The 72,089-nt window shown below is 36.5% G+C and overlaps 2 protein-coding genes and 1 pseudogene across 2 annotated transcripts in view; 1 reads left to right on the forward strand and 2 right to left on the reverse strand.

Annotated features, from left to right (window-relative positions):
* Positions 1–6,330, reverse strand: part of LOC137934915 (actin-related protein 5) — a 15,642-nt gene extending 9,312 nt beyond the window's left edge. Inside the window, exons 1-10 of the mRNA XM_068779507.1 lie at positions 6,110–6,330; positions 5,947–6,017; positions 4,447–4,571; positions 4,172–4,216; positions 3,089–3,191; positions 2,815–2,924; positions 2,583–2,692; positions 2,389–2,479; positions 1,761–2,195; positions 1,543–1,670 (exon numbers count right to left, since the gene is read on the reverse strand). Of these exons, the coding sequence (XP_068635608.1) occupies positions 1,543–1,670; positions 1,761–2,195; positions 2,389–2,479; positions 2,583–2,692; positions 2,815–2,924; positions 3,089–3,191; positions 4,172–4,216; positions 4,447–4,571; positions 5,947–6,017; positions 6,110–6,210 (1,319 nt within the window). The 5' untranslated portion in view covers positions 6,211–6,330. The remainder of the gene's footprint in view (positions 1–1,542; positions 1,671–1,760; positions 2,196–2,388; positions 2,480–2,582; positions 2,693–2,814; positions 2,925–3,088; positions 3,192–4,171; positions 4,217–4,446; positions 4,572–5,946; positions 6,018–6,109) is intronic.
* A 6,351-nt stretch (positions 6,331–12,681) lies between these two features.
* LOC137941677 (laccase-17-like) lies at positions 12,682–15,430 on the forward strand (annotated as a pseudogene).
* A 3,419-nt stretch (positions 15,431–18,849) lies between these two features.
* On the reverse strand, positions 18,850–39,644 carry LOC137941684 (NADPH:adrenodoxin oxidoreductase, mitochondrial). Its single transcript, XM_068787200.1, has 13 exons — positions 39,479–39,644; positions 38,463–38,567; positions 37,598–37,711; positions 37,399–37,452; positions 36,523–36,639; positions 36,241–36,350; positions 36,081–36,154; positions 22,142–22,203; positions 21,855–22,050; positions 21,253–21,316; positions 21,112–21,179; positions 20,150–20,292; positions 18,850–19,454 (listed from the first exon to the last, which is right to left on the reverse strand). Exons 1-13 carry the CDS (start codon positions 39,593–39,595, stop codon positions 19,224–19,226), a joined length of 1,455 nt encoding a protein of 484 aa, XP_068643301.1. The 5' UTR covers positions 39,596–39,644; the 3' UTR covers positions 18,850–19,223.
* Positions 39,645–72,089: the final 32,445 nt, after the last annotated feature.

Raw genomic sequence — 72,089 nt, forward strand, 5'->3', positions numbered from 1 at the left:
TCTCCTGTCTTATTACTTAAAAAGAGGTTTCCTCTAGTCATCGAAATATAGATTGGACCCAAGTGACCCAATTTAATAGCCCTCCAAAAGTAACCCATTTTCTTTGGTGTGCAACAAGAGGAAAGATATCAACTGATGATCAACTTAGAAAGAGTGTACATGATTGAAGACCAGCATAGCAAAATGTGTTGTGAAGTAATAGAAAAAAATGATCACTTTTTTTGAGAAAGAGAAAATATGGATCACTTACTGCTTCAATTTGATATTTATTTACATTTTATGTCATCCTTTTTATCCCTAATTGAGCAAACATCTATAGTGCCTCGGGGAATAACTGGGAAAAAAATCTGAAAATTATCTTTTGTTTCAATTACATGGAATTTAGAGGGGTGTGATAAACAAACTTTTGAGAACAAGCAAAAATCAATTGGTACAATCATTGAAGCTATCATGCATTGCATCCTCTTTTGGGTCAATAAGTTTCTTGAAACTTCTCATTTGCCAAGATCACTCATTCTAAATCTTTGGAGGAGAGTAATCTCCCATTCCTTTCAGCCATTACCCACATCCATCTCATTGGAACCCCCTCCTTAGGGATCCCTTAAACTAAAACTTTGATGGTAGTTCTTGTGGAAACCCTAGGTTAGCTAGTGGAGGTGGAGCTATTTGGGAATCTACAATTAATATCCTCCTATTTTTTTCTCCTCCTTTCGTTTATGTGATTCTACACTGGCAGAATTAAGAGCCCTCTTCAAGGTTTGAGACTTTATTCAACTCATTTTTCTTTTCCTTAAATAGTGGAAGGAGACTCTTTGCTGGTGATTAGTTGGGTCTAGGGAAAGAATAATCTTTTGGGAACATGTCTTTTCTATTTTGGTGAAATTGTTGACACTTCATGTAAGCCGCACCCTCAGAGCTGCTAATGGATTGGTTGATTCTCTAGCCAAGGAATGTGCCTCTAGGCAACATCTTGATGTGGCCACCTCTCTTCTTATTTGATTTTTCTTTCTACTTTTTATATTTTCGCCCTCTCACGAGGATGAAATCCTTTTCTCGTTTTTTAATTTTAAAAAAAATAAAACTTTAATAGCCCTATTGACCTTCATTTAATAAATGAAGTCTTTAGGCAACGATCCAACAACAGGATCCAAGATACCAAATATATGTGGTAACATTGATTTCCTAATGGGTTGTTCCTTCCAACTTTTTAAAGGACTCTCCATCCCATTTTCAAGGTTCAGTTTTTGCATGATAGTCGATGCTTTTTTTGTATTCTTCTTTCCCACTACAAAGTCCTGCAATTTTTCCTTCTTTTACTGAAATCTCATTTCTCAATGTTTCCAAAAGACAAGTGGAGAAATTTTTTATTTTTTTTTTTGTTCGGATCATTGAAGATGAAGCCACAGGTGAACTAATTCTCGATATAGTAATGACTAAGTATATGATTAAACTCAAGGAAAACTACAAAAAAACTCCTTTTTTTTTTTTAGCTAGCTCAATACAGACCAGAAGAAATGTTGGTACAAGTACAAAGACACTTACAAACGCTTTTCCTCATCTTGTTGGTTTTGCTTCTCCCGCTGTAATTCTTCCTCAAACCGTTTTAGTTTCGCCCGCTGCCTTCCTTCAGATGTGGTCTTGAGAAATTGCTGTTTTCGTTTTTCCTTCAACTGTACCAACAAAACTCCAAAATGAATTAAACACAAGTACACCATAAATAGGCAGTAAGTGCTATTTTGAGTAAAGTGAAGGAATCCCACCTGCTCTGGGGTCAGCAAGTTGTCAGGAACATTGAGAAGAGGGTACTTTTCAGCTGATGAAGGCTCCATTTTCTCATCAACTTCAACAAGCTCACCCTTAGCTTTTCGTAATGATTGTGACACTCTCAAAATAGCAGACTCAATTTCCTGCTTTGAAATATACCCAGTTTCAGATAGAAAAGACGCAATCTCATCTTCTGGCACTTTCAACAACTGCTGCAGAAGAAATTCCAGACCCTGGAGTTCAGTCTCCAGTTCTGTGATTCTTGAGGACCTCTTCGCTGCAGCCATTTCTCGCAGCCTCTGGCCTTGTTTCTCTTTCAGAGCTACCCTTCGAGCAATCTCTTCTTCTGATGGAGACTCTTCTTGTGGAGGACGAATCCAAGGGAGTTGCCAGCACCTCATTTTCTGCTCAGCTTCTTCCTTTGTCCCTTTCTACCAGTATAAGAAAAATGCATCTTTCTAAAAATTAGCATAAAAAACATGCCCTAAGCATATTATACTTTTTCTTTTTACTTTGCATTCAAAGAAAATAAAAAAGAGAGAAAAGATGTCTTAAATGAGGGAGAAAAGGGAGAAAAATAGCACAATGCAAGAGTGAGAAGTAGGTTATGAAAAAGATACTTACTTGAAACAGTCGCACTTCTGAAGCATAATCTTGAGCTACATAGCAGTGCTCTACTTTCAAGTCTTCAACCTTCTCCCATGTAAGGCTGGGTCTGTTAATGTAAAAAATTGCACGACTTAAAAAACACCACAAAAAACAAAGTCCACAGAACTATTTCCTTTGGTTGTTTGAAGATGATCATGATCAACACATACAAGTGCATTGGGTATTTCAGAGAGAGAAGCTGCTTCAGGTAGTCAGTAATGTGAAATCCACCAACATTGGTTCTGCAGCATGCCTCAATAACAGGCTCTCCATTTACAAACTAGCATAGAAAAAATTATTTTCCTCTAATTAATTAATCAAGAAGAAGATAGAATTGCAAAACATTTTAGCATTTCCTCCATTATGTCCAAATACAAGATGAGAAGGAACTCTATAACTCACTGGAATGACATGGCTAGTGTTGAATCCAGAGTTAACAACAAGACCATCTTTGTCACATACTCCTAGCTGCTGATTATGCTTGTAACTAAATGCAGCATCAACACCAAAAGCTGTGATGGTTCACAGACAAACAGTCACAGTGATATTAATCGCTACAGCAGGTAAAAATAAAATAAAAAAGAAATTGTTCACAATCCAGGAAAAAAATATGATGCCCCACTGGCAATGATTCATTAGAGATAACTAAAAATATAAAATATTGTACATGACATACCTACTGAAGGTACTCCATAAGTCTCAAAAAGAAGTTCGGCCATTTTACTACGAGATTGAACTGGATTACAAGCACATTCTGTTATTAAGATGGGATGATCCACCTGTTCCGCCCTCAAGTTAAAATTAAATATGAAGTTATCAGCATTATTAAAGGATGGGAATTAACTGTCCCAAAGTTGATAATGTTAAGAGGACTAGTCAAATGCAATTCATAGAAGTGTTTCGCTATATCTACAAAATGACTATCTCACTTGATATGTCCCTCCTAACATGAATAAGTCCAGAAACTAAAATCTGTTATATTAAACCCTTTACAAGCATGTTATATTTGATCAGAAAGTCAAGAACATGTATAAAAATTTGTGAAAGCATTCTGTGAAAATTTGTGAAAGTATTATATCAGATCCATAGAGAACTCTATGCTGGTCTTTTTTTTATTTTTAGACATAATACTATGAACATTTTTTAGACATAATACTATTAACATTACATGAATGAGGTTTCAAAAATTAAGATAAGCTACATATAAAGACAGACTGGATCTTCATGACTCTTTGTCAGTAAGAACTCTCTTCAAGCTTAAAGTTAAGTTAAAATGAACTTTTAAAGCACACAAAGAATCTACTTAACCATACTTCTGAAGATTTAATTTAGGGAAAATATTGTCATTTCTTTTAAATGCTTCCCCATTGAAAGTAATCCATGAGTAAAGATATATAAAAATAAAAGTTCTATCTTTTATTTTCAAAGTTACATATTAAAGTTTATGATTCTGTAACTAGTTTTGACCGATATTAGTATCAGATTCAGTCACAATTTGCATTTACTTTTTCTGGAAATAGCCAAATTTATATCCCTTTAGAAAATTTTGGGGATTTTTTTTCCTGAATGGCATAATGTTGGGGGACATGGAGTCCTCTTTCTCAAAAAAGGAAAAGAACAAAAACAACCAAAAGAGAAAAAAATCCTACTACTAGTAACATTATTTCCAGTGATATGAGGCAAATAACACGAATAATAAAAAGTTATACTATTCTGCCTGTGAAACATTGCAGAAAGAGAGAATTATCATAGTTTTTACCTGTGAACCATCTGCACCAAGGCGCTCAAATCCATAGTCAAGTATCTATAGAGCCATGAACATTGTGAGGCTACATAAAAACTAGATCAAGTTTATAAGACTGAAATGCACTTATCATAGTTGTAACTAAGTTCTTTAATCATCTACATAAGTAACCAAATTGATTCAAGCAGCAACATGGACTGCAAATATAGATGCCAATTTGTTCCATTAACAAATAGAGATATGGGAAAAGCTCCCTCTGATGGATGATAATAGCAGAGAGAGGTACTTACATATTCCATTATTTCAAATTGATAAACAACATTGTTGTCAAATGGTGATCTATAAGACGAGCGCGTGCAATCAAAATATTTCATTAATGAGGGATCATGATCACCAACTATAGTGACTGTTTCACCTGCATTATACACAGACCTGAAGCACATGAAACTCCACCAACATTGCAAATTTGATAGATCAAAACAAGAAGAATCAGAAAGAAAGTACAGAAAAATAAGATAAAGTCATCAGATGCAGCTTACATATCCACCGCAGACAAAAATGACTACAATTGTCCCAAAAGAGTATTTCACTGCGACTGATTCATGAACATGTTTTTTTTTCCTTTTTCTGAAAACTTTGGATGAAATTTGGTGGGTGAGAACTAGGGGTTTAGGGTTGATAAACAGATATCTTCTGGCAAAATGTGGCTGAGAATCACACATGATCAAAGTGCAGTATGGAAGTGTCAGAGCTAGGTGGTTCCGGTCCACCTGGGTTAGGTTCCGTCCGCCCCTGGTCCGCATGGTTAGGTACTTGGCTTTCCGCACTTAACAGACCGGTCTCATGAGTTGTATTGGCTAGGTGTTTGACATGGTATCAGAGTTGGGCACCACGTTCCGCATTCAAATCCCGGCGGAAGCGGTAGGGAACGGGAACGGTGGGTGTCAGAGCTAAGTGGTTCCGGTCCACCTGGGTTAGGTTCCGTCCGCCCCTGGTCCACCTGGGTTAGGTACTTGGCTTTCCGCATTTAACAGACCGGTCTCTTGGGTTGTATTGGCTAGGCGTTTGCTAGGAAGGAGTTGGTGGCTGCTATTTATGGCAGACTTGACAAATGGCATATTAGGCAACCTCATTCTGCCCACAAATATAGAATGCACAGATATTTGGGAGGCTAATAATTTAATCAGGGATTCTGCTAGACTTAGAATTGGATATGGTAACAAAATGCACTTTTGTTGGATAAATAATGTGAGATCACAATATTATCAAACCACCCACTCTAATGATTAGCCTTTCCAATCATAATAAGTTATCGAACAGAAGTCCTAACCAGTTTAAGGACTCTGGTAAGACTACCATTTTACTTTAGACCATTTACTAAATGGAATGGATGAGGGTAAAGTGCATGTCATACCCAAGTATAACATTTAGCTGCTAATTGAGAGGGTAATGAAAGCAAATTTGTTCCCATATTCGATGGTTTAATTATGTCCTTGTTGCTTGAATGTAGTGTTTAACTTGACTTTTTAAGATGTTAAAAAATGATTGAGTTACATGTTCAGCTAACATAAATTGCTTTTCACAAATAAGAAATTAATTGTAGGTTTCCGTCCATTTAATCAAGGATATCGTAATTCGAAAGAATTGAAATGACCGTTACACACGGAAATCCTTCAATCGGGTTCATCCACAAGCACGAGGAGAGTTCATGCAAACAGAGAGTGGACAAGGGATTTCACACATTGTCATTCTGCTGGGCTAATACAAACGAAAGAAGGGCAGAACAGTACCAGTGGCTTTGTGGCGGGGCCTCTGAACGACGTTGCGGAACGTGAGACGAGGATCAGACTCGCCAGCCCATCTGAAAATTCACGGAAAACTTGCAAGTAAGAAGACCTGGAAGAAAGGGAAAAAACTGATGCGAGGAGTCCATGGGTTTTACTGGAAGGTTACCCTATTCGGAAGTTGGAGCCGCCATTATCGATGACGATGGGTTTGTCCTTAGGAAAGAGATTGTAGTCCGACTGCCGTAGCGGCCGCGATATGGGAGGCATTTTCTGCCTTAGCAGCGGGGAGGAGAGATTTCTGGCGGCTACCGAGCCTACTTCCTCTTCAGTACAGTGAAGCGGTGGCTATGCACCTCTTCTGCATTTCCAGACCGCAGCGCTTTCCGATGTGTCGACCCACGCTCAAAGTTGCCCCAAAAACATGACGTGTCCAGTAGTCTGTAGACAATAAGGCTAACTGGGTCCTGCAGAAACACGAAGACGGCAAATCACGGGCTGAAATCTGCTGAAACGGTAAGAGTGCGTAATTGCCGTAATAATTTTTGTAAGTAATTATCATACAAGAAAAACTAAGCCAGTAGATCAAATAATTATCAGGTATATTAATACAGAAAAAAATTAGCTTAACTGAAAATGAAGCTAGAAAAGAATTCACAGTTTTAAAATTTTATGTACAGACATCTAGGGGTGGCATCGAGCCAAGCCGAACCCGAACCTGTTTATGTTCAAGCCGAGCTTGATTTAAATATTTCGAACTCGAGCCAAGCTTAGGCTTGAACCTAAAATTGTTATCGAGCTCGAGCCTAATGAGCCTAATAATTTTAATCGAGTTTGAGCCGAGCTTGAACTAAGCTTCAATATTCATTTAAAACTTTTCAAAAAATACAAATCTCGAGTTAGTGCTCCAACATACATTTAAAATTTTTCAAAAAATACATATAAAATAAATTGTATATAAAATTATGCATACATTTTACACAAATTTGGGAATGACCTTTGCTTAAAAATTGGGCATAAGGGTGGCATCGAATCCAGCTGAGTCCAAACCTTATTCAAGCCAAGTTTGATTTAAATATTTTGAACTCGAGCTCGACCGACCCTAGCCTCGAACCTAAAATTGTAATTGAACTAGAGCCTAATAATTTTAACCGAGTTTGAGTTCGAGCTCTAACTGAGTTCGAGCTTAACCTACATTTAATACTCTGTATAAAATATATGTCAAATAAATTATATATAAAATTATGCATACATTTTAAAAAAATAAATTAGGGGAGGTTTAGGATTGAATTTCAATAATGAATTAGAACGCATCAATATTAATCTTTTTTACTCCAAATGTTGTCTAACTTATTTTTTAATTTTTTAATTTGGCCATAAATTTACTATGGCCTCCTTAGTGCCCCTAGTTGGAAATTTATATTCTAGGAAAAACTAGAAATATTTTCCTTATGATACATATTTCCAAAAAAATCTTTAAATAAAATCCTATTACTATTAATGACTTATTAGAAAATTACAAGAAATATTTTAAAATTTTCTTAGGAAAGTTAAATGGACCTCTTATTGCCTCTTTTAGGGAAATAAATAAAAATTAATAATCAATCTAATATATTACTATACTTATCGATAAATTTTTAATCAAATAAAATGTCAAACACAAAATTGCTATGAAAATTGTCTCATGCTAAAAGTATTACAACATCAACTGTCAAATACTTATTCAAAAACTTTCTATACGGTTTTCTAGCCCATCTTGGCAGGAAAATCTTACTTAGAAAATTATATGATTTTTTTAATAAGAATTTTCAATTAGAAAAATGTTTACAAAAAATTTGAGACACTAATAGTCCCTAGAAACTTATTTCTACTAAAAGGTATTTTCAATTTTTTCAAGAGCCATGAGGAAGGAGAGTTTAAGAAAAAATTTTTATTGTTTCCCCCTGCTTGTTCTGGTTTTTCCGCCGAGACGAGGAATGACGTCGAGGGAAAAACTTCCAACGGCGCCAGCAATCATTGGGGATTATGGCTGCGACGGAGGCGACAGTGACAGAAACAAAGGCGAAGGCGGATGAGGGGGAAGAAATCAAGTGGCGGCCACAGAATCGACGGCAACGGAAAGGCAGAAGGCGGCCGGCGAGGTAGTTGTTGACGGCAACAGAGAGATCTTGAACTCGGCTCGAGATTCGGGTATACCGAATCGAGCCGCTCTCGAGCTGGTTCAGTTCGAAGCCATCCCTAGTGACATCTACATCAAAATTAAGTATATTTTAAATTTCCAGTAACGCTGAATTCAATCTTAACGCCAAATTCATTTTCAATTATGTGCATTCCTGTAATGCCCAATTCAGCGGCCATGTTTTTATATCCAACAACCCGATAGAGATAAAGATAAAAATAATGATAAAGATAAAGATAAGGTGATTAAAAAATTAGAGTTGTAATCAATTACTATTTTGTTTTAATTCTATAAATAGTGTACACTTTATTAATGATAATCACGACAATATTATTTTACATTCTTATATTTTACATAGTATTAGAGTTCCTGATTGATCAGAACCAGTTTGTACCTAAATCCCCCCCATGCATCTTCTGCTCTGTCGTCATAGAGATAACATTCATGTAATTAGGTTAAAATTCCAGGGGTATTATTATAATATTTTCAGATCATTAATGAGCTTTAGGGGGAGGGTTAGGACAACAAGTCCATAACCTTTTTTTCCTCGTGTTTTGTCTCAATGGGTGTCTCTCTCTTTTTCTCAGTAAGTTAAATCCATGGAGTCTTGAAAATCTACATGGCATTAGAGCATTGATTTTCAGGACTCGTAGTTATGGTTCCAAATTTTTAGTTTGTCTCCTGTCTTTTGGTTTACTTGTTCTCTACCCTTGTTAAACCCTGTTTTCTGTACAATAGTTGATTTTTGTCCGATGGCAGACAAATGGCATCTCCAGTAAAACAACCCAACATCATTAAAACCAAGATTGTTGTTGCTTCAAGACAGCTATAAGTGTCCAGTCGATCCAAAAAGAGGAAGCAGGTGTAAAAGAGCTTTGCTCAGTGGAGAAGGATGGAACAGTGCTGCTCTCGTGTCTCTGGCGTTTATATGGCGGATGAGCACCGCCGAAAATTACAGACTTTGGTCGCCGGAGATCTCAGGGCAGCAACATGTTTTTATTTCACGCTTTTGTATCTTGGCATGCTAACTCACATCCATCTTCTTAAGTGGCTTACGCAAACTGGCACCATATCCGCTACCATATTTGCCAACAATTCCAGCCTTCTTTGAGCGCTTCGACAATACTGTTGAAGAATCGTCGCACTAAACGCAGGCAACAACAGGTATTGCAGGATCTTAATTATTTCTTGCTCGGAAGATGCCAACCCGATCTTAATTATTTCTTGATCAAATAATCAAGCTGCGTATTTCTTCGCTTCTATACGGTGGCCGATGGAGATCGTTGGCACTCTGGTTTTCTTGCATTTTATCTCTCTGTTTCTCTGCCCTCATCTCCATTGCCGTGAATATCTGTTGTTACTTTACTTCTCGGCGATGCTCTTCCTCTAGTTGATGTACATGGTTGCCTCTGTATCGGAAGGTTGCAGGTATTGCAGCGTCTGCTGCTGATTTCCGCAGTTGGAAATTATTTCTCTAAGTATATCTGTCAAGATTATTGTTGCTGCAAGAACCCAACTGAACGGTAATATCAAACCGGTGATATTACGCTCCTCAGCAATCTTAGACCGGTGATATCAGTTATATAGCACCAATCACGTGGGAATTATTTCATACGGAATTTCACCAAAATAACCATTTAAAACAACTGATTTTGAAAAACAACAACGTCATCAAATTATTTTAAAAAATACCCAACTTTGACTGGTCCACTACACATGTGTACAGTTAAAGGCGACACGTAACCTTTGACTGCTTACATGTCACCACGTCATTAGTGCAGTGAAGTTAGATGAACACGTCGTCTGCCACATCATTATTTCACCACGTCATCTGCCATGTCAGTTACCACGTCATTAAATGATAAAAATTTTGAACAATTTTTTTTTAAAAACATAAAAAATCAAATACACTTTTTATTACCTTATATCTAAAATAATAAATTATTAAAAAATCTAATAAAAATTAAAAAATCAATGCATGGAGAGATAATAGGAGAAAAAATAGGAAAAAAAGGGAGAGATTTTCGACAGAACTAACCTTCGGTACTTCTATATCGATATCTCCAAAAATATAGCTCATAATCATAAATGGTTTCTTGCTAAGAAAAAAACTAGACTCAAAGACCTTTAAATTGATATAATTTGACATAAAAATATTTGTTCTTGAATATTTTATAACCTCTTGATTTTCTTCATTATGTAGCATGACCATATCTTGCAATCTAAACTTTGCTTATTCAAATATTGATTTCTCTTTGTAGAAAACTTTGATTACAAAATTCTTTTTGTGTTGGAAATTAGACTCAAAGATCTTTTCATCAAAATATAATTTGAAATATAAAAGGTTCAGTATGGATGTAAGAATACCAAGAAAATAACAAATATGGATATATGAAAGAATGAAAAAAGATAGAATATGAACCTAAACTACTAGAGATGATATATTAGAAAAGGATGACATTATCTTTGTGGGTTGACTGAGTCAACTCACAAAACCTGCTTTGATACCATATTGAATTTCTAAAAGAGAGAAAAAACTTCATTGACTTGATGTAATTTAAGTACAATGATCCTCTATTTATAATAGATAAAACAAGTAGAATCCAATTACAATTAAACTACCATTGTCCCAGTTACATCCAAAGTTAAACACAAAAAGATAAATCCTAGAACAATTGACCAACCAAACATAAGTAGAAGGCTAACATAACTAAAATATTTTTAATTGAGACTCTTCTGTGAGACCTCCTATTGTTAGACTCCAGTAAAACTCCACCATATTGATTTTGGTTATGTAAGACTTATTGTTTTGGCATGGCACCACGGTGGAGAGGTTCTGTTGAGGTGGAAAGTTGACTAATCTAGCATGGAGGCCCAAGTTTGAATTCAGATATTTTGACAAATAAAATTAAAAGTTGGGTTATATTGTTAATTAAAAAAATTTGACTTGAGTGATAAAATTTTTGTTGCTAAAATTATTTTTTCTTATAGTGGGAACAGTCACAGACAAAAAACCCCTCGTCCCTCGTCCCTCCTCCCTTGGGGTAGACATAAAGAGAGACATATCCTCACTGATTTGAGCCGATTCGATCAAGATAAACCCCTCTTTCCCTCCTCCCTTTGGGTAGACAAAGAGAGACAGATCCTCATCCTCACTGATTTGAGCCGATTCGATCAAGATATGAATCAATCTCAATTACTAACAGAAGAACATCTTCGCTGCTTATAAAATATGCATGAACTCTCTACCTAGTAATGGAGGTCACTGGGACCTACAATTATCTCAAGGCCAGATATGATTTCTGATTAGACTAGTTACAGCAACTAATAATGGTGATGGTTGATGACTGACTTTCTACTCTTCACTCTAATTATTCTCTCTTGTTCTAGAATTTAAGGTCATAAATTACCAACTCAAGAGCCATGAATTCTTTTCTGTAATCTCCATGAAAACGCCCATTTGTGGTCTGCCGTCTTAAAGCAGCTTGCCATGGCCACGGTTCGTTGGATCGGACGTCCCTCTCTCCCACACACAACAACCAACCAACAGCCCTAACGGAAAATCTTGTCGCTGGCTGCTTGTAGTTCAAAGAATCCTTTCAATGACCTTATAAAGAAAACCCCTTGACTTAGTTGCAAGCTAATAAAGCCCACGATGTTACAAGAAAACAAGAGAGAACAGAGCGCTTAAGATTTCCGCTGCAAGACGATTTTCTTTCTCTGGTGGGTGAAAGCAGACGACTCCGGATGAGAGAAGTTTTCTACAGTTTGAAGAGTAATGAGAAAAACTTCTCCCGTGGAGTACCTTGCCTTTTTGGTTCATCTTGGACTTGGTGGATGGAGGGTACATTTCACAACCACTAAATTTAGGGTTAGTGAACCTGGGTCTCGGATGACTTTTGGCTTTTCCTCGTAGAAGCAGTAACCACTGGAGCCACAGTATCACTGTTCCTGTTAATGCTGCGGTAATCATACAGATTTGCCTTGATTACCAAGACAAATGCTGGCGAGAAGTAGGGAGTTCCTTAAAGAACTTGGCACCTGCAACTTCCCCAGTGCGCAAACTAAAAAACAACCTAACCGTGTAGAGGTCAAGGTAGTTTTCATAGATGTCGTCATTTTCAAGAAAGAATTAGAAGAAAGGCTTTATGAATAGGAGCAAGAATTGGATTTTTAAACTGTTTCTTGGTGCGAGCTTGTTAGCTAGCTTTCCTCAGTAGCAAATGCAGGTTTAAATGGAAGCTGCTGCTAAAGGTGATTACGCCCTTAAAAATTTAAGCTGTCAAGATATCTCAGGTTTAATTGTGTGGACGGATGAAATTTGATTAGTCGAATTATCTTACTTTATCAGCACTCTAAAATTCAACACGACCAACTGCATGGGCCAGAGGAGATCAGGTCACCATCCCTACAGAAAAGTACCCACAAGAATTCATCACCTAATCAACAAAAGCAATATCCTGGCGTCTACATAAGCAGCAGCCGCAGCACTTTCTTGGCAATCGAAGTCACCCACAAAGAAAGAGCCCGTAATTAAAGAAGCGAGAGAGACCGAGAGAGCAATGGGTTTGCGTCTTCCCTCAACAGCAAACATGGCAGCTCTGCTGTTTGCGCTCACAGCTTTGATGTTCTCACCGGAGCTCGCTCAAGCCAAGCATATCAGGAACTACAACTTCAACGTAAGTCACCGAACCAGCTTAACTCATTTAGAGCTTCAAGTATGTTGGCCAAAAAGCATTGGAACTAGGCTTTAATTTATCTCATCTTCTCAATGATCACATACAGATTCGGATGAAGACTGTGACTCGACTTTGCCATACAAAAAATATTGTGACAGTCAATGGGCAGTTTCCAGGGCCTAAAATTGTCGCCAGGGAAGGTGATCAAGTCATCGTTAAAGTCACTAACCACGTCTCCAACAACATAACCCTGCACTGGTATAGCTCTCCCTCTGAGCACTCTCTTATCTTTTACTGGGATGTATTTCGAGTCAACTAAGATCGAGGATTCCAACGCAATAGTAAAGTTGTTCCTATCATAGAGTCATGCAAGGTCCAATGCTATAGAAATGGCATGCATGCAGATTTGCAGAAGAAGAAAAGAAATGGCGACTTAAGAAACTGCTTAAGTTGCAAATAAGTTGCAGAGTCGCAGTCAATCGAGTTTTGATATTTGGAAGCGAAGAAATCATCTTTGAATGTATAGTTCCTTGCTGAGGAAGTTGTTTGAAGTTGAATATATACCCTTCATGGTATGTTTCTTTATGAAAGAAAAATGTCTGAACAGTTGTCATTTTTTTTTATGATGGATGGAAACCAGGCATGGAGTTCGACAGCTGCAAAGCGGGTAGGCAGATGGTCCAGCCTACATCACTCAGTGTCCCATACAGACCGGCCAAACTTACGTTTATAACTTCACGATCACTGGACAGAGAGGCACCCTCTTCTGGCATGCGCACATCTCATGGCTACGATCAACCGTCTATGGCCCCATAGTAATCCTTCCCAAGCGCCATGTCGCTTATCCATTCCCCAGTCCCTATAAGGAAGTCACTGTCATTTTTGGTAAACCGAGCTCCTCTGATCCTAAAACTCCTCCTCAGAAACATGTCGTAGAGGTTATTTACTGACATGGCTTTGTGTTTGAACTTGGTTTCTTTCAGGAGAGTGGTTCAATGCAGATCCAGAAGCTGTTATCAACCAGGCTCTTCAGACTGGAGCAGGGCCTAACGTCTCCGACGCTTACACCATTAATGGCCTCACAGGGCCCTTGTACAATTGTTCAAAAGGTACAATTGCTTATTATTTACTGTTTGATGCATTTAGTAGAAGGTCTAATAAGGGCAAGGCGTAGCAAGCTCGCAAGTAAAGTAAATAGCTGTTCAATGTTTACCTTTAGATCAAGTAGAGAAAATTCGTAAATGCGTTCAATCATCTGTAAGCAATCTTCAAAAGCATTTGGTTATAAACAACATGTCTACACAATTACTGCAACTCGTCTTTTGGTGGTTGGTGAATGCAGATACATATAAGCTGAAGGTAAAGCTAGGCAAGACCTATCTCCTCCGTTTAATCAACGCTGCACTCAACGACGATCTCTTCTTCAGAATTGCCAATCACACCCTCACAGTTGTGGAAGTTGATGCACTTTATGTGAAACCATTCAACACTGAAACCCTTGTCATCACTCCCGGCCAGACCACCAATGTCCTCCTCACCACCAAACCCAGTTATCCAAATGCAAACTTCCTCATGGCAGCTAGACCCTACGCTACTGGCCTTGGAACCTTTGACAATACCACCACCGCTGGAATCCTCGAGTACGAAAAACCCAATACTAATTCGTCTTCTTCCACCAAACTTCCTCTGTTCAAACCAAAACTTCCAGCTCTTAATGACACTGCCTTCGCTGCCAAGTTCAGTAACCAGCTTCGTAGTTTGGCGAATGTTCAGTTCCCAGCCAATGTACCTCAGAGCGTCGACAAACAGTTCTTCTTCACGGTTGGCTTGGGTGCCAATCCTTGCCCGAAGAACCAGACTTGCCAGGGACCCAATGGCACCAAGTTTTCTGCCTCGGTGAACAATGTCTCATTCATTTTTCCGACCACTGCGCTGCTGCAGGCTCACTTCTTTGGCCAATCTAAAGGTGTTTACACGACAGATTTCCCTAGTGTTCCCCCATTTACATTTAATTACACAGGCACTCCTCCCAACAACACCTTCGTGACCAATGGCACCAAGGTGGTGCTGCTTCCGTTCAATACCAGAGTGGAGTTAGTGATGCAGGACACTAGCATTCTCGGGGCAGAGAGCCACCCTCTGCATCTTCATGGCTTCAACTTCTTCGTGGTTGGGCAGGGCTTCGGTAACTACAACCCCAAAACGGATCCCTCCAAATTCAATCTGGTGGACCCTGTCGAGAGAAATACTGTGGCAATCCCGTCAGGAGGTTGGGTTGCCATTCGCTTTCTGGCAGACAACCCAGGTGAGCCTGCTTTAATTTGCTTATTCTCGGCTAACTGATGAAGTTACTAACATCGTCCCGCTTGACGGTGCGGCTACAGGTGTCTGGTTCATGCATTGTCACTTCGAGGTCCACACAGTTTGGGGTCTGAAAATGGCATGGGTGGTACAGGACGGAAAACTGCCCAGTCAGAAACTCCCGCCGCCGCCTTCCGATCTTCCGCAATGCTGATTTTGATCAAGTTCATTATTTTTTCTTTCGTTTGAATGCCTTCTTTTGATGATTCTTTTGTTTGAGGTACTTGGGCAACAGAACCAGTCGACGAATGTTGAGCTTGATGGGATTGTAATCGGCCTGTGTTGTGTTTCATGGAAACAAAGTGCACCATGCGGACTCTGGTTTACAAATGCAATGATTGATTTCCCAACAATCTGCCGATTGCTTTTTCCCCCCCTTGAGTTGAGATGCATAGGCGTGATGAGACCTATCGATTCAATCAGATTGGGTAGATAGGCCGCCATGAAAGGACAGAGAAATATCCTGAGATTCAAGCAAATATCCTCCAAATAAAAGAAGTGTTTTTGGAAAAACCAATATCGTTTAGAAAAAGGGACTTTACCAAATGCCTGATTAAAAAAATTTATTTAACTAAATACTTATCGTTTGAATTTACTTGTCAAAATAACCAAATTCAAACTTTATGCCACCACGCCGGAATGGTCAAACTCTCCACCTCAACAGAATCTTTCCAGTGTGGCGCCATGTTTAGCCTCCTCAGAAACGAAAAAAATCCCTTCTTTACTTTTCATCTTCAATTTCCACGACATTTGCCCTGTTCTCTTTTCCTTCCCAGCCCTGTATTTTCCAGTTTGGCCAGAGCTCCTCCCGGCGAACTCTACTGGTAAGAAGGGAAAAGTAGGAAATCTTATGTGGACGAAGACAAAGAGGGAAGGAAAAGACTTTTCCCCATCTTCTGAACTAGTATTTTTTTGTTATAGTGTTTATTCTAACCCTTCATCTATGGCGGTGAAGGGAATTGAATCCTCTTCTTGTATTCCAATTGATTTGACTCTTCTTCATGAAAGCTAATGTAAGTATAAGGTCAGAGTTATTGAATTTATAGAAAAGAGAAAAATTTTATTAATTTTTTTTTAAAATCTGAGTACATAAACTCCTATTTATAATAGAGGAAAATATTAGTCTAATTACATTACGCCCAAACTCTAACACTTTCTAACATAATTAAATAACTCAACATAACTAGAAGATTAACATAACTAAAACACCTTTAAACTGAACCTCTTGTAAACCTCACTTCCTCTTCTGGAAAACAACTCATGCCAACAGTTCCCTTAAAGTTGGTGCGTATAAATCTCTGATGCCCAACTTGCCAAGTGAGTTGTAGAAGTTCTTGTTGCATACTATTCTTGTGAGTATGTCTACCAACTAATCTTCATATTTAACAAACGGGAATCAAATTATTTTGGCTTCAAAGGTTTTTCTCCATGATCAGGTATGGCCTAGACCATATATCCGCTCTTCTTGAACGCTCCATCTTCGGTTGGCAGAAGTCTACTTCACGCCAGAGGCCCTCGAGATTATTGTAGAAAATTTAAGCTAGTCACCGATGTCACATGTCGCCGGAGATCATACACCTGGGAGGTATCATTGCCATCAACATATGTAGTAGTAATGTTGGTGGTTTGGGTCGGGGCTGAAGTTTTGCTCTTCAATCATTATTGTCATCAACTCAACCGTGAGTAGAGGAGATCAAAGGAGATTGCCATTCAAATACCACAACTTCTCTCTGCCTGAGATATACATCTTGACAACCTGGAATAGGTTCGACTAGAGTCTGGTCCGAATCTGGTCCAAGTCGAGTCTTGGTCAGAGTGTGGTCTTAGTCAAGTTCAATCCAAATTTGGTCCGAGTCATGTCTTGGTCTGAGTCAATTCCGGTCCAAATCTGGTCTGGGTCGAGTCTAGTCTGATCTAGTCTGAGTCTCATCCAGTCTGAATCTGGTCTGAATTGAGTCTGGTCTGATCTGGTCTAGTTCAGGTCGAGTCTTATATAGTGTGGTCTGGTGCGAGTCAAACTGCATCAACTACCTACTCTACAGTCTGAAGACTTTGAACTGAGGGGTATAGAAGGTGTTTGATGCCGGCGGGCCTCTGTTGCTACTGCTACTACAAAACAATCTTCTACACTTCCTACCATACAACTTCACGACACATGGGGCATGACACATCCTTCAACAACCACTTATCGATGCACGCCGCATGGTACCGATGCTGGCAAAGGGGAAGCTTCTGACCCTTATCGTTTTCCTCCATATCGCTCAAACATATCGAACACTCGGCTTCCTTCCCTCGCTCCTACGGGTTGTACAAAAAGAAAGGGAGAGAAGCGATTAGAGAAGGATCCAAACCTTGATGGCGATCGCTGCCCCGTCTGTCTTCCTCTTTCACCACGCTTCTCCCAAATACCTAATTGGAACCCTGGTCCTCCCCGAAACCTCTTTCTCTGCCAACCTTATCACCCCTTCTCTTCGAGATAATTTCTGCCCTAGATGGCACCCCTTCCACCCTTGTGGTAGCTGTCCAGTATCGTGTCTCGACCCATTAGTCCCACACCATGGTGCAATGTCTGATCAATGAAATTTGCCCTCAGAAGGTTCTCATTCTGGATTCGATCCAAAGGAAGAATTTTCGAGGGAGACTCCTGTGCATATGCCAACAACGGAGGGAGACGTCGAGGAAGGAGAAACTCCATTGAGTGAGTTTTCAACGGCGGACTTCGCAAAGGAGGTTGTAGAATATAGGAACGAAGAATAATATTGTTGTAATTATTATTGATCAAAGTGTACATTATTTATAGAATTATAACAAAGACAATAGATATTATATCTTTACAATTTGAGTCTATCTTTAATTTAATCACTAGTTATTTTTATCTTATCTTTATCATAAGCATATTCTTCTTTTTTAAGGAAAAATCTCTGTAGCAGAAGTTCAGGGTCACGGGATTGCCGAAGAAGCCGCAATTGTTAGCACAGAGAGTGTGGCCCTCCAGGGCTTGACATCGATGCTCCTCTGCCGTGGCTTTATGATTCTCCAAAGATGTTGAACGAAAACTTATATCCAAGCTTATATTTGTGGAACCGTCATCTTTAGAGATCTCAACAATCCAAATAGAGATGGATAAAACCTCTCTCTTTCGCCTTTTCTTCTTTAATCTTTAAGTTTTCTCTTCCATCGACACCGTAATGATCTTTGTCCTCGGGAGCGACCGTGGCCATATTGGACTTGTCACCAGGACCAATGACTACAACAGAGGTCCATAAAGACTTCACGTGGGCGGAGACATTGAATAGATTAAGCACCGATAACAAAATCCAAGAGCGATTCACGGGCAAGACGCATCGCACGATAACATAATCAATGCAACATCCGATGTTGACTAACCGATAGGAGCTTCCTCCACAGTAGGAAGCACGATGTAAGGAGAAAGAACCGGAATTTTTGGAAAAGAAATAGAAAAAATAAATATGAACCCAAACTGCTAGAGATAATAGATTAAAAAAATCACATTATCTTTATGGATTAACAATGTCAACTCACAATACAATGTTCTAATACCACGTAAAATTTATGATATAAAAAAAGAGAGAAAAACTTTGTTAACTTTTTTTGTAATTTGAATACATAAACCCCTATTTATAATAGAGAAAAATAATAGAATCCAATTACAATTAAATTACCCTTCTCTCAATTATACCCAAACTTTAACATTTAACGATAAGTCTCTGTATAATTAAATAACTTCATATAAATAAAAGACTAATATAACTAAGACACATTTAAACTGAGACTCTTGTAAACCTCACTTCCTCATTGGAAGACAGTTCACGCCAACAAGAATGTAACGCAAAATTTAACTGATGGTTTTTATCAAAGCCTCAAACTTTAGTGTAATTAAAGTAGAAACTAGAAAGTGCATGTCCCTTCCGTCAGCGCACTTCAAGCTTCAGGTTTCCTGGCTTAAGGAGCTGGAAGTTTATGCGCTTGCAACGTTATGACTGGCTAATGTCCCACCAAAGATTTCCATTGAAGAAAAGAGAGAACATGGAAAATACGGTCTGTCAACCAGTGGCAACATTCTGTAGCTCCTCCCAAGATGTTATTTTTTCTCTTGGTTTCTTCTGCTGATTCCCCTCATTCTTTTCTTTCAAATCTATCTTTTCCCAGCCGCTGAAAGTTACGTATCTTATATTTCTTCGATTTAGTGCTTCAAGAAGGCCACTGCGTCCTGGTTTTGTATCAGAAGTTGATGCTAGTATCCCTTTTTTGAGGTCCTCAGATATGCTTGTCACCTGCAATAGCAATAGGCGTCAGCATGCAGAAACCAGAACCTCTGGTACGTCCTGCTAATGATTAGATATGAATGGATATCTTCAGATCTTAAAATAAAGCCCTCCTTTTTAAGCTCACTTCAAGTTTGCCATGGGTTCAACTTTTTTATGTTACTTTACACCTTACTCTCAACAGCCGGAACTGTCTTTCAGCGTTTTCAGCTGGCCATTGTTGTCTCCTTTATTATGGTTACTGAGCCGGCACTAACTGAATTATTTTTTTGTTTAAAGCACTAGGTTTAATCAATGGAAAGCGCCTCAAGGTGTTCCTTCAGTTTAGGTTCGGAAACAAAAGTTTCTCAATGAAGAAATTCAAGTGAAGCTTTTAAAAATAAAAATAAACAAACAAACAAGTCATTCAACTGAAGGCCTTATTTGATGAAAGAAAATCAGAAATTATCACAGACCACAAGAGCAGGATTAGAGTTTAGACTTGCTGGACAATATCAGCTTGTTTAGTTAATAATGTGAAAATATGCAAAATGGAGTGCAGTTGACATAAGCTCTATGCTAGAATCAAAATGGGCCATGAGTCCTAGATTACTGTTTCAGTGTTTTCATTTTTTAATGTTTAGCGGATTACTTCCCCAATGAAAACCCAAGATATCTAATACACGTAACTTGCAAACATGTAAAAGCTCTCATCTTTCACTTACAGTTTCCTCAGCACAATAGAGATTTGTTGCGATGATTCCAGTGGGTCCTCTCTTCAACCATCCGACGACATACAAGCCCTTTTCAATGGCTGCTTGATCTGATGTATCACTTAAAACACGGCCTCTTGTATTTGGAACCACGCCTGAAAAAGAAGAGGCAATGAAAAATAGAATTGCAGCTCAGCCTAGTTAAAATAGAAGAAATTGGACCTAAGTCAAGATAATTCAAAGGAACAAAAGACGAGGGAGAGAAGGACATTACAAAAAATTCACAGCATATTGAGATAACAACTATAACCTTTTCACCACAAATATATTTAGTTACAACGTAATAAAGAAGGGAGACAGGGAGGGAGGTGCAGAGACCAGTCCAACAGAATTGACATGGTTCAGGTAGAGTATCTAAATCTGAGCTAAAAGGAAAATCTGAATCCGGACTAGTGTAGATGGATCACTCTGAAGACAGGCTATGTACAAGATCAATTTACCAACAGTGGGGCACTGCTGCTTCTAATTTACTCCAGCACTATGAATTGACATGTATCAATTACAAAGCCACTTTAACTTCTCTAATTAATCCTTATTGAAAGCAAATAAAAAAAGAAACAAAATTTAGAAACTAGCATTGAAAACCTTAGAGCTTGAAGAGAGGTATTATGAGAAACATCATAACCAGGATCAAGTAGAACACGGCTTGATGGTTATCTGATTGTTTAAAAAATTAAAACCAGGGGCTTGAAGCTGATTCATTAGAAGGTAAGTGTTGTCTGTAATCATTGTAGAAGCATGGAACGGGTTAAATGAAACCATGTACATCAGGAATGGCAGTCACAAACATTAATTAAGCAAAAAGGGCCACCTAGGTGGTTCATGAAAAGGGTGACCTATTAGGAACAGGCACTAAGAGAGTTTGAATTCTTTTTATGGTAATATTGAAACATATGGAATGAGGAAGACCTTACCTTTATCATTATCAAAGGGTAACCCATCAACAGGTATTGATTTGTAACCAATGCTTTTTAGCACCAACCTGCAGCAAATACGTAAGTACAATGTACTGATCTGTGATTTGAAAGTACCTGCAAAACTGAGAAATATCTTACCCGCATTTGAGTTCCTCAAATTGCCCAGTCCCTACTGCATACTGTTTGCCTGAGCTGTCATCCTCTTCAAAGCAAAAGAATTGTCAGCTCAAGTTGCTCCAGATAATGATGCACAAATATAGAAAAAAATAAGATATCTGAGTTTGCTATAAGCATGGAGATCAAAAGAGATATATGAAGTTGCCAAGGAACACTAGTTAGGATCATTTAAAAAAAAAAAAAAAGGAACACTAGTTAGGTTGATGCACCCAATAGTAGTCGGCAGTAGCATCCACTAGCTAATGTTTGAATCTTCTCCTCCCAATAATATCATCAATTTCTTAAAGCATGCATTCACACAAAGAAAAGGTGGCATCACAACAAATTGATAATCTCACGATTTATCTGACATTTTGTATCACTATCTAACCTGTACAATTTGACAATTTGAACGAAAACTGACACCAGTTTGTTTGAATACTGCACATGTTTTACCCATTGCATAGCAAGGTGATATTTACAACTTGTTGCTATTGGAAGAAATATTCATGGCATAACCAATCAAAACATGCAGAAGGGAATATATGAAATCATAAAACACAGAAATGGCCATGTATGCAAACCTTGCAGACAGGTCTTCTCAAACTGCACACCATTTACACGGTTGCTTCCATCCACATGCAAAAATCTTTCTGGTCTTCTGAAGAAAACAAAGTGCAGATCACGCTGTCCTGGACAGGGATGGGATCGTGGAGAGGTGGCTGCATTGAAGAGTAACTCATACACTCGTTTTTTAGTTCTATTCTTCTTAAAACCTTCCTGCATTTGGTGACAAATAATTCCAGTGACGTTTGTGTGACTGTTTTAACAGCATAAAGGTAAAAATTAGTGAAAACAAAATTTTATATACCTCATCCCTGGGTGTTTTGAGTAGATCAGCCTCCTTTACATGAACATGCAGTCCTTTAATGCCTACAACAGGATTCTCCAGCCCATGACCAAATGTAAAGAGCAACAGATGATGAACAAGTACTTTCCTAGTTTCCTTAATTAGAAAATTGGTGTAGAGCTGATGAAGGATTAACTTCTTCTTATGGTAATTTCCAATTACCATCTATGCTTTTTTCGTTATTTTCTGTTCCTAGAGCAATTAATAAATTTTACTGAATTAGAAAGAAAATGGTAGGAGGTGCCAGCTTTCTGCAGCAGAAAAATCCACCAGGTTGATCTGTGTGGATTGAGAAGCCATTATTTTCAACACCTTTTTTCATTTTCTGAAGAAAGCAATAATAAATTTTCCATTACAAGAAAACAAGGTAGAAGGAGGCATCAAAGGAGAAACCCATGCATGAATAAAAGTTTTTTTTTTAAATGGCAAATTGATTAGTAAATATATATATATATATAAGAGAGGGGAGAAGAATGCCCTCAACCCAACTAAAAGACAAGATCTTGTTTCACCTGACTTTGTAAGACTATCAGCAACTTAGTTGACCTTGAAACATGGCTTCAAAGAACAAAAAGACCAAAAGCAAATGCATAATCACATCATAGTAACACCTAAGCCTCCAAGAGGGAATGGTGGCACTAGAACACCAGGAGATAACTGTAAAAGAATTCTCAACAATAATAAGGTAAGAATAATGTTGAGCCCACGAGTATAGGGGTGACATGGCTAGCAAATAAAGAGACCATAAGAGATGGCATAAAATTTTAATTATGCAAGCTGGTGTATGTTTTCTTATGTCTTTTTCCTTTTGAAGCATGTAGCTCTAAGGACATTGTAGTTAGTGTAAACACATTCCCACAACTATAAATACAACCTCAAGGTATGGGGTAGAGTATTCAAGCTTCTTCCTCTTGGCTCAAATTCGTCCTTACACCTCCCTCTTTTTTCTTCATTTTTCTCTCCTCTCTCCCAAAAGCTAGAGTTCCTCTCTTCACTCCTTCCCTTGAGATCTATTGTGTTCATGTGTTGGCACTAGAAATCAATATGGTATGAGAACAAGCAAAGACCTAACATGGAAAAAGAGAAAAAGAAGGAAAAGAAAGGGAGGAAGAAGAAGAAGAAGAAAATTATTAAAAAAGGAGTTTCTCGTTTTTCCCTTTAGTCTTCTTTCCTTATTCCTATTTTTCATTGAATTTTGCACTATCGTATCATAAGTTTCATATAGAAAATTATATGCTATTGGAAAGATCTTTGAGTCTAGTTTCTAGATCAAAAAGAATTTTTTACAAAGAGAAATTAACATCTGAATCAGCAAAGGTCAAGTAGCAACAAAGTTTCGAGTAGCAGCAAAAAGCCTCAACTTTTTGAACAGTTTGTATCAACATGACTAAGAATTTATGTAGAAAATTATATCTCAAAAGAAAGCTATGTGATAGAAAATTATCTCTCAAAAGAAAGTTAAGTGAGTCTACTTTCTATCCCAAGAAGCCATTTCTCAATCTGATCTTTCTAGAGAGAAATATCTACATTGGAAGAATCAAAAGTCATGTTGGTAGCCTATTACATGTGAAAATCCTAATTTAAGCTGATTTTTTTCTTCGCTTTTTGAGTTGCTAATATTGGTTAAGTTTCATATTTTTTTTCAAACTCTAGTCAAGATTTTACCAACTTGAGTATCTTTCCTTCCTTATTTCCTTTATTTGATCTCACATTACATTAGTTTCCTTAGGAGAAGTCTTTCCTTGTATGATTTTAGTTTCCTTTTTGACAAAATCTGAAATGTTTGAATTAGAAAGTCTTGTGTGCTCATTCTAAATTCCAAATATTATTGTCCTAAATCTCCCTAATTTCAGAATTTATCTCTTGAATATTTTCTTTCCAAATTGGTCAAGTTGTGTTAAAAAGTAATTGTCTTATATGAGAAGTCTATTTTTAGAGAGTTTCCATTATTATGTTTCATCTACCAAAAAAAAAAAAAATTATTGGAGATTTTTTTAAGTTTCCTCAATCATCATGTTCGTAGAAGAATTATTTTTGATCTTCCTCATGAGTCAAACCTGATCACCTTTTTTTCATCTATTGGTCTAAAAACGCATCTTTCTTACTTGGAAGTATGAAGAGCTGCATTGTGCACTTCCTTCCGTTTGAAATATGAGAGTTGTTATCTTTTTATTCACACCTAATTCCTCAAAATAATTTTTTCAATGTATTTGCTAAAATCACTTCAGAGCAATACCTATAGACCCACTACCTAAAAGTATAGGAGTGTGTCCAACATTCAGCTTGAGTCAAGTCTTTTTATTCTTCACCCAAGAGGTATTTTTGTTTGAGTTACCCTTAAAAACTGAATAGTGTCTTTGTTGTATCCTAATGTTGGATCATTTTTTTGCCTTTGGAATTGAGTGAAGTTTGTTTCAGATTATGACCGTTTTGACTAGTGTATGGAGCTTTGTCGTATGGCAAGAAGTGATTTTTCTTCTTTCTTTGTTATTTTGTGTACGCATGGGAAGAAGTAGAAAAAGAAGTACAAGAAAGAGGTAACCAACAATGAAAAAATTCACGTATTGTTGTAATCAAATTTTATGTGATTAGAATATCCAAGTAAGGGGAGGCAAGATGAAAACAAGATGAAGACTACAAGCAAGATGTGAACAAGATGAATCAAAGCAAGGTAATCAAAAAAAAATTCCAAGCCACACAAGATTAGAATTTCTTTCTAAGCAGACAAGTATCTTGACCAAGATTACTTGTAAAGTGAAGTTACAAACACTAGTTTGAAGGGGAGTGTTGAAAGACACCCATGTGTGTAAGGGTGACATGGCTGGTAAATAAGGAAAACTTCTATAGAGATAGTATAAAATTGTAATTATGTAAGCTGGTGTATGTCCTCTTATGTCTTTTCCTTTTGAAGCATGTAGCCATAATGGGGTTGTAATCATTGTAAACACCTTCCCACAACTATAAATACAGCCTCAAGGCATGAGATAAGAGTATTCAAGCCTATTCCTCTTGGCTTAAATTCATCATTACACCTCTTTTTTTTTTCCTCTTCTTTCTCTCTACCTTGATTTCTTCTCTCCTCTCTCCTAGGAGCTAGAGTTCTTCTCTTCTCTCCTTCCCTTGAGATCTTTTTTGTTTAAGTATTGACCCTAGAAATCAACAAATAACTTTGAACATGAAGTATAAGACCTTGAAGTAAGCTCAAGGTACTACTTCCATAGCACCACAAAAACCAAGAGGACTAGAAAAAGAAACTTTAACTGCAGCCAAATGATCTTTCATTACCCCCTCCAACACTAACAGGACCAGGATTCACAAAACAACTACCACCAAAATTCAACTTAAGTGAACCATATGAAGGCGGCTACCAACAAATCATATGAGGAAAATAGGATTCAAATCTTGCAAAATCTGCCCAATTCCTTGTAATAATAGAACTTGGATAAGAAGCAAGGACTCTAAAGGAATGAATTTGCAAAGGATTAAATGAATAGGACAGAATAATGAAAGCAAAAATTGAATTGTAAATACGTACACATGAATCCTCAACAACAATGTGTTGTAGAGAGACCCCAGGCCTTGCAAAGGAATAAAACAACTCACTGGCTTTGAAAAGAGTATACATGCAAGTGATCTCAAATTGAGAAGCAATGTCAGTAATTTCATAAGAAAACTCAAGAAGATGCTACTAGGAAGTGAGCATCTGCGACCGTAACTAATCACCATCTCAAAGTTGCCCTCAACCAAAAGAAGACATGAGAATCAAGAAAAAGCTGAAGACTATCAATGAGGATATGCCTCTGAGCTTCCATTAGGTTCAAGCACCCAAAGGGAGGAGAAACACAAAAAGTGATTCTCCACAAGTAAGCTCTAATGAATTTTGGCCCATGCTGCCTTTTAGCTATCATCAAAATTTAGTTCTATTTTGTTTTTTTTTTTTGTAGGAGGGTAGAGATGTAAAAGGTAAAGTGTTACTCCGTTATCCATTCAGATTACCCTATTCGTTAAGCCGCAGGTAATCGGGTAAACAAATGGGTAAATAAAACATCTAAGATATAATTCAAAAGGCCATGAAACAATTATGAAAACCCCATAAAATGACATCAAAATACTACAAAACATGAAAAAATGTTAATTAAACATATAATTAAGTTACAATTTACTAAAAAAATTTTAAACTAAGTCATCCTCCATGTAAAAAATGACTAGCCACTTAGGAGACCTATTGCTCAACCTTATAAACTGTTGGAAAATAAAAGGAATAAAGATATTGATGTCATTAGTTTATATTCCATATTGTATTGCTTTCTTATTCCAATACTCACTAGGGGTATACTTGTAATTAGGGGTGGCATTGAGCCGAGCCGAGCCGAGCTTGATTTAAATATTTCGAACTCGAGCTCGAACTGAGCCCAGCCTCGAGCCTAAAATTTTTATCGAGCTCGAGCCCAATAATTTTAACCGAGTTCGAGCCGAGCTTGAGCTTCAACATTCATTTAAAACTTTTCAAAAAATATATGTCTCGAGTTCGAGCTCCAACGTATATTTAAAACTTTTCAAAAAATACATGTTAAATTAATTGTATATAAAATTATGCATACATTTTACATAAAATTGGGCATGACCTCTACTTAAAATTGGGCATAAGGGTGACATCGAATTGAGCTGAGCCCGAACCTTCCTTTGTTTGAGCCGAGCTTGATTTAAATATTTCAAACTCGAGCTCGAGCCGACCCTAGCCTCGAGCCTAAAATTGTAATCGAGCTCAAGCCTAATAATTTTAACCGAGTTCAAACTCGAACTCTAGCTGAGTTCGAGCTTAACCTACATTTAATACTCTACATAAAATATATATCAAATAAATTATATATAAAATTATGCATACATTTCATAAAAAGAATGATAGGGGAGGTTCGGGATTAAATCTTGATAATGGATTAGAACGCACTAATATTAATCGTTTTTACCCCAAATATTGTCTAGCTTATTTTGTAATTTTTGAATTTGGCCATAAATTTACTATGGCCTCCTTAGTGGCCCAGGTTGAAAATTTATATTCTAGGAAAAACTAGAAATATTTTTCCTAGGATACATATTTCCAAAAAAAAACATTTAAATAAAATCCTATTACTATTAGCGACTTACTAGAAAATTACAAGAAATATTTTAATTTTAATTTTAGGAAATTTATATGGACCTCTTATTGCCTCTTCTAGGGAAATAAATAAAAATTAATAATTAATCTAATATATTACTATACTTATAGATAAATTTTTAATCAAATAAAATGTCAAACACAAAATTGCTATGAAAATTGCCTCATGCTAAAAGTATTACAGTATCAACTGTCAAATACTTATTTAAAAAATTTCTATAAGGTTTTCGCATGAAAATCTTACTTAGAAAATTATATGATTTTTTTAATAAGAATTTCCAATTAGAAAAATATTTCAAAAAAACATGAGGCACTAATAGTCCCTAGAAACATATTTCTACTAAAAATGTTTTTTTAACATTTATTAAAAAAATCACTAATAGTCCCTAGAATTTTTTATTATTTTTTTCACTTGTTTATGATCTCGCACGTGCAAAATTGTCTCATCGCAGGGGAGGGGAGGGAAATTATTTTTCCCTTTTAACTTAATGTCCTTTGGTTTCCGCCGAGGACGAGGAACGACGCGGAGAGAAAAGCTTCTAGCGGCACCAGCGAGGAACTTTTGTCGGGGATAACGGCTGCGACGGAGGTGGTGGCGGAAACAAAGGCGAAGACAGACGGAGTAGAAATCGAGCGGCGACAACGGACGGGAGGGGCTCGGCGGTAACGAGGGGAGGAAGAATTTTCCCCCCAGCTCTCGCTCCCGCTCCGCTCAGCGCTCCAGCTCTTGGTCCCGCTCCCCGGTCCCGACTCCCCCGAATTTGGCGCCGCTCGTTAAATTAACGAGCGGGCTCGTGAGTTTTCGAACCAAATCTTGATTCGGTCGAGCTCGGTTCGTCAATTTAAACGAGCCGATCCCGGATCTCGAGATCAGCTCGAGATCCAGGTATACCGAGCCGAGCTCGAGCCAGCTCAGTTCGAAGCCACCCCTACTTGTAATCTTTTTAAGTTGAAAGGATTAATAATAGTGAAAGGAGAGGGTTCGAAGGCTAAGTTTTGCTAGACCTACTTCTCCCCAACGTTTCTCACCTTCTTCTTGCTTCTCCTCTTCTTGTCCTCAACTCTAGTCTTACTTCTTCCTTCCTTCCACATCTTGGGATCTTTCCTTCTCTTTCTTCACACAGACACACACTCATGTGAGAAGTCGACAAGTTGTTCTTCCATGGGACCTTAGAATTTAACATGGTATCAGAGCAAGAATTCTAGGGTCCCAAATCCACTGCAAATGCCAAATTAAAAAGATGCATATAGTTGCTGGTTAGAAATTTTTCTATCCGAACTCAGATAAGTATCTTACTCTTATAATATTTTTCCTCTTCTCTTTAAGGAAAGAAGAGTTTACACCTTGCTTTCATTGATCAAAAGAACTGGGGTTTTTTTCACTGAACTCATGATGTTCTTGTGTTTGAAAAACTCAAACCCTACCCAAAATTCTGGGTTCAACTGAATTGTCTTCACCTTGCTTGATTTGCATGTCATTTAGTAGACCTCAATTGCAAAGTTTTTCTGGGTTTAAAATTGTAGAATTTATGAAAAAGAAAAATACTTCATTGACTTCATAAACTTATTATAATCAGAGTACATGAACCTCTATTTATAATAGAGGAAGGTAGTAGAGTCCAATTATAATAAAACTACCTTTGTCCCAATTACACCCCAACTCTAACACTTAAAGATAAGTCCTAGCATAATTAAATAACTCAATATAGATAAAAGACAAATATAACTCAAATTAGAACTCTTCTAGGACGTGACTATAAGATAAAGATGCCTTTGTGAGTCCTTGATCTTCCAACTTATGTGTTAAGGATGTCAGCTCGTGGTAATCATGGTGGGTCCTACTTCTTATGGGCTTGGGCCCACCTTGTGGGCCTTCTTTGGTCGTATGGCCCATCTTATAATACTCTTAGATATGTGGGTCTTCCTTAGTCGTGTGGGCTTGGGCCCTATTTTCAACACTCCCCCTCAAGTTGGGGGTGAGAGAACATCAAGAACTCCCCGCTTGCTACAAATGATGTATAAAATCTTTTTGTATAAAATGGTAGTCCTCCAATCTTCCAACACTCTCCCTCACGCTGGTGCTTTTTTCCATGAGACCCAGCAGGACAATTCAGGGGGGTCTAACATAGATGTAATAATAAGTTCCTCCGTCATGGTGTCCCAACCTTTGATATTTGATATTTTTGACGGAGTATTAAGTTCCTCCGTCATGGAATCCCAACCATTGACACTTGATATTTTTTACGAGGTATTAAGTTCCTCTATCATGGAATCCCAACCATTGACATTTTTTATATTTTTTACAAGGACAAATAAATAATGGTATGAGGAAAGATACCGAGGCCACTTCTTCTTCCATAATAATGTCTCATCCAAAGAGACATAATAGCAGTAGCTGTAATGTAACACTACCATCTTCCAACACATATAATATGAACCAAAATAATAAACCTCGTAGAAGGACCCATGAAATAATCATAATCCGATATAAATATTTTTTCTTAGTTGCAGAAGCTTCATCTTTTGTGCTCCCCCTTTCTTGAATATCTTGGTCACATAAACTTATCCACAACATAAGGAATAAAATACCTCTTTCTTGTACTTCTTCTACTTCTCCCCCTCTTGATCAATTTCTCCTTATAAAAAAATCATACCGAGAATTGGTTGAATAGGTAGGAAAATAGACTTACATATCTTTCTTTTGATATATAATTCTCCATATAAAGTTTTTTTCTTGATAGCAAAAAATACCTCGGAAGTTGAAGCATTCTGCTGCAGCTCGAACCTCTTTTTCAATCTGACCTTTGCTGCTTCCAATATCGATTTCTCTATGTAGATAACTCGAATAAAAAATTGGTTGAATAGGTACAAGAATAGACTTACAGATCTTTCTTTTGATATATATTTCTCCATAAAAAGTCTAGTTCTTGATAGCATAAAATACCTCGGAATCTGAAGTTTTCTACAGTTGCTCGAACCTTTTTTCAATCTGACTTTCGCTCATTCAAATATCGATATCTCTCTATAGATAACTCCGATTGGAAGAAATAATTTTTCCATGGAAAGTAGACTCAAATATATTTTCGTCAATATATAATTTTCAATATGAAAATCTCAGTATAGAGGTAAACAACCCAAAGAAAACTACAGGTGTAGGGACTGAAAAAAAAATAACTACGAACCTAGACTTAGGGTTTAGGGTTTAGAGAAAAGGATCTCATTATCTCTGTGGGTTGACTAAGTCAACTCACAGAACCCGCTCTGATACCATGTTGAATTTATGAAAAAGAAAAATACTTCATTGACTTCATAAACTTATTATAATCAGAGTACATGAACATCTATTTATAATAGAGGAAGGTAGTAGAGTCCAATTACAATAAAACTACCTTTGTCCCAATTACACCCAAACTCTAACACTTAAAGATAAGTCCTAGTATAATTAAATAACTCAATATAGATAAAAGACAAATATAACTCAAACTAGAACTCTTCTAGGACGTGACTATAAGATAAAAATGTCTTTCTGAGTCCTTGATCTTCCAACTTATGTGATAAGGATGCCAGCTCATGGTAATCATGGTGGGTCCTACTTCTTATGGGTTTGGGCCCATCTTGTGGCCTTCTTTGGTCGTGTGGCCCATCTTATAATACTCTTAGCTATGTGGGTCTTCCTTGGTCGTGTGGGCTTGGGCCCTATCTTTCAACAAAAATCACCAAGACCCTTCTTGTTACCTGTCACCCTTTTAACTCCTTTTTGATCGGTCGAGAGCAGTACATGAGATGGAAGAAAAAAATTTCATCTTTCCACAAACCAACAACCGAAGCTTGATTTTGCATCTTCTACTTGTACCTCTCCAAAAGAGACACCACTAAATAATCTCAATCTAAATTCCCATGAAGCAATGGCCCCCAAGAAGGGAAGTTAGTAGCAAGGGAGGCCAGCAACTGTACATTCGACAAGTGTGGGGTGTGCCCCTTCTCTCAGGGTTGAGAAGGTTTCTCTTTCAAGTACATATGTGGCACTTAAATTGCTCTTAGTGTAAAAACGTGGACCAAATAAGAGGGGAAGGCCTAGATGGTTTGGAGGGAGAAAGAGAATATCTCATCCCAAAATATAGAGTATCTGGCTGTGGGAGAAGTAGGGGACAAGCATTCCAAAAATGGCAGATTTTGACCAGTTGACATTCAACAGAGATGAGTCAATACATGGCAATGAGGACCTTTATTATATGGTTAAGGGACCCCTGGTGAAAAAAAAGTGTGTTGGAGCAAGGTCTGCAAAGGGAAGTTGGTTTGGGAATGAGCAATCAGCCAACTGCACTGTTGGAAGATGGCATTGAGGACATACCTATGATGCTTGTTAAAGTTAAATATGTAGGGTTATTGTGGTCCTTTTACATATCATGTTTGAGTCCATAGGAATGTTAGTTAGATTAGAATGATGTAAAAAGTTCACGGTTCAGATCGTATGTTATTTGGATATGTAGTTAGTGGGTTATGTATCAAGGGGCCCTAAGGGGCATTTTTGTAAAAAGGCATTAAGCATCTAAAATGAAATAAAAAGAAGGGGATGTGAGTCTCCTAACCTAGTGAGTGGAGGCTTCTACTACTTGGAAGGATCAATCACTCAATCCCCATCAGCACTCCAGATTTTAGGGTTTAGGGCACTTGAGACTCTCCTTCTTCAGAAAGCTTCATCAGTTATTACTAGAGTTATCTTCTACTTTATCTTTTTAATGAGATTCGTTTCAGCTTGGGAAGCACCATAGATTATCTTTTTCTTGTTTACTACATAGCCATAGCCTATTAGAGATTGTTCAATCAGATGTCTGGGGTCCATATCGGATTCCAAGTCTTCTTGGTTATCATTGTTTTGTTTCATTCATTGATGATTACAATAGAACAACTTGTGTGTATCTCCTTCTGGAGAAAACTGAAGTGTTTCATGTATTTCTTCAAATTTACAATGAAATAAAAAATCAATTTGGTGTTTCACTTTGTGTCTTACATACTGACAATAGGCTTGAATATATGAATAATCAGTTTAATTCATTTTATTCTAAAAATGGTTTAATTTACCAGTCTTCATGTGTATACACACCTTAACAGAACAGTGGCTGAAAGGAAGAACCGCCACTGACTTGATGTGGCTCATACAATAATGTTTCAAATGAAGGTCCCAAAACATTATTAGGGTGATGTTGTTCTTAGGACATGTTTCTTGGTAAATAAAATGTCATCCTTTGTACTTCGTTGAAAAATACCATCACATGTTCTCAAGCCCAATTGTGAGTTATTTCCACTTTGACCAGATGTGTTTGGGTTAATATGTTATGTTCATGTTCGTGGTCCATCTATTGATAAACTCTCCTAGAATTGTTTGTTGAATTTCTAGAAAAGATAAAAACTTCATTGACTTGTTGTAATCTGAGTACATGAGCCCCTATTTATAATAGAGGAAAATAATAATCTAATTACAATTAAAGTACCCTTGTCCTAATTACACCCAAAGTCTAACACTTAAAGATAAGTCCTAACATAATTAAACAACTCAACATAAATAAAAGACTAACATAACTAAAACACCTTTAAAATGAAACTCTTCTGTGAGACCTTCTTCTGTGAGACTCTTGTAAGACTCCACCATATCAATTATGGCTCTGTGAGATTTCTTACTGTGAGAGTAATGTAAAAGTTTTTCATATCTTCTCTTCAACTCTATTAAATGTATCTTCCTCAGGTATTCACGTTCACAAAAAGGGTACAAATGCTATTGTTCATCCTCTAAGAAATTTTATATCTTTGCAGATGTAAACTTTTTTTAAGCATGTCCCTTACTTTTCCCACTCTTTTGAGTCTGCTATTATTCCTATGGATATTGAGGTTGTCACTCCACTTTTTGTGAAGGATATTCCGAGTATTGCATCAGTTCCTGATGTTGTTCTAGAATTATCAAAGCTATTACAGGTGTATAAGAGACGAGTGCCTTCTAAGAGTACTTCTATAGTGCCTTCTAACAGTACTTCAACAATGCCTAGTCCTCCACCAATGCCAGCACTTTCCTTGTCAAAGGCTCCTTCAGTAAGTGATTTGAATCTTCTTGTTTATATTTGTAAAGGTGTATGTTCGAGTACACCTGCTTTGATAACTTGTCAGTCTTTTAAAACATTTGCATTATCTTTGTCCACCTGCTTTATTCCTTCTTCTCTACAAGAAGCATTAGCATCAACTCTTTGGAAACAAGTTATGGATGTTGAAAGGGAAACATTGATTGATAGGGGAACATGGACTTTAGGTGAGCCACCACTTGGTGCTACCAGTGAAAGATGCCAATGGGTGTACCATTAAGAGGTATCAAGCCAGCCTAGTGGCAAAAGGTTACACATAGATGTATGTTGTGGATGTCTTCAAGACCTTCTCACTTGTTGCTAGATTGTCTTCGATTCGAATTCTAATATCTATTGTAGTTAATCAAGGCTAGCCATTATACCAACTTGACATTAAAAATATCTTTTTGTATGGGATTCGGTTGAGGAGGTATATATGGAGCAACCTCCTCGGTATGCTCAAGGGGAGACCGTAAAAGTATTGCCAATTACAAAAAGCTATTTATGGCCTTAAACAAAGTCCAAGAGTCTAGTTTGAGAAACTTAGCCGTGTAGTAATGTCTTTGGATTTTAAGAGGAGTCACTGTGATCACTCCTTGTTTGTGTTGAAGAGGTCTTCTGGAATTGCGGTCTTAATTGTGTATGTTGATGATATAGTGTTGTTTGCTAGTGATAAAAAAGGTATTGATGAAGTTAAAGAACATATGGTTGGTCCTTTCCAAACAAAGCACCTAAGGTCACTTAAATAGTTCCTTGGGATTGAAGTAGCAAAAGGCAAAGCAGATATTATATTGACTCATATAAAGCATGCGAGTGACATGTTACATGAGCATAGGTTGTTGGGAGCCAAACCTGTTGAAACCCATATGGAAGTTAGCCCTAATCTACATGATGAAACCAATGATGAGCTCCAAAATAAGACTATATACAAAAGATTGGTCTTATTTATGCCACAGTGAGCAGACTTGATAAAGCATTTGTAGTGAGTGTTATTAGCCAGTTTATGGAACATCTACGAAAAATTCATCTAGAAGCTACGTTGAGAATATTGCAATACTTGAAAAGTGCACCAAGAAAAGGGTTACTATATGAGACACACAAACAATTTGCAGGTTGTAGGGCATCCAAATGCTGACTATGTTGTTCAAAAGTGTATAGAAGATCCATGTCAAGGTATTATGTGTTTGTTGCAAAAAACTTAGTGAGTTGGAAAAGTAAAAAGGAAGTTGTTGTTGCCCGTTCTAGTGTTAAGGTTGAGTATATAGCAATGGAGCATATTGTTAATGAGCTGTTATGGGTAAAATCTGTGCTACATGAATTAGGCACCCCTATTAAAAAAACTATGACTATGTACTAGGACAACCAAGCTGCAATTTCATTGCAATTTGTATTTCATGAAAGGACTACACATGTGGGGGTTGATTGTCACTTTATCAGAGATGCAACTATAAGTGGTATCGTGGTCATCCCTAAGTCAAATCTTTTTGTCAACCTGGTGATGTATTTATTAAAGCTCTAGGAAAAAATAGACCATGGGATTTTTATAATAAGTTGGGGCTCCTAGATATATATGTTCCAGCTTGAGGGGGAGTACTAAGTTACATGTGTAGGGGTGTTTTGGTCTTTTTACATATCATGTATGAGTCCATAGGATTATTAGTTAGATTGAATTGATGTTAGAAGTTTGTGGTTCAGATAGTATGTTATTTGGATATGTAGTTAAGTGAGTTATGTATTATGGAGCCTTGAGGGACATTTTGTAAAAAGGCATTAAAACACTTAAGTTAAATCAAAAAGGAACATGAGGTAGGAGTCTCTGTGTTGTGGGCTCCATGAAGTAGGAGTTTGGGTGCCACATTTAGGATTTTTTTCCACGTCTCAAGCCCATTATGTGTAAGCTTGAACGTGAGAGGGAATGTTGAGTGGGCAAAAATTCCACAAGGAAAAATGGGAAGAAAAGTTAATAGGTTATAAAGCTGAACAATAGGACTCCTAAGTGGCTAGTCATTTTGGGATGGAACTCAGATCAACCCAACACCTAACAATGTTAAATAAAAGAAGAGAAAAAGGATCACTAAGACAAAACTTCACAAACTTTTAAAGTATCTGAGGCCAAACTATTGATGATAAGGGAGAAAAGAAGCAGATACTAGGCAGCTATAAATCCAAACCTGTCAATTGTTACCAAATCCCATTTTTTGCAAGATATGGTAAGGAAAATCCAATATTCTAAGAAAGGCTTTCTCCATATCGATTTTGAGAGTTATGCCCAGCTCTCAATACCTAAGGAAGGAATGGAAGATTCTGTCAGGGGTTAAATCAGAATTAGGGATTTGACTGCTGGAGAAAGGCACTTTGGCTTAGGCTGATTACAGAAAGAAAGATACTTTAGACAAGGTAGGTAAACACTTGAGCAACAAGTTAACAGAAGCTAGGTAACAAACTGACTGGTCTAAAGTCTAATCTCCAGGGTTTTCAGTGACCTCCCAGTGCACAAATCAGGTGCAAATAGCTCAAAACTATTCAAGATATTTCTTGACTGAATACAGGAGCACTTTTTTCCCAAACCAGTTACAAGACATGTTTAGATTTGGATCCAGTAGCAATAGGCAGTTTTTAACGGATAAGACATTACCCAATATTTCTCGTAGTTCCTTTGCAGTACAAGCCACCTGTACTGGTCCACGTCTTCCTACCAAATACACTTTCCTGAGACCAAAAAAGGGGGCATAGGATGAGTCATCAAGGTCAAGAAAAAACATCATGTTTCAAAAAAGATGTTTCATAGAACTGACCTAATAGAACTTTCCTGCAGAGAAACTAAGGCATGCTCAGCAATATCAGTAGCTGCCAACTGTTCAGTGGGCCGCAAAAGGATCCTGGCAATGTCAAGGGCTACATTTCCCTGGAAGGATTTTAAAACAAAAATTCCACTATAACAGTTGGAACAAAGACCAGATGCACAAATTTTCAGAAGAAAAATATGCAAAAAGATTAACAAACTATATTTAATCAAACCAAAGAAAAAAATAACTTAGATATAAATTTCAGCCTCCAAAAGAGAGGCACAAACATACCTGACCAAGGACAACAGCAGTGTCTGTGCTCCTCAAATCAGGTGCTAACTTATTGCAGTCAGGGTGTCCATTATACCACCACACAAACTCTCTAGCTGAGTGTATCCCCAACAAATCCTAAAAACCAGAAAAAATGAATATTGGAACTTTTCTGTGAACATCTCCAGGGACATATTCTTTTACATTCGGATGACAAATTGGGTGGTCCGGTGGCATTGTAGTGGAATAAGAAAAGGGGTTTGATGATTAATCAATAACCAATAGCCAAACTCTGTTAGGCTTTAAGAGGAGTGAGCAACGGTCATTTTGTACCTTCCTCCCTTAATGTTCTTTGCTTTTGCGTTCTTATTCCTCTGGTCAATAAACTATGGTCAATAAACTATTACCAAATTACCACCCAAAACAAATACTAAGAAGGAATCTCCCTGTGGTCATCAAAATAGAAATAGTCCACAGCCTACACTTCAATCTCATGAACCAATATTACAGGTTTTTGATGGACAAGAAGATTTCAGTACAGAGAAGAGTTATTTTATCTCTTTCATTTTGTTCTCTTCAGATATCAAAATTAACAACCAAGCGATGTGTACAAGTTTGCCCCTGCAGGGCTAAGTTTGTGTCCACTTAACTATGTTCTAAAACTAATTAATAGGCTGAAAACTGAGCTCTAATTGTTGGGAATGAGTGCCTCCAATGCATACATAAAACAAATGAGCATTCTCATTAGCAGTTCTAGTGGACAGAGCCCGCATAACAAAAGAAAGCTTTTAGGCTCAGACAGCTTCGTGAGGGAAAGACAAAACCAGAACTTAAATATTATGTGACAACAAAAATACAAAATAATCATTTGAAAGGCTGCAGCTTCAGGAAACATACTTCCCCAGGAATTCCCAAACTTCTGTCACTTTCAGCACCATATGCAAGTACCACCTGTAAGTATAAATTATGTCATCAAAGAAGCCCCAAAATTCAAGAATGAGTTAAGGCGATGGAGTGCTACACAAAGCAAAAGGGAGCATAAAATACACTGTCCAGAAAAAATAATCCATAAAGGCTTTCTGAATTTAAATCTTACCACATTATAGATGTTGCGAAGCTCCGAGAGTGAAATACTGGATCCAAGAGAGACATTTCCAAAGAAAGAACATCGCTCATTTGTAGCAACCCGAGTAAATTGGTTAATGACAATCTGTTTGCAAATTCTGAAAAAACTAAGCTCAATTAAGAAGTATTTTGTAAAAATGCAAGTAGGTGGCACATTATATTACTCACCAGATTGGTGAAAATAATAACTCAACCAGTATGACAGAAAAAAGGCATTTATAATCTGAGTATGTAAAGGTTGAATGGAGGGCATTCAGATACTAAATATACAACCAGATGAGTTCATTAATAACGAAAGACATCAATAACAACGTTTCAATTATCAGTGAGAAAAGACAAACTGCAATTTCAGTGTGTTAAAGCAAATTCAATAAAACCTTACTTCTCGTCATGGAGCTCTTCCCTAAGAAAATCTGAGAAAACTTTAAAGACAGGTAATTCGCATAAGGCTGTTGTAAGTGGGAAGCCTCTGAAAGACATCCAGCACAATAACCTCCATCTATAGACAAGATAAACCTTTGGCACTATCTTAATGTATCAGCATAACAATATGTTCCACTTCAGAAGTTATGGGAATAAATCGATTAAGATTGTAGTTAAATGTTGAAGAGGAATACACTACTAACGACACTGAGGCTTACTGTTATTTAATAAGGATTTTGTCCAATAATAGTAAAATGATAAATGATATCTGATCAAAAACTTGTATACAGAATACAATACAAGTTCAGAATAAAAATGAGATTGCAACAGTCACAAATCTTTGATATAAATCCTCTCTCTAGTATGTGGTGTGAACTTATCTTACTATTGGAAGATTTGGTCGTTCTCCTCACCTTTGTTTCTGGATGGTCTGGTGCAACTCCAGTACGAACTAATCCAAATGGTGTTGGTAGCCTATCTATAATATCAATATCTGCCTCTTTATGAGCTTTTAACATCTGTGAAAAACAATCAGAATAAGCTGATGATAAGAACCAAAAAAGCCAAAGAAATTATTGACAAAGAAATCAATGGATCTCACGGCCTGAACTGAAAGAAGTACACAGAGTGGTTCACATTTCCATGGATTAGGTAGTTTATAATGCCAAAAATTTATTCATGTCCCATCTGTCAACAACAATTCATAACACTACTATCTTTTTTCCTTTTTCTTTTTCTTTTCGTTTTCTTAAAGGGTAACCAAATCTACTCAAATCGAACCATTCCATGCGACGAGATAACAAGTCTCTCTAAATTAAAATATTATAAACACGAAACTGAGATGCAAGTGGGAAATATTGACTTTCTGTTGATGTATAGAATCCATATTGAAACTCAATTAGCAATAAAGTAAGTAGGGTGCAAGAAAACCATCAGGCCAAAGTGACGAGTAAGGTTTATATTTCAAGAATCTATTTAAACTCCATCGATAGAACCACATAAAACGGGATTGTACAGCAATAAAAACTATAGAAAATAGGGAAAAGTTTGGTCCTGGTTAGAATACTTTTAATGATGAAACAAAATTTTGTTCTACTTATCGTTCGTCTTTACATTAGTTTAGGGGCTGATACGGTGTTCATGATTGCTTTACCTACATAAAAACGAAACTAAACTGGGGGAAGAAGAATTAAAAAGGGAACAAAAATAAAAAACACCTTGGACGAAGAACAATTTGGGCTTCGAAAATAAATAAGAAAATACGGGGAAAAGAGCGTGATGTAAACTCGCAAAACTAGAATATTCTCAGCAACTTTAGCTGCAAATTCTCGATTCACAAGAATAATGAAGGACTGAAACTAAGAACAACAGTGCATGGAAATTAAAATTTCATTATTAAGTGGGAAAAAAAAAGGCCAAAAAAGAGTACCTTCTCGGCAGTGTAGAATCCAGCGGGCCCGCTTCCGACGATACATACATGCAATTGACGAGAAGACAGAGAACAAATGCTTCTCCATAGAAATTTCCTTGCATGAAATATAGTCATTTCTTTCTTCACCAGGAAAACAAAAACGAAAGACAAATATTTCAGCACCTGCCTGGGACCGATCGGGTGCGACTGCTACTGCGACAGTCGGCTTGGCAAGTAGGAATTAGTAAGACCCGGCCAACGTTTCTCATTATCTGTTAGAAAAGGGATCAAATCATGAAGAGTTTAATGACTTTAATAATAATAATAATAATAATAATAATAATAATAATAATAATAATCATGGTAAAGTTTAAAAGAGTGTTACTTGATTACTTACATTTGAATTTGATCAAGGTTTTTAGGATCTCAGAAACGTGAAGTATCGTACGGATATCGAAACATATGGACACACGTATGGATATGTTAGGAAACGGATATAGAAGTATGGAAACATAAGAAAATAAATAGAAAATATTGAATTTTTGAAAAAGTAAAAAACTTTGCTTGCTTTTTATAATTTGGAATACAATGAGTATTTATTTATAATAGAGGAAACAAATAAAAAAAAGATAATAGAATACTAATCTAAACTACTAAAGATAATAAATAAAAAAAGAATCACATAATCTTTGGGGGTTGACCAAATCAACTCACAAAACCCGCTCGGATACCGTATTGAATTTTTGGAAAAAAAATACTTCACTAACTTGATGTAATTTGAATACAATGAACTTTTATTTATAATAGAGGAAACAAGGAAAATCCAATTACAATTAAACTACACATATCCCAATTATGCCCAAAGTTAAACACTAAAAGATAAGTATTAAAATAATTGAATAATCAAACATAAATAGAAGGCTAATATAACTAAAACACATTTAATTAAGATTCTTCTGTGAGACCTCCTCCTATGAGATTCATGTAAGACTCCACCGTATTAATTATGGTGAAACTTCTTATTGTGAAAGTCATGTAAGACTCTTGCATATTTGCTCTTAAACTCTCCCCTTCAGATTGGAATTTATAACTTCAGCTTGCAATGAAAAATATTTTTGGTCTTCAATATTCATTGGTTAAATTTCTTTCATATATTTTATCCTTTGTTCTCCCCATTTTTTAATATTTTGGTCACATAAAAATTACCACAAGATGTAAGGAATTAGACGCCTTAATTCCCAACTAACGAGAACAATAATAATAATCGCAGAAAAAAGGAAAACAAGAACAAAAAAATAACAAGATTTATACAGGTTTGCCTCAAGTTGAGACTACGTCATGTCTTTCACAGCTACAGTAATCCACTATGAAGATGAAATAATTTACAAGAGAAATCTCACACACTCACAAGTGTTTTTTCTCTAACCTCTCTCGGGCCACAACTCAAGATCCTACTCTGATAATCAAACCCTAATAGTGGCGCTCCAAATTTCCCTTAATGAAACAACAATCCATTTATTGTGGACCTTTCAGGGGCTCCCTTTCCCCCTTCCAATCCCTACGGCGACCCTACCATGAAGGTCGATTTGTGTACCAACTCAGCAGAAGGTGTTGATTAGGCTCCACAACTTAACACAACATGTAGAACAAAATACCTTTTTTTTGTACTTCTACTTCTACTTCTCCCCCTCAAATTGAGGATAAAAAGGATATAGTGAACCAACTTGGGCAAAACACAATATGGGAGAAGAAAATCACTAGTCAAAACGGTCATAACACACTCCGTTATTTTTTAAAGGCGAAAAAATAACCCAACTTTAGGGCTTAACAAAGAGACTATTCACTTTTTAAGGGTAGCTCATACACAAATCACCTCTTGGGTAAAGAATTAAATACTTGAGTCTAGTTGGATGTTGAGCACACTCCTATACAATTTAGGTAGTGAGTCTAGGCATTGCTCTGCAGTGATGAAAACAAAAGAAGATAAACTGAAGAAATACAAAAGGACAACAACTTTAACCAGAAGGAGGCGACTAAGCAACACTCATACTTCCAAACAAATTCTAGAATACGACTTTTAAAAAAATCTAAGAGAGACAATAATAGTAGAACTTAATAAATATGACCAAATATAACTTTTTTGGGGCTGACAACAATTTTCAAAGTTGATAATATGTAAAATACACAACCAAGTAACAAAAACATAAAACTTGAAAACAACATCAAAGTAGGAAATTTTTGTAGACATTGAATGAACACATCATGGAGTGATTAATTTTGACCAAAACTCTTTCATTAGAAGAGATTTTTTTCTGAAAAACTAGGATTCTAGGAGAAAATCAAACTCAATTCATGTCAATGCTTGGAAAGATAATAGAAGAAAATAGGAAAAATGAGAGATTTTTGGCAGAATTGACCTTTAGTACTTCTGATATCTATATCTCCCACAATATAAATCAGAATCATAAACCGTTTGTTTCTTAAGAAACTAGACTAAAAAATATTTAATTTGATACCTAATTTAATATAAAAAATTTCGTTCTTGAATATTTTATGACCTATTTATTTTCTTCATTTGTAGCTTTATGGTTGTCAACTCCAATACGAACATCTCATTACATATATATTAGATTGACATAAACTTTTCTCCTTATGAAATTAGACTTTGATACCTTTCATTTAAGTATATTTTTTCCCTAAAATATACTTATTTTGAAAAAAAAAATATTTTGGACTTTGTAATCTTATCGAATTGAATACTCTTTCTTCTTTGGCCAATATGACCATTAAGTCTTCCAATATTGATATATCTCTCTAGGAAACTCAGATTTAGAATTGGTCTGATAGGTAAGAAAATAGACTTACATATTTTGACATATAATTCTCTATATAATGTCTCATTCTTGATTGCATAAAATTCCTCAAAAATTGAAGCTTTCAACTACTACTCGAACCTCTTTTGTAGTTTCACCTTTGTTGCTTCAAATGTCGATTTTTCTTTGTAGAACTTCGGTTGCAAAAATTCTTTTTGAGTTTGAAATTAGACTCAAAGATATTTCTTTTATGATATAATTTGAAATATGAAAAGTTCCTTATAGAGGTGCGATGCCAAGAAAAGAACAAAATACAAAGATAAAAAAGAAAGAAATAAGACAAAATACAGACCTAAACTACTAGAGATGATAGATCAGAAAATGATCACATTATCTTTGTGGATTGACCAAGTCAACTCACATAACCCGCTTTGATACCATGTTGAATTTTTGGAAAAGTGAAAAACTTCACTTGTTATAATTTGAAAACAATGAGCTTTCATTTATAATAGAGGAAACAAGTTGAATCCAATTACAATAAAACTACCATTGTCCCAGTTACACCCAAAGTTAAACACTAAAAGATAAGTCCTAAAACAATTGAACAACTGAACATAAATAGAAGACTAACATAAATAAAACACTTTTAACTAATACTCTTCTATGAGGCATCCTCTTGTTAGACTCTTGTAAGACTCTTGTAAGACTCTACCATTTTAATTTTGGCTCTAGGAGACTTCTTATTGTGAGAGTAATGTAAAACTCCCCCATATATACTCTTCAATAGAAAATACTACAATGAATTAAGATTATCTAAAACACCTATGTAAATTGTTCTCCAGCACCATCATTAGAGTCTTTGTGTAACATGGTGGAAATGTTGAACCTCTCTAAATATATATCCCATTTGATGTCCCACCACCATCACCATTGTATGTAATATCATCAACATTCCTCATTACAATTACCATTCTACACTTGGAGAAAGCCCATCATTATCTTTTACAAGTGCTTCTCATTATTCTTCAACTATCATTTATGAAGCCAAGCACATTATAAGATCGGATTGGAACATTGCCTAGTTCATCAAAACGGAGATCTCCCATCTTTGCTATCCAAGAACTAAGTGGGTCTTCTTCATTAAATATATTCATTAAACCTGCAGGATTAACATATTTTTTACCTTTCTTCACACCTTGTGATAGGTGTTTCAACTTAAGACTCATATTATAATGAACAAATACTAGCTTTGTTAATTTCTCATGTGATAATCTATTTCTTTGCTTTATGTGGAAAAGAAAAAAGAAATCATATTTCTTTCACAACTTGATTACGATGTTTGAGATAGGATTTCGATAACAATATTCCTAAGATGAGGAGCATCTAACCCATACATGATCACCGACAAGCTGCAAACTTTCAAATAATTATTATAATCAACTAAAATAAATTATATATAATATTTACTAAAGTATTTTTTTTTATAAACTACCTAATACATACTTCTACCAAGCTTGAATAGCCATTATAGAGCCAACACTACCTAACTTCTCATGAAATATTTTTGCCTAAAACAAACAAAAATGTAAAATAACTTTTGTAATGTTAAATGTCCACCACTATAATTAGGATAGTTCACATAATCATTTTTAAAAAAATAACATATGATGAGTTACTTCCATTATAGTCCTCAAGAGTTTTTTCTTGATTTGACTCTAATTTTTCAACATTTTTTTGCAAGCATTACAATAATTCTTCATTTGTATCAATTCACTGAGTGTATCGGTACTTTGGATTGAGATAATAGACTACAATATGTAATAGATATATAATGAGTCTAAATAGTTAAAAAAAAAATCATATGGAATTATGTGTCTGTTACATGTAAGTCATGGAGGAGTTGGTGAATCCACCTATCATCAATAATATCGTAATATTTTTTGTATGACCTTAGAAAAGCCTTTTGACTTGCTAACTTAGTTAATCTCATTACCTCGTATATATAACCCAATGTAGGAGTGTTTTCTCCATCAACCATTTTTAAAACTTTCACAATAGGCTCTAAAATTGTAATTTATTCATGCACATGATTCCCAGAATTGATTACTACAAGTCAAATCCTCTACCTCTTTTGAGATTATAATTCTACTCAAATGATAGTTTGACCATTTTTCTAAAGTAAAAATAGACTTTTGCTCTTGTATGATAGAGACGAGATAATGCCATCCAATTAGTTGCAAATCATGTGATTCTAGGACACTCCAACTCACCTCCCATGTGTTTTCTCATTAAAACCAATGCCAATCGTGGTTATAGAAGTAATTTGTGATAATTTTTAGCTTTCTCCATCACAGTTTGCATTATTTTTTTCCTTGTCTCTTTCAACATTAAGTCTATGCAATGAGCTGCGCAAGGAGTCGAATATAAGACTCTTCTTTTCTCCATTAGAAGTTTCATATCTTCCTTATATGCAAAGTCATTATTTTCACTATTTGAATGATATTTTCTTCACCAATCTCTTCCATAATTTTATCCATCAACTTAAAATTTGATGTGTCAACTGATGCATGAGATTGTTTTTTTCCCAAAACAATACACCATGAAATTAATAATTTAACCTTTTTGAGCCCATCCAACCATCACCAATAATTGTAAGCACATATGTTTTACACTCTTTTTTCAAATCCATAATATATTCTTGCAGCTCTTCAATTTTGGCATCTAAATCTTTTGCACTTGGTGGTCTAACTCCTTTCCTAGATGCTTGGGTTTTAGAAACCATGGTTTTTTAATATGGGGTGGGTGTCAACTACATGTGTCGGAATATGCTTATAGTGAAAAAAACTTTGTTACTTTAGCCATCCAACTATCAACCTTCTTTGTTTTGTGGCTTCAGGTATATATAAATTTAGATCCCTCAATCAAGCTAATATTGATGACTTCCTTTTATGAGTTAGGGATTCTTTCTTATTTTGAGTTTGATGAAACCCCCCACATTTATTACATAATCCACGTGTTCCTCTCAATATTCTTTTATCTTTTTTTTTTTTTTTTCAACTTCTTAGCAACTAATTAGTAGATCCCTTTTTAGACCTGCTCTCTCTTGAGCCAACATACTAGCATCAACAACACCACTATCTTCCTCATCATCTTTATTGATTCATTCTCACTCTCTCTCTCTATAAGAGTTTGTTTCAAATAGGAAAAAAATTTCTTCTCCCTTTTCTTTCTTCTTGTTTTCATTTTTCTATAGATTTCAGAGATATTCATACATAGCCATTTTCACTTCCATTGGGAATTATGTACAATCTTAGCAATTGCTAAAACCTCTTGCTATGATTTGTATCAATTGATTGACACATCCAATGTTCATTATATGCCCGCACAATAAAGTTACATAATAAAGTTGTTCTCACACAATCAAGGGCTTTGTTGGTGAGCACACTCCAAATTATTAAGAGAGATAAGTAAGGGTTCCATCAAAAGATCATAACACTAAATAAATCATAAGATCAACAAATAGCACTAAAGAAAACCCATGGACATGTGCTCTTGCACAATCATGTCATAGGCAAAACTACAACACAATAAAAACCATATATTTTATACGTTTTCTATAAACAAAAGACAAATTCCAACTTTTCACTATCACAAACCAAAATAAATAAACAAAGAAAGTTTTTATCGTGTGACCTCGATAGTTGTTGGCTTGACAACTCCAAGTACTTCTTGAAACAAAATCGTTATCAAAAGAGGTGTTAGACATTGCCCCACCTAAAAAGACTTATACTGATAAGAATCCTAAAATGACTTAGAATCCTATTGGGTTTCATCTACTTAATGGAATGTTGGTTATATTACCTTTCGTTTTATTGTGATTGGTCCATTACATGGAGTTTGCTGAATATCGAACTAAATTAAAGTTCATAGAAGCCTTTTTGAACATCTTCTTGAAATTATTTTTTTTAGAAAAGGAAATCACTCTATTCATGCTATTTGAAGACTTTCCCCCCCTTTTTAAATTATATCAATGAATTGAAGGTGGACATATCGATTTAAAAGCATTTTCTTATTTGGTTAACAATAGATTCATATCTTTCAAGTCTTATTGTAAAATTGGGTTTCCTTTATTGAAGTGTTTCTGTCAAAAACTTAGGAAACACAATCAAAGTTATCAAAACTATAGATAGTTTCCTGTAAACAAAAACTATCTAAAGGTTTTATTTCCTTATTTAAGAAAACAGAAACTTGTCGGCTGATACAAGTAGACACATATTGTTTTTTAAAACTTTGCATTTGATATAGAGCTCAAGCAGATTTATATGGGCTACAATAAGAATTTCAATAAAAAATTGAAAATTAGAGTTACTAGTTTAAGGCCCAAAACTTCAAGTTGGAAAAATAATATTGTAAAGAAGATAAATAAAGTAGAAGACTTTTGAGTATGTTAGAAGTTAATTTTTATGTAAAAGTTAGATTTTCTACTTAAAAACATTATTTTCATTACTTTCCAATTTTTTTTGAAAAAAACATATGGAGTAGTTGAGCATGAAAGCTAGAAGGAATAATTTAAAACATAAAAATCAAGAATATTAGTTTTAATTGTTCAAGCTAAGGGTTCTTTCATTCTCAAAAGGAGGAGATTGTTAGCCCAATAGTTCAAATTAAATTAGACTCTATGACTTTAATGATAACAAAATAAGTAGTTTGTGATTATTAGTTTGATTTGTGTATTTGGAAATGGGATTTTTGGTACAAACTTAAATGGTCTATGACAAGTGTTTAAGCCAAGTAATCAAAGATTCAAGTTGTCACCTTTGCACATGTGATATCGAGAAATATGTGTGAAATTTTTACAAGACATCACATGCATATGTCTTTGCCTTAAGAAATCCATATATAGTGTACTTCATGAGGAAACTTCATACATAATCTTAGTCAATGAGATTTCTTATCCTCTTCCTCTTATTAATGCTCATAATTTTGTTTTTTTGGGGATGAGGATACTTAATTCATTAAGCTTATGACTACTACGCTTCATAGGACCTTACATTCTCTCAAAGCCAATCAATGGGTTAATTGTCCCAAAATCTAGTTCAACATTAACTAAAGTAGATAAATTTTACCTGCAAATTAACTCTAAGACTCTTCGTGTATTGTATTGTGTACTTCTTGTCACATAATTTTCTTTAGTATCTTCTTACAATTGGTAACCAAATCTAAGATAGACTTGATTCATTGTTTAATGTATCCTCACTTTTTATCCAATCAGAAAAAGACCAAGAAATTATTTACCCCTTTGAAAGCTCTCTTTATCCCATGATGAAGCCAATTCCTTCTCCTAGCTTTATTCAAAAGACCGAAAAATCTCTAAAGCTGGTTAGAGAAGAAAGTGAGGGTTACTAGAAGCAAATTAATAAAAGATTCTAATTTGGATTTGTCAACTAATGCATCTTATGCTAAATGAATGTGATATTTTGGATAGTATGTGGTGGATGCAAGTTTGTCTAGAAACAGTGAAACAAATGTAGAGTCTAATGAAGAAGATATGGGCTTAGCCATGGTTAGATGCCCAAAGGAACTTGGCTACTCTAAAAACCGTAGTGTGTCCAAGGTCAAGTTATAGATTGGACTCCAATTCTTTTACTTGAGAGCTTTGGCCTTGATGGCATATTTGAATTTTGGTCTTGGAGACAGGGATATAAATTGGTTATGAGACCTTTTGGTTGGAATTAAATTCCAACTCATCAACCATGCTTGAAATATTATGAGAAAGAAAGTTGGTGATATTAGAGAAGAGGCATATCAAGTTAGCTAAATTTTTATGTACCACTATGTTCGAACTGAGTTGAAATGGAAAATTGAGTCGAATTGGCTATAGGAATTGAAGTTAGAAGTCATATCCTTAGTGCTGTAACTTAGAAGCTTTTTGAGAAAGGCAACAAGCTATGATTTCAATCTTGTCAAAAGTTTAAAGTAAACTCTCGTGAGGACTGGGAGAGGACTCTAGAGGAATGTGGGGAACTTTGGATAGGAATGACAAACCAATTACTTAGTGAGAGTTTGTCGAATCTAAACTAGGAAACTTCCTAATTTGTCTCAAACTCTTGGAAAGACTCTAGAAAAACAAGGAGTCTTTTTATGAGATATTTTATGGAATACAAAGGAATGACTTTAAGTTTGATTAGGAAATAATCATGTAGAGAAGTTGCCAAGTTGACTAATCAAATTACTTACCTTATTTATACTTGCACTTGTGGATTATGACTAGGGATCTTGACACACGTTGACACTAGGAGACTCAAACTAGGACTCTTAGAACAAAGACTCTTCTGACTCTAAATAGATAGGAAATGACTTGATAGAACACTAATGGGACTCTAGGATTAATAGTTCTTATAATTAAGATAGAATAGTTAGACTCTTAACTTTGCAGTAGACTTGACTAGGTGACACTTCATGAACATGAACACCCTTTTGCAAGCTTTTCTCACTTGGATTAAGACACTAATGCATTAATCTAAATTATCACAAGGACTATTAAGGAATAGGACTAACAAAGACACTAAATAATCTTGTGCTAGGAATTAGACGCCCTAATTCCAAACTAACGAGAGCAATAACAATAATCACGGAAGAAACGAAAAGCAAGCACGAGAACAAACAAAAGTTATATAGGTTCACCTCAAGGTGATACTACGTATTGTCTTCCACCACTGTAATAATCCACTATATAGATAAAATAGTTTACAAGAGAAATCGCACATACTTATAGGTATTTTTCTCTACCCTCTATTGGGGGCCGCAACTCAATATGCTCCTTGGATGAATCATAAAACCCTAATAACAGAGTCCTCACCCAATATAAAGAGAAAACTAGGGCAACTGTTTTACAAGAGTGAAATTTTCAAACTACCCTCAATGAAACAACAACTAATATATCATGGACCTAGTAGGGGCTCCACCCCCACACCCCTGGGAGGGGGGTTCCCTGACCCCTTTCCAACCGCGAAGGTTGATCCGCGTACCAACTCAGCGTAAGGCATTGATTAGGTTCCAAAACTTCCACTTTTTGACTAATCCATTATCAATATCTCCTCTATAGTAGCAAAAACTTCTCAATCCTTAGAGAGAAGCCCAACTGACATTGCACACAACTTTAGTTTCTCAATTGTAACTATGTTTGTCAACAGATTAGTTAGATTATGACTTCCTTAAATCTTCTCAAGTGCTAAGACACCATCCTCCAGAGCCGATCTGATGATGTGATAATGCACCAGTATGTGTATTGTTCTAGCATGATAAACAAGATTCTTTGATTAATGAATAGCACTCTGGCTGTCACAATACAACACATTCTTCCCATGCTTGAGACCTAATTCTTCCTAGAAAGACTGCAACCATACCATCTCTTTACTGGCTTTGATCACGACAACATATTCTACTTTAGTAGTAGAAAGAAAAATTATCTTCTACAAATTAAAGACCCAACTAATTGTTGTACCACCCAATGTGTATACATATCCAGTAGTACTCTTCTTGCGATCAAAGTCTCCAACCATGTCAACATCTACATAACCATGTAATCCCATGTCTGATTTTCTGAAACATAAAGTTGAGTCTGCAGTGTCTCTCAAATACCTGAGAATCCACTTCACTGCTTCCCAATGTTGTTTACCCAAATTACTCATATATCTAAACAAAACTCCCATTGCATGAGCTATGTCTGGTCTAGTGCACACCATGGCATACATGAGATTGCCAATAGCATAAGCATAAGGGACTTTGGCCATGTAGGCTCACTCCTACTCTGTCGAAGGTGACTGCTCCTTAGATAGCATGAAGTGGCTAACTAAAGGAGTACTCATTGATTTTGCATCATTCATGTGGAATCTGTTCAACACCTTCTTCAAATATTCTTATTGTGATAGTTTCAGGACATCAATGTCCCCAGTAATCCTCATCCCAAAGATTTATTTTGCAGCACCCAAATCCTTCATTGCAAACTTCTTGGACAACTCCATTTTCAACTTATCTATTTTTTTTTTTTGCAAGTACTAGCTATCAATATGTCATCAACATATAACAGTAAGAAGATGTAGGAGTCATCAAGCTTCTTCACATAACAACAATGATCTGTATGGCACCTTAAGAAACCATTACTACTCATAAAGGTGTCAAACTTCTTATACTATTGTCTTGGAGCTTGTTTAAGACCATACAAGCTCTTTGGAAGTTTGCACACCATTTTCTCCTTTCCTTGTGTTTTGAAACCCTGTGGTTGCATCATATAATTTTTTTCCTCCAAATCTCCAAGAAGAAAGGTAGTCTGTTAAGTTCCCTTGCCATGGATCGAGTCACCCGACGATCTCCTCTTGGTTTCAGATTGGAATTCCTCCTTGAGTGAGGCTTAGGATTTTTAGAACGCCCTATGGCTAAGAAGAATCAAGCTTTCGAAGGAAGCTTGCACCTTAGACCTCCTTGAGAGAGAGAATCCGATCTCTGAATTAAACTAATGATCAATGCTAAATCCCATTCAAGCATTCGTCCCCCTTATAAAAGAGGACTAGTGTTCGAGTACAAGGCAAAGGCTAGTAACTAGGCTCGTGAAAAGAAAGAAAATTACATCTAAACCACTAAAGTGCTTAAAACCAAAAATTACATGATTTACCCACGACGTCTACTAATCATTCGACCTGCTATGGAGTCCATAACATAGTCTTTACATACAACTGCTCTAAGTAAAGTCTTCATTTGCCACTACTCCAAGCACTATTCTAATTGTAGTCAATTTCACTATTAGAGAGAAACTATTAGTGTAGTCAATACCTTCTTTTTATTGAAAACCCTTTACCACCAGTCTTGCCTTGTACCGTTTGCTTCCATCATGTTCGTCTTTTATTCGGTACACCCATTTATTCTGCAAGGCCTTCTTCTCTTTTGGTAACTCAGTCAACTGCTATGTCTAATTGGATAATAGTGAATCCATCTCATCCAGCATGGCCAACTCCCACTTGGTCGATTCATCAACTTGCAAGACTTCCTCATAACTCTCTCGTTCACCTTTATCAGTCAACAAAATATAATTCAGTGCAAGGGAGTACTTTTGTGGTTGTCTGCTAGTTCTGGCAGATCTCCTGAGTTCTATCACAAGAATGTTCTGATTTACTTCTGGGGGTATGTTTTCCTGGTCTTCCTGAACAATATTCTTCATCTCAATAACTGGAAGATCTTTCAACTGAATCACTTCAGACTTCTTGGCTTCATCACTTGTGCTTTCAGACTACGTTCTCCACCTGTCTTTATACAGGGCACCTTCATTAAAGATCACATCCTTGCTTCTGATTACCTTATGACTTTGCTCATCCCAGAAGCAATAACCAAACTCGGTACCACCATATCCAATAAAGAAACATATCTTAGATTTAGCATCAAGTTTAATTCTAATAGCAGAATCAATATGAATACAAGAAACACAACCAAAAACTTTCAAGAAAGAAAGGTTTACCTCTTTGTCGCTCCATACCTCATCTGGTATTTTGCAATCCAATGATGTTGAAGGACCTCTGTTTATCAAATAGTTAGTGGTGCTAATGGCCTTAGACCAGATCATCTTTGGCAATTCCGCATGTAATCTCATGTTCATAGCACGCTCGTTCAAGGTCTTGTTCATCCTCTCAACTACACCATTCTATTGAGGTTTTCTAGGAATGGTCTTCTTCATCTTGATTCCATTATCAACACAGTACTGCTTGAAATCATCATCTATATATTCTCCCCCATTTTCTAACTGTAAACACTTCACCTTCAAATTTGTCTCATTCTCAACCATTGTTTTACATCTCTTGAAGGTATCAAAGACATCAAATTTCTTTTTCAGGAAACAAACCCATACCTTTCTGCTTGCATCATCAATAATGTCACATAGTAGTTAGAACCACCAAGGTAAGTAACAGTTGAAGGCCCCCACACATTTGTGTAAACCAACTCCAATTTTGTTGTCTTTTGCTCATTTCCAGCCTTAGAAAAGCTAATCCTTTTCTGATTGCCAAAAATACAGCCTTCACACAAACTGTTATTTACAGTTTTCAACCCTGGTATCTTCCCTTTGGACTGAAATACTTTCATTCCCTTTTCACTCATGTGACCAAACCTATAATGCCACAAATCAGAATTAGTAACAACATCAACAACTGCAATCATGTCTATGCAACTGGAAGTGATGTAAAGATTTCCAATTTTAACTCCTCATGCAACAACCATGGCTCCCTTTGTGATTTTTCAAGCAACACCATTAAAAGTCTCATTATGACCTTCATCATCAAGTTGCCCTACTGAGATCAGATTACGCATATGTTTTGGTAAATGTATCACTTTGTGAATTTTCCACAGTGACTCATTTGACATCCTCAAATTGACATTACCAATACCAACATTATCCAAAGGTTATCCATCAACAAGATACACCTTCCCATGATCTCCAACAACATAATTCTCCATTATCTCACAGTGTGCGGTAGTGTGACAAGAAGCTTCTGAATCTAACACCCAAGAGTCTATATGGCTATCAACCGACAAGAGTAAATCATTTTGTACCTCTTCAATCACCGCATTTGCAACATTGTTTTTCTTTTCATCCTTCTTCAGTGCTCTGCAGTTCTTCATTAAATGACTAGACTTGCCACAGTTCCAGTACTCCACATTCCTTCCGAATTTGGACTTGCTTCTTCCATTCCTTGACTTTCCTCTACCATTGCCCTTGTTGAAATTCCTCTTGAAGTTCCTACCCCTACTATCGACACTTAGCGTAGAATTAGACGTCGACGATTCTCCAGAGTCCTTTCTACAAACTTCCTCCGCAAGAATGGTATCCCGAACATCATTAAAGATCAACTTCCCATTGGCTACAAAGTTGCTGACCTCAGCACTCATAGACTCCCAACAATTTGGCAGAGACGCCAAAAGAATTAAATCACAAACCTCATCGTCAAATTTAATTTAAACGAAGGTCAATTAATTGACAATCATGCTAAACTCATTCAAATGCAATGCCACTGATGTATTTTCTGTCATCTTTAAATTGAAGAGTTTTTCATGAGATGTACCTTATTATTTGCGGAAGGTTTCTCATACATGTCGGATAGAATCTTCATCATCCCTGTTGTGGTTTTCTCTGACGTCACGTTGAGAGCAACGTTCTTTCACAGTGTTAACCAGACTACTCCCAACACCTGTCTGTTAAATTAGGTCCAAGGCCTTATCCAAAAATGACTAGCCACTTAGGAAACCTTTTTCCCAGTTAATAAACTCAAGATCTTTGTATCCACTAATTCATGTGGGCCTATTTCTTAACACTCCCTCTCACGTGTAGGCCCACTCTCTTTTGTGGCTCTACAAGTGAATAATTTAGGTGGAGGCCCACATACTGAGTGGCTTGCTCTAATACAATGTTAAATTGGGTCTAAGGCCTTATCCTAAAATGACTAGCCACTTAGGAAACCTTTTTTCCAGTTTATAAACTCAAGATCTTTGTATCCACTAATTCATGTGGGACTATTTTTTAACACTGTCTATTGAGGAGATTTCACTCATCAACGTTCATACCTTCTGGTTTCATATCCGGAAGTGGTGCATGTAGTTTTTTACTGTAAAGATAATCTTCAATCTGCATCCTCCAGAACACAAAATCCATACCATCGAACTTGTTGATTCCAAGTGTTAATCCTTCTCTACTAGCCATTGCTCTCAATCACGAACCAAAACTCTGATACCACTTTTTAGGAATTAGACACCTTAATTTCTAATTAACGATAGCAATAATAATAATCATAGAAGAAAAAAAAACAAGCACAAGAACAAACAAGAGTTATACAGGTTTGCCTCAAGGTGAGACTACGTCCTGTCTTCTGTTGTTGCAGTAATCCACTATAAAGATGAAATAATTTACAAGAGAAATCACACATACTTATAGGTGTTTTTCTCTAGCCTCTCTCGGGGGCCGCAACTCAAGATGCTCCTTGGATGAATCATACAACCCTAATAGCGGCACTCCCCAATATAAGGAGAAAACTAGGGCAACCACTTTATAAGAGTAAATGTCCCAATATGCTCTTGATGAAACAACATTTAATATATCATGGACCTAGTGAGGGCTCCGTCCCCACACCCCTGGAAGGGGGGCTCCCTGCCCCCTTCCAACCCCCACGACGACCTTACTGCGATGGTCGATTTGCGTACTGACTCAGCGTAGGGCATTAATTAGGCTCTACAACTTAACATCTTGATGCTTGAATAATAAACTATTGAAAGACTTGTTCACTAATGGGATTCTCTTGCCATGCGAGACTCAATTGAGTCACACAAGACTACAACATTGCTATCTCCTACTCTAACAAGACCAAATTAAAAGCAGATGAAAGATGATAAACTGAACAACTTACCTCAAGAGGAGAACTCAATTGGATGAAGACAAAACCATGTGATTGGGGATGAATCACCTAAAGACCTTTAAATCATTAGTTAAGATGCCTTGGGGTTGGACTGAGTCCAGATAAAGGGTTGGACATAGTCTGATATGTAAACAATGTGCATGAATGTCTTTGCTTGGAATGTCTTGGTCCCCATGGAGAGGAGGTGTTGAGGCCAATGGTTTATTAATTGCATTTTTTTTGGGTAAGCACCCGATTTGTCAATAAGTTCATTTATAGGAAGAAAGGCAGGCAACTTACTAGATTTTTTTTGTTTCGGTGGTGATGTTTTAGCCTTGGAGATATCAGGGCAAAGGTGCTGGAAGCTGGAGGTTTTAGTTTGCTTGAATTTGCTGGTTGAAGCTTTGAAGCTGAATTACCACTCGCATTACCACTCGCTTGAAGGTACTGACTAACTTTTTAAAAGGATCCTCATTTTAGTGATCAAGAATCAAGATTTAGGATAGTGTGCACTTAGGAATTTAAACTAGGAAGAATAACTAGCAATTTTCAGTATTGATCATTTTTGTTTGCATCTATCTGGTTCAATTGGGGCTTAAACCCAGTTTGCATGGAACTACTACTGTTGTTTGGAATACTTTTTTTTCTTTCTATTTTTAATTTGTATTTTTTTTGTAGAAGTAAGAATGTCAACACCTGGAGCTCAATTAACATCAGTAGTTAACACTGGTTCTAGTGTGGCCATAGATAGTGACTCAACTCCACCAAAGTCATATCCTTCTAGAACTACTAAAGTAACAAAAGCGAACCTAGATGAAGGTACCCTAAATGAGGAAGAAAGTGACACTATCCATAGTTCAAAAAAATAAAAAAGGTCTCATGTGTGGTTGAAATTCAAAGAAGTCTCACTTATAGATGGTACAAAAAAAGGCTCATGTGTTCATTGTAAAACTAATTTGAGTATTATTAGTAGTGGAGTGATCACACATAAGAGTCAACATTTGAAATGTTGTCCTAGTATAAAAGTGGGAATGAAAACACAAAAAACCATAAAATTTCAACCAGTGGGGTCTAATGTTGATCAGAGTCCATCTGGACTTCTTTTTATGGATTTTGGAGGCAAATATGATCAAGCTAAAGTGAGAGTACTCGTTGCTCATTAGATTCTTATGCATGAGCATCCATTCATGATACTAGAAGAGGAGGGATTAAATTTTGTAATGAAGATGACAAATGTGAATTATGAAAAAATATCCCGTAAGATCATTAAGGAGTGTATGGAGTTGTATGAGGCAAAGAAAAAGAAATCAAACATTTTATTAAAAGAGATTAACAATATTAGTCATACCACGGATCTTTGGAAGTCCCAAAATCAAAATATTGAATACATGGTTATTATTGGGCATTTTATTGACAGTAATTAGAAGGTAAATAATTGAGTCTTGAGTTTTGTGCATGTTCTTCCTCGTCGTGGTGGTGTTGACATAGCATATGCTATTTACAAACATTTGAAATATTGAGAAATAAAAAATAAAGAATTTAGTATCTTAGTTGATAATTTTGCAATTAATGATGTTTTTATGAGAGTTTTCAAAGAAGATTTTTCAAGAAAAAAAAACTAATTTGTGGTGGGAAGTTATTTCATGTGCGTTATTGTGATCATATTCCGAACTTATTAGTCCAAGATAGTCATGTTCAGATTAAAGATATCATTGAGAATGTGTGTGAGATTGTCAAATTGATAAATTTGTATAACGCTAGACTTCAGATTTTTTATGAAATTGTACAACAACTACAACTTGGTGAAAAAAGGTTGGTTATTGATTGTCTAACTCGTTGGAACTCCACTTATGACAAGTTGTATTCTGCATTAAAATTCTAAGATGTATTTCCTAGATTTCAAGATAAAGAACCAACTTATCATTGTTTTCCAAGCCTAGATGAATGGGAAAAGGTAGAAATGGTGTGTGGGATTCTAAAAGTTTTTAATTTAGTCACTAATATAATTTCTTGGAGTGACTACCGTACTTCTAATTTGTACCTTAGTGAGGTATATAGGGTCAAAGAAGTTCTGAATTTTTATTCTACGAATGAAAATGTTTTCATTAGGACATTGGTTCATAGAATGAAAGAGAATTTTGAAAAGTACTGAGGTGAATACAATTTGTTGATGGTTGTTGCTTTAGTTTTGGATCCAAGGGTCAAATTAATGTTGATTGAAATGTGTTTTCCAGAGATATAATCTGAGGAGAAAGATACTATGAATATAAACTTAGTTTGATGGACCTTATATGAGATTTATGATGACTATATATCCATATATAATGTGGAAATTAGTAATGAATAGATTGATTCAAGTATTATTTCTATGGGTGGTTTCACAAGTCGTAGGTCACATTCTTCATCAAGTTTAGGTTGGTCAAAGTTAATGACTTATGTGAAACAAGTGGAAGTAGTGAATTCACCAAGATCAGAATTGGAAAATTTTCTTGAAGAAGGTGTGTATATTTGTGCGGAAACTTCACAATATAAATTTGATGTTTTAGAATGGTAGAAAGTGAATAATTTAAAATTTCAGGTATATTCTAAGATGGCAGGAGACATCGTTATAATTCTCATATCCACCTTTAGTGTTGGTGGTAGAGTAATAGACCTATATTGTTCTTCTTGCACACCACATACAGTTCAAGCTTTGATTTATGGCAGTGATTGGGTTTGAGCTCTTCATGGTTTCAAAAAAAATCAAAAGGAAACTACTTTTGAATAATTATTTATTATGATATTTTTATTATATTTTTTGTTTTATTTATTAAAATTTTGTTTTATGATTAAAACCTGATAAGAAGATTGTGGAGATAATTCTACCAATTACATGATTTTTCATCTTTTTCTCATCTTGGTAATTTTAATATTTTTCTCTACATTAATTAATTAGTAGTGGAAGAGTATTTTTTTATCAAACAATAATAGGTTTTATTCTTTTGTTTTTGTCATAGGTGGAGATTTTTCTCATGGGAAGGGGACTTCGTATATTGTTTCCTTAGCATTAAGAGAAAGAGCTAGAGTTTATAAATTTATGTTCGATGTATAATTTTTATTTGAGTGATTGCAAATTGATATTGATATTTCAATGATGTTTTTGTGTTTGATTATTGAATCAAGTTTATGCATAATTATGCAGCTTTTATGAATAATTTTATGCAGAGTGTATAGATAAATTTATGCAGGGTTAATGTATAGAGGTTATGCCTAATTTTTGGTAGAGGTCATGCCCAATTTTATGTAAACATTATGAATAATTTTATATACAATTTATTAAATATGTATTTTATGCAAAGTTTTAAATGTAGGTTGGAGCTCGAACTCAGCTTGAGCTCGAGTTTGAAATATTTAAATCAAGTCCGGCTTGAACATAGGCAGGTTCGGGCTCAGATCGATTAGATGCCACCCCTACTCAAGGGATTAGGGTTGTCAAAGATCACAAACTAAGCATATTTAGATACTATTTGAGTCATCCACACTACTTTCTTGGCATTGAGGTAGCTTGATGTAAAACATGTATTCTTCTTTCTAAAAGGAAGTATATTACTGACATGCTTAGTGAGACAAGTTTGTTGGAAACTAAGTCTATTTGAGACAAGTTTTTTGGAAGCTAAGTCGGTTTAAAATTCTTTAGAAGCAAGACTGCAGTTATTTGATGATTCCATACTAGCATTGAAGTCCAATATCTACTTTCAAAGATTAGCTTGAAAACTGATATATACCACTGTTACTAGATCTAACATTTTATTTGTTGTAGATACGGTGAGCAGGTTTACGGAGAACTCTCAAAAGATACATCTTGAGGTGGTTTACCGAATAATAAGATACCTAAAAAATGGACTAGGTCGAGATATATTCTACAAGAATAATGGGCACATAGAGGTGAGTGGAGTATTTGATGTTGACTATGGTGGAAGGTAAACAAGAGGTGAATGAGAAGATTCGTACCTTTGTTGGAGGTAATTTAGTCACTTGGAGGAGTAAAAAGTAAATTTTTGATACAAGGTCAAATACAAAGCTGAATACAGAGCAATGACACATGTTGCACGTGAGTTGATTTGGGTTCAAATGTTTCTAGGTGGATTTGGTCTAGAAGTGTCATTATCTATGCCTATGGAGTGTGACAATCAGGCTTTTGTCTTTATTGCTCGTAACCAGTCTTCCATAAATAGATAAAATACATTGAGGTTGGTTGCCATTTTATCCAAGAGTAGGTCATGAGTGGGGGTATTTCAACACCATTTGTTTGCTGTGAGAATCAAGTTCTTCATATTTTCACTAAAGCATTGTTCGGACTTCATTTTTTTAAAGATTAAATTACAAAATGGGTTTTATGATACTTATGCTCTAGTTTGAGCGGAGGTGTCAAATAGAGTGTATTACTTAAGGAATTTGTTTATATGTGTGGGTTTATATGGAGTAAAACCTAGTGGTATAGGTGTAATTGTCTTATAAGCCCTAAAACCTAAAATTTAGTCAATGGAATAGAAATTAGATGAAATGGTGACTAAGGTCTATCACTAGTTCTTTTCTTGTCTTTGCTTTTGCACTTTTCACTTGTTGTTTTCAGGACTTCTGTCATTTCTGATCTTGAGGGTCACTTGTGATAGAGGAGAGGAAGGAGGAGAGAAGAAGGAGGAAGAAGAAAAGGAGGGGAAGAAGAAAAGGAGGGGAAGACTAGAGTGGAGAAGGAGGAGGACGTAGAAGAGAAGGAGGGGAGAGATTAGGGATCATTGGAATGACCTAATCCTCCCCTTTAAGCTCTATTTATAGTGGTCAAGAATATATAATTACAAGTATACCCTTCACCCTAAAAGGTGTGAATAAGAGACAAAAAATAAAGCTTTATTACATTAATACCATTGAAGCTTGACCATATATTCTAACACTCCCCCTCAAGTTGGTGGTGAGAAGACATCAAATATGCCCAACTTGGTGTATGTAATAGAGAGAAATTTTGAGCTGACTCGTTTTGTAAGTATATCAACAAGTTGACTGTGAGAAGAGACATGGGTAAGAGATAATTCATGCCTGCAACTTTTCTCTGAAAAAGTCATAATCCATCTCAATATGCTTAGTTATCTCATAAAAGACCGGGTTGGAGGCAATGTGGATTACAACTTGACTATCATAGTGGAGTTCCATTGATCCTCTGTTGTTGAAACCTAACTCTGGTAAGAGGGATTTAACCCATAAGAGCTCACTTGCAGCATGTGTCATAGCTCTATATTCAGTCTCAACATTGGATCTTGCAGGTGCATATTATTTTTTACTCTAGGTCACCAAGTTGCCTCTAACTAGAGTACAATATCTTGAAGTGGACTTTTTATCATCTAGAGATCTAGCCCAATCTGCATCGTTGAAGCCTTCAATTTTGAGGTGTCCATGACACTTCTATTGAAGTCCTTTTCATGGAGAATTTTTCAAATATATGGGAATCATTTCTAATGTTTTCCAATGAGACATTTGGGGTTTGTGCAAGTATTGACTGTGTAGAATTTATTGAAAAGGGAAATACTTCATTGACTTCATGTAATCAGTGTACATAAACCTCTATTTATAATATAGGAAGGTAGTAGAGTCCAATTACAATAAAACTACCTTTGTCCCAATTACACCCAAACTCTAACACTTAAAGATAAGTCCTAGAATAATTAAATAACTCAATATAGATAAAAGATACTTTCTTGAGTCCTTGATTTTCCAACTGATGTGATAAGGATGCCAGCTCATGGTAATCATTGTGGGTCCTACTTCTTATGGGCTTGGGCCCATCTTGTGGGCCTTCTTTGGTCATTTGGCCCATCTTATAATACTCTTAGATATGTGGGCCTTCCTTGGTCGTATGGGTTTGAGCCCTATCTTCCAACACTCCCACTCAAGCTGGGGGTGAGAGAACATCAAGAACTCCCAGCTTGCTGCAAATGATGTATATAATATTTTTGTATAAAATGGCAATCTTCCAATCTTCCAACACTCCCCTTCATGTTGGTGCTCTCTTCCTTGAGACCCAACTGGCCAATTCAGCGGGGTATAACATAGATGCAATAACAAGTTCCTCCGTCATGGTTTCCCAACCATGATATTTCTTGACAGGGTATCCTTCGTCATGGTTTTCCAACACTCCCCCTCATGTTGGTGCTCTTTTCCTTGAGACCCAACTGGCCAATTCAGTGGGGTATAACATAGATGCAATAACAAGTTCCTCCGTCATGGTTTCCCAACCGTGATATTTCTTGACAGGGTATCCTTCGTCATGGTTTCCCAACTATGATATTTTTTGATGGGGTAAAATAAATGATGATATGAAGCCACCTCTTCTTCAATAATAATGTCCCCAAAAAGACATAATAGCTGCAATTGAATATAACACGACCATCTTCCAACACATATAGCATGAACCAAAATAATAAACCTTGTAGAAGGACCCATGAAATAATCATAATCCGATATAAATATTTTTTCTTAGATGCAGAAGCTTCATATTTTGTGCTCCCCTTTTCTTGAATATTTTGGTCACATAAACCCATCCACAACATATGGAATACAATACCTCTTTCTTGTACTTCTTGTACTTCTCCCCCTCAAGCTGGAAGGTAATGGCAGTGATCCCAACTTGAACCAAATATCATAGATGTAGCAATAAGACCAAATAACAGAGATGTATAAATAAACCCTCAAATCAGGGAGAAGTGAGATATTTTTCTGATATATCAACTAAAAAAATGACGCAAAACAATTGGCAATACAACAGAATACCAGCATGACCTTTGATTCTTCTAATGGAAATATATGTTTAAATATAGATCAGATTGATATGAATTTTTTTCCTTCTGATAGTAGACTTAAATACTTTCATCCAAGTATAAATTAACTTCATAAAATATAATTATTAAAATATAAATAATCTGAAAGATTTTGGTCTCTTTCATTTGGCCGAACTAATTACTGTTTTTCCTGTCTTTCTAGAATGACCATTGACTCTTCTAAGATAAATATCTCTTTATAAAAAACTCACAAAGAGAATTTGTTGAATATATAAGAAAATAGACTTACATATATTTCTTTGGATATATAATTCTTCATATAAAGTCTCTTTATTGATAGCATAAAATACCTCGGAAGTTGAGGCTTTTTGCTGCCACTCAAACCTCTTTTTCAATCTGACCTTTGCTGGTACAAATATTGATTTCTCTTTGTAGATAACTCAGATAAAAAATTGGTTGAATAGGTAAAGAAATATACTTACAGATATTTCTTTTGATATATATTTCTCCACATAAAGTCTAGTTCTTGATAGCAAAAAATACCTCGGAATATGAAGATTTCTGCTATTGCTCGAACCTTTTTTCAATCTGACCTTTGCTAATTCAAATATCTATATCTATTTGTAGATAACTCTGATTGGAACAAATAATTTTTATTTAGAAATTAGACTCAAATATATTTCCATCAATATATATTTTGAAATATTAAAAACTCCTTATAGCTGTTAAAAACGCAACATAGTCTACAGGTGTAGGGACCAAAAAAAAAACTAAGAACCTAGACCTAGGGTTTGGGGTTTAGAGAAAAGGATCACATTACCTTTGTGGGTTGACCATGTCAACTCACAAAACCTTCTTTAATACCATGTTGATTTTTATGAAAAAGAGAAATACTTCATTGACTTCATGTAATCAGTGTACATGAACGTCTATTTATAATAGTGGAAGGTAGTAGAGTCCAATTTACTATAAAACTACATTTGTCCCAATTACACCCAAACTCTAACACTTAAAGATAAGTCATAGCATAATTAAATAGCTCAATATAAATAAAAGATAAACCTAACTCAAACTAAAACTCTTCTAGGACATGACCATTAGATAAAGATACTTTCTTGAGTCCTTCTTGATCTTCCAACTGATGTGATAAGGATGTTAGCTCATGGTAATCATTGTGGTTCCTACTTCTTATGGGATTGGGCCCATCTTGTGGGCCTTTTTTGGTCGTTTGGCCCATCTTATAATACTCTTAGATATGTGGGTCTTCCTTGGTCGTGTAGGTTTGAGCCCTATTTTCCAATAGACTGATCACACTAAAAGCAAAGAAAATATCCGATCTAGTCACAATAAGATAAATCAACTTCCCAACTAACCTTTGATACTTGCCCACATCAACATCCTCTCTTGAACTAACACATGATTTTGTATTTGTATCCATGGGGGTGTTGATAGGTCGACATTCCATCATTCCTATGTCTCTGACTAAGTCAAGTACATATTTCCTTTGTGATAGAATAATGTTATGTCTGGATTGAAGATCTTCAATACCAAGGAAGTATTTTAGGAGTCCCAAGTCTTTCATCTTGAATTCACTGCAAATCTTGTGCTTGGCTTGATTAATAGTGTTGGTATCACTGTCTATCAAGATAATATCATCAACATATACTACAAGTAGAACCACATCGACATTGGTATGCTTAACAAAGACTGATTGATCTATAGAGCACCACGTGAACAAAAAACGGAGCATAACTTGACTGAACTTGTCAAACCAAACTCATGGAGATTGCTTCAAGCCATATAAAGATTTATTTAAGCGGCATACCAACTCCCCTTCAACCACATAACCAGGTGGTTTCTTCATATATATCTCTTCCTTAATATCACCATTAAGGAAGGAATTCATCGAGCTGAAAAAAACACCGCCTAGAGTTTGTGGCAAGAGAGAGTAAAATCCATATTGAATTATGCTTATCAATGGGTGAGAACATCTCCTCATAATCAACCCCGTAGCACTGAGTGTAGCCTTTTGCCACTAGTCGAGCTTTAAGGCAGGCCATAGAACCATCTGGAATATGCTTCACAGTAAAAACCCACTTACAACTCACCAATTATTTATCAAAGGAAATTGGAACTACTTGCCAAGTTTGATTTTCATAAAGAGCTAACATTTCTTCATCCATAGCCGATTTCCATCCTAGATGCAAGTGGGCCTCTTGATAAGACTAAGGAATAGAAGTAGCGGAAATAGCATAAAAAATACTGAAAAGTAGACACAAAAGTAAGATATGGGGTGAGAAGTAGACGGTCATGTGCAAGATCGAGGCTCATTGCAGAGAGCAATTAGACGAGTATCAAAAGGAGGACCAAACACACAAGGAGGGGAAGAAGATACCTTAGAAAGATTTGCATATGGCATAAGTGAGGTGTCAGCCATGGCCTGAAGTGGCTGAAGAGATACATCATTGATGCCTTGAGAAGGGAAGTCATTAATCAACACAATAGTCTTCGGAAACTCAATAGCGAGAGATGAACTAGGGGGGGCACTTGTAGGTGAATAAAATGGTTGGTCTTCAAAGGATGTCACATCTCTGGACACCAATATTTTACGAAGAGAAGTGTTGTAACATATATATATCCCTTTTGAGTATGAGTCATAGATCGTGTAACACGGCGTGGGATGGGTAAATCCAGAGCTGAGAGGGTGAGTTCTTACACACTGCTATGCTCATCTAAACTGAACAACAACACCTGAAAATAGTGTATGAGTTCAGTGCTGTTGTTCTTGGCTTTAACTTAGTAAAACAGAAAATAAGAGGGAAGAAGATGAGATAAATGGGGATAACCAGAGCTCAATGAGGGGAACTCCAACCTTAGAGCTCGTCAATGGGGAACTCCAAACCCTGAGCTCGTCAAGGAGAACTCGGGATCCTATTTTGGGCTAAAATGATACTTGCCTCTTCCTATACCACTTTCCCTCCTACATAAACTTGACGCTAACAAGAGTTTAGGCTGAAAATTATAGTAATGACCTTGTGGCTTATTTACTCTTAAACTGATATAAATGCAGTTATATAAAACTAAAGAACTTAATACTTAGTGACTCAGCCACAATGCCTCTGAGTTACTCGACCCGCTATCGAGTTCATAACATCTATCCCCTCTGGAGAAAGAGTTTGTCCTCAAGCTTGAAGGAAGGATAGGCCCGACGGAATGTCTCCACATTTTCCCATGTTGCTGCCACTGCATATGTGTCAGCCCACTAGATGAGAACCTCCCACTTGTTATGAACTTGGCAGGCTTGCAATGCTGTGGCTAGAAAGAAAATAACATGGTCCTCCTTCACTGGTGGTAAGAACGGAGGCGGAGCTGGTGCTGGACCCTTGAAGGGTTTGAGGACATTGTACAATTGAGCGTCTAGTGGAAGTTGCAGCTAGTACTCCACTTGGCCAATGCGTTGGAGAACCGAAAAAGTCCCAAAGAATTTGGGAGATAGCTTGTGGCGGGGGCCAGCCAGAGACTTTTGACGGTAGGGTTGGAGGCGAAGCCACACATAATTGTCGAGGTTGTAAGTCACATCTCTGTGGCCCCTATCATAGTATTCTTTCATCCTGGCCTGATTTGTCTGGAAACGTTGGGTGGCTTGAATTACCTAATGATGGTCCAACAGTGCTTGGTCAAGGGAGACAACTCTGGTGGAACCGGCCATATAAGACAACAACCTTGGTAGATCCCTGTGGTAGAGGACTTTGAATGGAGTGGCTTGCAAGGCAGTATGGAAGGACATATTGTAACAATATTCAGCCCAAGGGAGCCATTCAAGCCACCGTTGAGGGAAATCACCAACAAAGCACTGTAAGTACATTTCCACTGTGCAGTCAAACCCCAATAATTTTTTGATCTAGTGTTGCTTTGGGGACGTCAAGATGCGTTTTGCTAGCAGAAATTTGAGGTTGTAATGGTCAGTGCAGATGAGGAAAGCGCATCCCCACAAGTAGGGCCACCAATGTTGAACCGCCTTGGCCAACACAATCAACTCGCACTCATAAGCGGGTAATTTCTGGTGATGTGTTGCTTGTTGTCGGCTAAAATATGCAATGGGGTGTTATGCTTGTTGTAGTACTGCCCTCGGAAGCGTCACACTCCACCACAAATAGGGCCTCAAAGTTAGGTAATTGTAGGACTGGAGTGGAAGCTAAACCCTACTTGAGCGCATTGACAGAGTCTGTTGCTGCATCATCCCAATCGAAGGCATTGCGCTTGAGAAGACTGGTCAATGTACTGGCCAGTGGTCCATAATTTTGTATGAATTTTTGATAATAGCCCGCTAGCCCCAAAAATCCTCTTAAGGTTGAAATGTTGTGCGGTTGAGGTCAATTGGTGACGGCTGTAATTTTTTCTGGGTCCACTGTGACACCCTCTGCTGAGATGATGTGGCCAAGATAGGCAACTTGGGCCTTCCCAATTGAATATTTGGAGCATTTGTAGAAGAGATGATGTGCTCAGAGGAGTTGGAAAACAAGCCGAAAGTCTTCTAAATGTTGTGCTCTTGATGTGTTGCAAATCAAAATATCATCAAAGAAAACCAACACAAATTTGCAGAGATAATCACGGAATACCTCATTCATCAAATTCTGAAAGGTGGACAGTGCATTGGATAACCCAAATGGCTTCACCATGAATTCGAAGTGTCCATTGTGAGTACAGAATGTTGTTTTCTTGATATCAGGAGGATGCATTCTGATTTGTTGATTACCCGATCTTAAATCCAACTTGGTAAAAATTTTAGACCCATGCAATTCGTCCAATAGCTCATCCACCATTGGTATGGGAAATGTGTCTTTGATGGTTTTTGCATTGAGTTCCATGTAGTCCACACAGAACCGCCATGTGCCATCATGTTTCTTAACTAGCATGATCGGAGAAGAAAATGGGGAACGATTGCTGCAAGCCCTGTTCCAACATAGTTTTACACTGCTATTCTATTTCATCTTTCAGAAGGTGTCGATACTTGTATGGTCTAACAACCACTGCATTTGATCTGGCCTTTAAACAAATTGTGTGGTCACAGTGCCTCAAATGGGGGAGCCCGGACGGTTTCTGAAATAAGTCGGTGAACTCCTCTAGCAACTTATGTTGCTTCCTGGTGGTTGCTGCTCGTGTAGTAGGTGGACATGGGGGGTTGCTTCAGCTTGACTGCCCCTTAGCAGCATTGGTTTGCCTTCCGACACAAAGCTCATTGTTAAGGCCAAGAAATCCCACAAAATTGGCTCAATGTTTGCAACCTCTTAACCCCGAGCACTATATCAATTCCGGTTAAGGGAATGACAAAAAAATCAATGGTAAAGTGGTTGTTACCAATGGAAAATTATACCTACTTGCTGACCCCGTAGCTCGAAACTTTTGCACTGTTGAATTTATGGAAAAGAAAAATACTTCATTGACTTCATAAGCTTATTATAATCAGAGTACATGAATCTCTATATATAATAGAGGAAGGTAGTAGAGTCCAATTACAATAAAACTACTTTTGTCCCAATTACACCCAAACTCTAACACTTAAAGATAAGTCCTAGCATAATTAAATAACTCAAAATAGATAAAAGACAAATATAACTCAAACTAGAACTCTTCTAGGACGTGACTATAAGATAAAGATGCCTTTGTGAGTCCTTCTTGATCTTCCTACTTATGTGATAAGGATGCGAGCTCATGGTAATCATGGTGGGTCCTATTTCTTATGGCTTGGGCCCATCTTGTGGGCCTTCTTTAGTAGTGTGGCCTATCTTATAATAATACTCTTAGATATGTGGGTCTTCCTTGGTTGTGTGGGCTTGGGCCCTATCTTTCAACACTCCCCCTCAAGCTGGGGGTGAGAGAACATCAAGAACTCCCAACTTGCTGCAAAATGATGTATATAATTTTTTTGTATAAAATGGCAGTCCTTCAATCTTCTAACACTCCCCCTCACGCCGGTGTTCTCTTCCATGAGACAATTCAGGGGGGTATAACATAGATGTAATAATAAGTTCCTCCGTCGTGGTGTCCCAACCGTTGACATTTGATATATTTGATGGGGTATTAAGTTCCTCCGTCATGGAATCCAAACCATTAACACTTGCTATTTTTGAAAGGGTATTAAGTTCCTCCATCACGAAATCCCAACCATTAACACTTGATATTTTTTATGGGATATTAAGTTCTTTCGTCATGGAATCCCGACCATTGACATTTTTTATATTTTTGACGGGGACAAATAAATAATGGTATGAGGAAAGATACCGAGGCCACCTCTTCTTCAATAATAACGTCTGATCCCAAGAGACATAATAACATCAGTTGTAATGTAACACCACCATCTTCCAACACATATAACACGAACCAAAATAATAAACCTCGTAGAAGAACCTATGAAATAATCATAATCCGATATAAATATTTTTTCTTAGATGCAGAAGCTTCAACTTTTGTGTTCCCCCTTTATTGAATATTTTGGTCACATAAACTTATCCACAACATAAGGAATAAAATATCTCTTTCTTGTACTTCTTGTACTTCTCCCCCTCAAGTTGGGAAGTAATGACAATGATCCCAACTAGAACAAAATATCTTAGATATAGAAATAAGCCCAAATAATAGAGATGTATAAATAAGCCCTCAAACCATGGAGAAGTGAGATATTTTCCTGATATATCAACTCAAAAAGTGACCCAAAACAATTGGCATAAATTCGGATTTTTCACTACAATAGAATACTAGTATGACCTTTGATTCTTCCAATGTGAATATATCTTTAAATATAGATCAAATTGACATAAAATTTTCTCCTTATGAAACTAAACTTAAATAAATTTCATCAAAGTATAACTTCTCTTCATAAAATATAATTATCAGAAGATAATTAATCTGATAGATTTTGATCTCTGTCATCTGGTCGAACTAATTACTATTTCTCCTTTTTTCTAGAATGACCATTGACTATTTCAAGATCAATATCTCCTCATAAAAAAATCATACCAAGAATTGGTTAAATAGGTAAGAAAATAGACTTAAATATACTTATTTTGATATATAATTCTCCATATAAAGTCTCTTTCTTGATAGCAAAAAATACCTCAGAAGTTGAAGCTTTCTACTGCTGCTCGAACCTCTTTTTCAATCTGACCTTTGCTGCTTCCAATATCGATTTCTATTTGTAGATAACTCAGATAAAAAATTGGTTGAATAGGTAAAAGAATAGACTTACAGATATTTCTTTTGGTATATATTTCTCCATATAAAGTCTAGTTCTTGATAGCATAGAATACCTCGGAATCTGGAGCTTTTTGCTGCTACTCGAACCTTTTTGCAATTTGACCTTCGCACATTCAAATATCAATATCTTTATGTAGATAAAACCGATTGGAAAAAATCACTTTTTATTATAATGTAGACTCAAATAGATATCCTTCAATATATAATTTTCAATGTGAAAATCTAATTATAGAGGTAAAAAATGCAAATCAAACTACTGGCGTGGGGACTGAAAAAAATAACTCCTAACCTAGACTTAGGGTTTAGGGTTTAGAGAAAAGGATCTCATTATTTCTGTGGGTTGACCAAGTCAACTCATAGAACCTGCTCTGATACCGCTATGATATTTTATTAAATATAAAAAATGACTCACAAAGGCATCTTTATCTTATACTCACGTCCTAGAAGAGTTCTAGTTTGAGTTATATTTGTCTTTTATCTATATTGAGTCATTTAATTATGCTAGGACTTATCTAAGTGTTAGAGTTTGGGTGTAATTAGGACAAAGGTAGTTTTATTGTAATTATATTCTACTACCTTTCTCTATTATAAATAGAGATCCATGTACTCAAATTATAACAAGTTTATAAAGTCAATGAAGTATTTTTTTTTTCCCATAAATTCAACATGGTATCAAAGCAAGGTTCTCATATGTGGGCATCCACCCAAATTATCCATGTGCCACCACGTGAGGCCCTCTACCCAAATAATCCACGTGCCACCACGTGAGGGCCTCTACCCAAATTATCCACGTGTCTGTACGTTAAAAAAATAGTCCCACATACATTAGTGACTATAAAGTTTTTGCATTTATTAGTTGACAAAAGAGGTTTCCTAAGTGGCTAGTCATTTTGGGATAGGGCCTTCGACCCAATTTAACACTCACCATTGGCGACTGAAACAATGGCAATTAGGTGACGATGGATAACAAGGTGGAGGTGTTTCTCCTCTATAACGGTTAGGAAATTTTCGGTGCTGCCCGAGTCCAATTACCCCACAAGTTCCTGGTTATTAACCTTTGCTCTCACTTGCATGGTTTTGGCCGACTTCTGTCCGGTAATGGCATTTAAGAAAATTTATGGTTCAACCTCCTCTTTTTACATTGGTGGCCAGGCTGGTAAGGTTTGTCACAATTATAACAGAGGTTCTTCGCCCTTCGGTCAGCCATTTCCATCCCAGTTAATTTTCTGATATATGGGGGTATTGAGTTGGTGGTTCTAGTGGTTCCTGCCATAGTATATATAGTATTATTTTTGGGTGGTGGAGTTGTTGGCCCTGTCACTGGAGGCGAATAGTTCATTCCCCTGCCACCTAGGCGCACTAGTTCTCCACCCTACCAGCCACTCCTATTCTGAATGTGCTGTCTTGCTTCTATTGCCCGAGCAAAAATCATAGCTCGCCCCAAATCAGTAGGCGCGTGGTACTCCACCTCCAACTTCCATGATTCATTAAGCCCTGCTATAAACAGATTTACATGTTGATCTCTTCAAACTAGATGGCTTGCTCGAGCTAGTTTTTCTAGAAATTGAGTTTGATATGCTTCCACTGAACCGGTCTGTCTTAACAAGATCAAGTCTCCCAACGGGTTGCTATATGCTGGCAATCCAAACTGTATAATGCACATCTCTTTAATTCTTTCCAATCTACGACCAGGTGGTCCAATTCCATTTGATGAAACCAGAGTTGTGCTTCATCCAACAAGTGGAAAGTAGCTAAGCTCACTTTATCTATTTTAGATGTGCCTTGGTGGGCAAATTTTTTTCACATCTGTGTTGCCAGATTAATGGGTCGATATACCCGATGTAGGTGGGAAGGTCAAGTTTGGTGTACCTAGGTACTGACCCTCCACTTTGTGTCGGTAGACCAGTGCGCCCAGATTTTTGTTCTCCTCCTCTGTTGTAAGAGTGCTCTTCCATCCTTCGTGTGATGTCAGGGGGTCGGTTTAATCCAGCCACAATCTCAAAGACTCTGCTCATGATTTGTTCCATCATCTCTGCCATTCATGCTGCATTGTTTGCCTTCAATTCTCTGGCAATGTTTCTCAACTCTTCACAGTTGGACGGGTCCCCCATGTTACCCTGCTCTGATACCAAGATGTTAGGGTCCCTTATCATAGATCATGTAACACGGTGTGGGATGGGTAAATCCAAAGCTGAGAGGGTGAGTTCTTACACTACTGTGCTCAGCCAAACTGAACAACAACACACTATTGTGCTCATCTAAACTGAACAATAACACCTGAAACCAGTATATGAGTTCAATGTTGTTGTTCTTGGCTTGAACTCAGTAAAACTGAAAATAAGAGGGAAGAAGATGGGATTAATGGGGATGACCAGAGCTCAATGAGGGGAAATCCAACCCTAGAGCTCATCAATGGGGAACTCCAAACCCTGAGCTCGACAAGGAGAACTTGGGATCCTATTTTGGGCTAAAATGATACTTGCCTCTTCATATTCCACTTACCCTCCTACATAAACTTGACGCCAACAATAGTTTTGGTTTAAATTAAAATAATACCCCTATGGCATATTTACTCTTAAACTGATATAAATGTAGTAATATAAAACTAAAGAACTTAATACTCAGTGACTCAGCCACGATGTCTCTGAGTGACTTGGTCGCTATCGAGTTCATAATAGAGTACCCTAAAAAGATACATTTAAGTGCTATTGGATCCAATTTAGTAGTGTGCGGAGATATGATATGAACAAAACAAGTATAACCAAAGACACATTATAAGAGAAAACGTGTCATCACCAAGAAAAAAATATGAATAAGGAGTTGCACCATTAAGAACCAAAGATGGTCATCTATTGATAAGAAAACTTCAAGTAGATGTTAGGCCAATAGAAGTGAGGCACATGCATATGGTGCAGAAGGGCACATGCAACCTCAAGTAGATGGTGATTCTTTCTTTTAGCCACACCATTCTGTTGGGGTGTATAGACTCATGATGTTTGGTGAATAATTCCTTTATCACTACAAATGGAATCAAAATTGCCTGACATGTATTCCTTGGCATTTTCTGATCAAAGGACTTTTATGGTGGTATGAAACTGAGTAGAAATCATAGCACAAAAAAAAAAAAAAAAATTATAAGTAAGATCTTGTAACTGTCCCTAGCCATGGATCTAGTAACTCGACGAGTTGAATATGAATCCAGCACTGTTTGAGGGTTTCTTATCACGTTTTTGTGAAAAGAACTCTCTTATACTTCTCCTTTCATGTTAGGATTGAAAAGGATTTTCCTTTTTTCAATTATAGATGCAACCAGTAAGTTAAAGGA

The sequence above is a fragment of the Aristolochia californica genome, unplaced genomic scaffold (assembly GCF_029961685.1).
Source record: "Aristolochia californica isolate CCGP_79_NKW_82.1479 unplaced genomic scaffold, dmAriCali1.0.hap1 SCAF_10, whole genome shotgun sequence".
Classification (NCBI taxonomy): Eukaryota; Viridiplantae; Streptophyta; class Magnoliopsida; order Piperales; family Aristolochiaceae; genus Aristolochia; species Aristolochia californica.

Bases quoted from the DNA above. Each gene is read 5' to 3' on its own strand.
- LOC137941684 (XM_068787200.1), bottom strand. From the start codon at position 39,595: ATGACTATATTTCATGCAAGGAAATTTCTATGGAGAAGCATTTGTTCT. The intron at 38,568-39,478 runs GTACTCTTTTTT...TGTTTTTCACAG, and splicing joins GATTCTACACTGCCGAGAAG to ATGTTAAAAGCTCATAAAGA. The intron at 36,351-36,522 runs GTATGTTTGTGC...AAATCCTTCCAG, and splicing joins CTGCTGTTGTCCTTGGTCAG to GGAAATGTAGCCCTTGACAT.